The sequence below is a fragment of the Phyllostomus discolor genome, chromosome 1, assembly GCF_004126475.2.
Source record: "Phyllostomus discolor isolate MPI-MPIP mPhyDis1 chromosome 1, mPhyDis1.pri.v3, whole genome shotgun sequence".
NCBI classification, from domain to species: Eukaryota; Metazoa; Chordata; class Mammalia; order Chiroptera; family Phyllostomidae; genus Phyllostomus; species Phyllostomus discolor.
Genome location: NC_040903.2, coordinates 105,257,231 through 105,318,569, shown reverse-complemented (window position 1 = coordinate 105,318,569; position 61,339 = coordinate 105,257,231). Strand labels below are relative to the sequence as shown.

The following is a 61,339-nucleotide window of genomic DNA, read 5'->3' as shown; positions in this document are numbered from 1 at the left end:
TGCCCAGATTGACCAGTTTGCAACTAAGAACATTGACACATTTGTTTTGTTTCCCTGTTTTGAATTTTTTTCCAGTAGTTCTGCATGATTTTACTTTTAAGTTATCATTTTTGGAGAAATAGACCAAATTTTCCCCAGAGTTTTATACTTTTGATAAGTATAAATTAAAATGACTTGAATTTACAGTGTGGCATGGTTATGGACTATGGAAACCAGACCAGAAAGCTGGTCTTCAGTTTACTGTTTATATCTTCTTGATTCATCCCAGTTTCAAGGCTGAGACTTGTGGTTCCTTCTTCTTGGAACATTCTTGCCCCTGTTCAACTATCACTCAGAATTTCTTCTCTGGTATGCTATCAGAAACAGCCTCCCTTCCCCATAACTCTTTCCCTTTACTAAGCTGTATTTTTCTTTATAACAATTTTACCACTATGTCAAATTATATTATTTTAAAGTGTATTTATTATTTATTCTATGCATTTATTTACTTGTTTGTTATTAAAATGCAAGCTCTAGAAAGATAGGGACACATGTTTTTCACTAAGGTATCCTCAGAACCTAGAACATTGCAAAGCATGTAATAGGTATTTGATAAATATTGATGATATGAATGACTGTAGGTGTCAGGAAAGGGGTGGATTTTCTGGAACATAAGTCTGCCTGCAGAACATTAGATATATCTACAGCAATAGGACTTTAACTTCGAACTTAGCATGGCAACAATGTGATTGTATTTTGATTATTCTTACTCCAACTTGGAAATGACTCCCATTCACTTTGAGTGTGGTATAATTAATAAACAGTAAAATTCAACTTTGTATGTGTGCATACAGTTCAGTAAATTTTGAAAAATGCATACAGTTGTGTAAAATCATTGCAATCAAGGTATATAACAGTTCTATTATCCCCCAAATTCCCTCATGCCATTTTTTAGTCAACCTCTTTTCTGACCTCCAGTTTCTAGCAACCACTGCTCTGTTTTCTGTCCCTATAGTCTTCCCATTTCCAGACCATCATATACCATATTTTTAGGACTGTAAGATGCACTGGACCATAAGACACATCCAGGTTTTACAGGAGGAAAATAGGAAAAAAAATTTGAAGCAAAATATGTGGTAAAATATTCAATAACCTGTTACTCCTGCTCCACCACCACACTGCCTCCCACCCCACAGAGAGCCAGGTAAGCTATATTTGGACTATGAGACACACCCTCATTTTCCTCTCAAATTTGGGGGAGAGTGTATCTTATAATCCGAAAAATACGGTAAATGGAATCCTACAGTACATTGCTTTTGGAGTCTTTAACTTAGCAAAATGCATTTGAGATCTTTGTATGTGGCATCAGGAAACAGTAGTTTGTTCCATTTTATTGCTGAGTAGCATTCCATTACATATGTCTCCATTTGTTTACCCTTTACCAGTTGAAGAACATTTGGCTTTTTTTCCAGTTTGGGGTAATTATGAATCAAGCTACTATACACATTCATGTGCAGGCTTTTGTGTGAAAGTAACTTTTTTTCTCTTGGGTAAATATAGTAAACACATAGTTAAATACAATACGAAACTGCCAAACTGTTTTCTGAAGTGGCAATGCCATTTTGCATTTCCACCAGCATCCTCAGCACCACTTGTTATAAAGTGGCACAGCCATGGGAATAAGATCAGAAGTCTGAACTTTTTCCTGGAATCTGCTTGGTTTGTCCCCATTTCAAGGCTTTATACTTGCTTATCCTTCTTCCTGGAACATATTCACATGAGTTACTGTACTTCTATTCATATTTGACTTTACAACAGGGCTCATCCACACATATAATAAAGACCAACCAAAAACAAAATGAAGAAATTCAGAAACATGAATGCATAAATGGAGGAAAATTCTAAAACCATACACTCTTTTCCTACATTCTTCCGCATATCTTGAGATGTTAACAACTTTCTATTAGTAATTAATTTGTTCTAAAAATTTTATTTGTAACACATTTTCAAGTAAATTTGTTTTCAATATTCATAGTGTTTGTTTATTTATTTATTTTAAAAAAGATTTTATTTATTTATTTTTAGAGAGGAGAGGGAGGGAGAAAGAGAGAGAGAGAGAGAGAGAGAAACATCAATGTGCGGTTGCTGGGGGCCGTGGCCTGCAACCCAGGCATGTGCCCTGGCTGGGAATCGAACCTGTGATGCGTTGGTTTGCAGGCCGCGCTCAATCCACTGAGCTACACCAGCCAGGGCACATAGTGTTTATTTTTAGTACTAAAATACTAAAACTCACTTTTGATTCTAAAATGTTAAAGTTGTTTTCATCTCTCTTCAAGGAAATAATGAAAACCCTAGGCAATATGTGTTTATGAGGAATTTCCATAGCAAGACCTGACCTGAATGCCAGTAATTCTCTCACAGATAGTGTCCGTATTTTACTGCCTCAGTGTTAAGGCAGTAAAAGTCATGATAATTTACTTCCCTCACAATGCTCAATGCTGCCTAAGGGAAAAATAATGAATCACTTTAATTTTAAACACAAGATTCTTGGAGTTTTAAACTGGCAAGTAAACAAACAGAAACGTAAGTAGTATTTGCATAATTACTTTCAATTTTTTTTTACTTTGAACGTATATTTTATTAGTGGGTGGGCTATACCCTTTAAAGTTTATCCATAATTTTAACAAGTCCTCCATTTTCTTTTGTACATTCCTTCTCCCCTAACAAATCAGAACCGCTGAAGAAACTCAGACGTAGAACTAAATGTTAAAATTGTTCTCCAAAAACAGAAACTTAAAATCAGCTAGCTCTTAAGTGCATAGTTCCTCTTGTATGGCTTCCAGCAAGAAAAATAGTTTGGAGAGGGAAAAAAATGCCAAAAAACCTGTAATTAATAACACTAATTCACTAATAACACTAATTCACTAATAACACTTGTTCATTAACAAGTAATAACAATATTTAGATGTGCTGTTAAAAGCTTTCCATACATGATTCATTCAACAAGTATTCATTTAATGCTTACTCTGTGCTAGTAACTACTCCAGGCATTGGAGATAAAGTATTGGTAAAAACAAAAGACATCTGGCCCTGGTTGCTGTGGCTCAGTGGATTGAGCACTGGCCTGTGAACCACAGGGTCGCCAGTTTCATTCCCAGTCAGGGCATATGACTGGGTTGTGGGCCAGGTCCCCAGTAGGGGGCTCTCAAGAGGCAACCACACATTGATGTATCTCTCCCTCTCTTTCTTCCTCCCTCCCTCTCTCTCTAAAAATAAATAAATAAAATCTTAAAAAAAAAAACCCAGAAAGCATCTGTGCCCTCATGGAACTTAGATTCTAGATAGTGAGGATGGACAATAAAGAAAATAAGTAATTCTAAAATTTGCACGGGACTACAAAAGATCCCAAATAGAGCCAAAGCAATCTTGAGAAAGAAAAGCAAATCACACTCCCTGATTTCAAACTATACTATAAATTTATAGTAATCAAAACAGTACAGTATTGGCATAAAAACAGACATACTGACCAGTGGAGCAGAATAAAGAACCCCCCTAAAAACCCACATATGTATGGACAATTAATTTATGACAAAAGAGAAAAGAACATACAATGGGGAAAGGACAGTCTCATCAGTAAATGGTGTTGAAAAAAACTGGACAGTTACATGCAAAAGAATAAAACTATACCAATATCTTACAGCATACATACAAATTAACTCAAAATCAATGAAAGACTTGAATGTAAGACCTGAAAGCATAAAATTCCTAGGGGGGAAAAATCTCTTTGACATTAGCCTTAACAATGTTTTTGTTGTTTGTTTTTTCTTTTGTTTTTAGATATGACTCCAAAGACAAGGGAAACAAAGCAAAATAAATAAATGGGGCTACCATCAAACTTAAAATCTTCTGTGCAGCAAAGAAAACTATCGACAAAACTAAATGGCAACCTACTAAATGGGAGAAGATATTTGCAAATCATATATCCAATAAATAAGGGGATAATATCCAAAATACATAAAGAACATGTACAACTCAACAACAAAACACAACTCAATTTTAAGAAAATATTTTAAAATTTATTTTCAGAGAGAGGGGAAGGAAGGGAGAAAGAGACAGAGAGAAACACTGATTAGTCATCTCTCGCATGCCCCCAACTGGGGACCTGGCCAGCAGACCAGGCATGTGCCCTGACTGGGAACTAAACCTGCAACCTTTCAGATTGCAGGATGATGCCTAATCCACTGAGCCATGCCAGTCAGGGCCAACTCAGTTTTTAAATGGACAGAATCTAAATAGACGTTGTCCCCAAAAAAGACATATAGATGGCCAATAGGTACATAAAAAGATGTTTGACATCACTAATTAACAGGGATGAAAATCAAACCACAATGAGAGACCACTTCACACCTGTAAGAATGGCTGTTATCAAAAAGACAAGAAATAACTAGTGTTGAAGAGGACATGGAGAAAAAGGAGCCCTTGTGCACTGTTGGTAGGAATGTAAATTGATGCAGCCATATGAAAAGCAGCATGGAAATTTCTAAAAAGAAAAAAAGAATAGGATGTCTTTCTGTTCTGTTGATGGTTTTCTTCAGAGTGCAAAAGGTTTTTGCTATAGTTCCATTTGTTTATTTTTGTTTTTGTTGCCCTTGCCCAAGTCAACATACTAAATGGAGACAATATTTACAAATGATACCTCTGATAAGGAATAAATATTCAAAATAAAGAACTCATACAACTCAACATTAAAAACTACAAACAATCTGACTAAAAAGTGGGCAGAGGACATGAGTAGACATTTCTCCAAAGACGACATACAGAGGGACAATAGACATATGAAAAGATGCTCAGCATCACAAATCATCAGAGAAATGCAAATCCAAACTGCAATAGCATCTCACACCTATCAGAATAACTTAACAAAAAGTCAACAAATAATGTGTTGGTGAGCATGTGGAAAAAAGGGAACCCTCATGCTCTGTGTGTGGCATTGTAAATCTGTCCATCCATTTGTCTGTCTGTCCATCCAAATATTGATCTGTTTTTTGATGAGGACTCTAACCAGCAATATCTGTGGTGTTGTGGATGCAATGAACAAATTCACATGGACTACAGAAGGTCTGTGGAGAAAAGGGACGCATGGCCACTCCCTGAGTGAGAGAGCACCCAACCCTTGCCTGGACAGGCTTTTATTGCTTTTCTGGGAGCATTGCATCAAGGAAGGTCCTCATTCATTATGCCCAGGTTTGCTTAAGGTGATTACTTTTTACAGATAACAAAGAAAAGGATGTTGCTGAATACTTCTTACTTACTTCTTACTGATAACAAAGAAAAAAATGTTGCAAATACAAGGGAAAAAGTGGTTGGACTTGTTACACTCCATCCTTGGGAGGTTTAGCACAGAGCGTAGGAAGTTACTTTAAAGATATGCATTAAACATTTGCTGTCTGAACTCGGTGAGGGAGTTTTAGCAAGAGCAAGCCTCAAAGCAGCCTAGATATAATGCATGCCTGGTTCCCCATGGGAAAGCCGGTCTGTGGACCTGGCTCCTGCATGCTGCCTCATGCCTATCGTTTTCCGAACCAGGGCTGAGCTATATTCACTATTGCAGCTTGGACTGGTTCCCTATAATTTGTCGTCTATTTATTATCTACTCCTCAACTTATTCCGGAAAGAACATCCAGACAGATAGAAAGATAATACTGTTGGTAACATATAATTTAGAAGAACTGACATACTGGTTTATTACAATGTTTTCTTTTCTTTTTCCATAGCTGCTTATCTTTTAAAGCTATGGAGTATGGAGCTATAGAAGAAAGATTATATTTGTTTTGAGTTTTTATCATGTACCTGGAAATTTATCTCAGTTTTGCCTCACTCCAGACAAATAGTTAAATTTTATTCCTTATGTTTAACAGATCAGGAAACAAAAGCTCTGAGTTATGTAATATTTGTAGGTCAAACCTTATGAATACTGCTAATCTCCATTGTGTATTGTTATATATATAAAAAATAAGACGTTAGCTACTAATATAATTTGAAATTTTTTAGTGGCCACATTTAAAAAGTAAAAAGAAACAGGTAAATTAATTTTAATAATATATTGTATTTAACTCAATATCCAAAAAAGTGATTTCCATTTGAAATCAATAAACCAATTACTAATGAGATATATTGCATTTTTTCAGACTAGGTTTTTGGAATCTGGTGTGTATTTTATACTTATAGGATATCTAAATTCAGACAAGCCATATTTCAAGTGCTTACTCTCCTCATGCAGCCAGCAACTACTCAAGTGCTTAATTTCCTCATGCAGCCAGCAACTCCTCAACTGCTTAATCTCCTCATGCAACCAGAGCACAGCTCTGTATACCATACTGCAAGTTTATCTAATTCATCTGTGTCTGCAGCAACCAGCCCATGTCTGGGATATAGGAGGTGGTCAATAAATGTTTGATGATTGAATAGTACACATGAATGAGAACAACAACAAATATGTTAAAAATGTTACCTCCTCCCTGGAAATGATAGCTCTAAAGCATTAAATAGAACACCCCTTAACTATTAATAAAACAATGACATCATAACATGAGAACACAATCTAAGTATGTCAAATTTTGGGGATATGATCAAAAGGCAACACGTGTTAACGGCAATAACCAAATGGGCAAGATATGTAGGCAATTCACAAAGAAGAAATGTCCTACAAACATTTTGAAAAATATTTGCCTACACTAGTATCCACAGAAACATAAGCAGAATAATGTATTATTCTTGCCTATGTAATTGGCAGGAATTAAAACATGATGTCTCAGTGTTGGCTAGAATCTGCAGGTAGAAATATAGAACTTTCTGGAGGTAATTTGAGAAAATATATCCAAAACCTTAAAAATATGCAAATCACCACATCCAAATTTCTACCCCTACCCTACAATCCCTGGAAATATGCACAGAGGCATTCTGCTTCTAGGACTTGATCCTACAGAAATAATCAGAGATGCGTCCAAAGATATGAATCTATTCATAGCACTAGTGTTTGTGAGGGAGGAAAAAATATATCTATGAATTCAACAATGGAATTAATTAAATAATAGTGCATGTATGATAAAAAACCTATGCAATCAATGAACACCTCATATTTTGAAAGATTTAATGACATTGGAAAACATTAAAAGAAGTAGATTTTGAAAAGAGGGTACAGTGTGGCTCCAATTCTATTAAAAATATATTTATATGCCTATTAAAAGTCTAAAAGATTATCAGTGTGCTAACTTTGGATAATAATGCTGAAAATGAATTTTATTTTGTCCTTTGTATTTTTCTGTATTTTTAGACTTCCCACAATGTACACATTACTTTTGCATTAGGAAAAAATGCAGTTAACATTGGTTTTGAAAGACAGAAGAAATGGTAACTGGGCAACTTTTAATTTCATGCCCTTTATCAGTTATTCCTGAGGACAAGCAAGGTGGCATTGCTATTCCCAGTCATACATTTCTGATAATGAGCAAAGTGTGGCAACTCATTGCCCAATATTATGGGAGAATTTTAGACATCGTTGGTTAAGAAACTATTACAAGAAGCCTTTGGACATCATTGGTTAAGAAACTATGTTGGCTTCATAGGAAGATGGAGGTATGACTGTTTTTACAGTGTGACTTACTGGTAGCCAAGATGATATCTCAACTTTGGTGCTCTGTTGGGGTTTGCTTTCTTTCTTAGAGCTGTAATTCTTTTTCAGATGTGAGCAAGAATTATCATTTAAAAGAAGACATGGAAGTATGAGGCTGCAGTTACATGCCCTCCTTCAATACTCAATCCTTTACGCTGGAAAGAATTTATTAAATAAATAATCTTTCCTTTGTTTTTATAGGGGCTACAATGTTATCTTGAAGTCTATTTTTAAAAAGTAAATATTAAAAAGTAAAAATAATACTGGAATAAGTAAAGGTTACATTCATAGATTAGTTTAAAACATGACATTTAGGACCACTGCCAACTTAACTTTATTATAAAGCAGTATTATAACAACCTATTACCCATGACATTAAAGCAATATTGTAACAACCCATTACCCATGATGTATCTATTTTTGTTTCTTTAGTCTTCATTACATATATTTTTACATAGATTTAATCATTTATACATGAAAAAAATCTGTATTTTTATTATGGTGCCTCATGTTGTTAATTTTTATATTGTTAAACATTAGTAATTTTTAGTTATTGAACCTAACACCAAGTCTGGCAAAGTACTTAATGTTAGCTCACTGATGGATGATACATCACCAATATGTATTGAGTACCTACAGAGTGATGGATTGGGGCTATTCTACTGAATAAGACAAAATCCCAGTTATCATAAAATCTTCATTCTAGTAGCTGGAGACTTATTTTTAAATCCATGAGAAGGGTACTACTATTATTAGCTTCATCTGAGAAACTTAACCACAGAGAGATCAGGTAACTGGCCAACATCAGCCATGCAGCAGGTGTTAAAGCAAAGATTCCAACCCAGGTAATCTGTTTTCAGAGCTCACAGCTCCTCCACTGGTACCAAGAGAATGCTCCAGCAGTTCAGGGAACAGGTCAGTCAGAGTTCAAATAGTTGTGCTAGTTTACTTGTTGCTCTATAACAAATTACCACATACTTAGTTGCTTAAAACAACAAAAATTTATGATCTTAAAAATTCTACAGGTCAGAAGTTCAAATTCAGTTTCACTGGGCTAAAGTCAAGGTGTTAGGAGGGATTGTTTTCGCTACAGGCTCTAAGGCATGGGTCCCCAAGCCTTCCGTGGTCTGTTAGGAGCTGGGCCTGGAGTGAAAACTCCCCTGAGCTCTGCCTCCTGTTGCCTCGCCCTGCTCAGGGGGCCAGCTAGGGATGCTCAGCTAAGACCTCCCTCCTCACCCCCACCTCACCTTGCTTTTCCCAAAACCAGACGTTGGTGCCAAAAAGGTTGGGGACCACTACCTAAGGGGGAAATGTGTCCTTCTCTTTTTCAGCCTCTAAAGGCCACTTATAAATCTTGGCCCATGATTCCTTCTTTGCATCACTCTACCTTCCTGTTTCCATTGTCACATCTACTGTGACTTTGACCCTCTTTGTCTCCCTCTTATAAAGACCATTATGATTACTTTGCACCCACCTGGATAAATCAGGTTACTATCCTTATATCAAGTCCTTCTCAATCACATCTGTAAAGCCCTTTTACCATATAAGGTAATATATATATATTATATATATTATATATATATACTGGTTCTGGGGATTAGGGCATGGTCATCTTTGGAGGATCTTATTCACCCTGTCACTGTTGTGGACACTATAGGGCTAAAACTTATGCTGCTTTAGGACAAAAAAAATTAGGATTAGCGTGGAGAAGAGATCTTCCAAGTGAACTGCATTGTAGTCTTTTCTGTGCCAGGATAAGTACTAGGGCCTGCTAGGGGTGCTGGGACAAAATACCAGCTTGGGCGGCTTAAAAAAGAGTTTATTTTCTCACAGTTCTGGAGGCCAGAAATCTGAGATCAAGGTGTTAGCAAGATTGGTTTCTTGAGGCCACTCTCCTAGGCTTGCAGATGGCTCTGTCTTCACCTTGTGACAGTCATCTCATTGTGTGTACACGTCTCGCATCTGTGTGTGTGTCTAGATTTCCTCTTGTAAGAACACCAGTCATAATGGATTAGGGTTCACCCTAATGACCTCATTTTAACTTAATAACCTCCTTAAAGACCTTATTGAACCCATAATAGGCTTTAACATGTTGACTCCTTTTAATCCTCAGACAGCCCAGGTTTGGCAAATGAGAATATGGTGACTGAGGGTGGTTTGTCACTTGCTTGAGGTCTCCCAGATGGCAAGTGTTAGAGGGACAATTCACACACAGGCCTATCTGCTCCAAAGGCCAGGTCCTCAGCATCCTTCCTAACAGCTGCCAAGACCCTGCAGGACACCTACTATATTAGGCCATGCTACCAAGACAGGGAGTCATAGCAGCTCTACCTAATACATAGAAACAAACAGGCAGGCTGCCAAAATAAGGAGACAAAAAAATGACCCACGTGAAGGATCAAAACTCCAGAAAAAGAATTAAACAAAATGGAGATAAGCAATCTATCAGATGCAGAATTCAAAACACTGGTTATCGGGATGCTTAAGGAACTTAGTGAGGACCTCAACAGCACAAAAAAAGATGCAGTCAGAAATGAAGGATACACTAATTGAAATAAAGAACAATTTACAGGAAAACAACAGTAGAGTGGATGAAGCTGAGAATCAAATCAATGATTTGGGAACATAATGAAGTAAAAAACAGCTAATTAGAACAAGAAGAAAAAAGTATCCCCCCAAATTAGGAGAGTGTAAGCAGCCTCTTGGACAACTTCAAGCGTTCCAACATTTGCATCATAGGAGTTCCAGAAGAAGAGATTAAAAGCAAGAAATAGGAGATCTACTTGAAAAAATAATGACAGAAAACTTCCCAAATTTGGTGAAAGAAATAGACATGCAAGTTCAGGAAGCACAGAGCCCCAAACAAGATGTATGCAAAGAAGACCACATGAAGGCACATCAATAATTAAAATGCCAAAGGTTAAAGATAGAGGGACTTCTATGAATCTATGAATCTTCTATGAATCTTGAATGCAGCAAGAGAAAAGCAGTTAGTTGCCTACAGGGGAGTTCCCATAATACTGTCAGCTTATTTCTCAAGAGAAACTGCAGGGTAGAGGGGATTTGCAAGAAATATTCAAAGTCATGAAAAGCAGGGACCTACAGCCAAGATTGCTTTACCCAGCAAAGCTATCATTTATAATAAAAGGGCAGATAAAGAGCTTCCCAGGCAAGAAAAAAACTAAAGGAGTTCATTATCACCAAACCATTATTGTATGAAATGTTAAAGGGACGTATTTAAGGAAAAGAAGAAAATCAAAACTATGAGCAATAAAATGGCAATAATACATATCAACAATTGAATCTAAAAAACAAACTAAACAAACAAGAAGAACAGAGACAGCATATAGATATAGAGTGTTTTGATGCTTAGCAGATGGGAGGGGGCTGTCAGGGAATGGGGAAAGAGGTGAGGTGTAGTTACAGAATATCCATGGGGATGTAAAGTACAGTATAGGAAATACAGTAGCCAAAGAACTTATACATATGACCCATGGATATGAATCATAGTGTGGGGACTGCCTGAGGGAGTGGGGGTTGCTGGATGGAGGGAGACAAAGGGGGAAAATTGGGACAACTATAACAGCACAATCAACAAAGTATTTTAAAAACAAAAAACAAAGTTGGGAAGAGGGAGGCAGTACTTGTCATAATTTTCAGACTCCAGCCAGATTTTCTGTGGCTCCCACCAGAACTCCACCCCTACCATAAACTTACACTAGCTAACTATTCAGTTTACAACCTCCAGATGACTCTAGCAGAAGACTAGGGTAAGGGCCCCCTTCATTGAATAAATTTCCCAAGAGAAGACTGGTGATTTCACCTATCTTAAGTTAGAATACCCCTCATGGCTGTGTAGAGATAGACAACCCTGGTATCAGATTGGTGATGGTTACGCTTTCCAACATGGTATTCTCCCATCCCCATTTATCATAAATGGCTGCAGGAGTTTTAATGAATCTAAGATTTGTTCCATGTTAACTTACATCAACTAAGGAAAATGAAATAAAATTGAAACATTGCATTTTACCTTCTCTAATTAGAATCAGTGCTAATGGGTTAACATTTTAAAATACAGGTCTGAAAATTATGTAGATTTTGGCAAATATTGTAGTCAGTCCTCAATAGAATCATTGCCCTTTTAGACACTGGAACTTTTTCCCAAGTGGGAAAGGAATTTTGTCTTAAGGCTTCCTCCATCGTACTGTGTAGGAGGCACTGCAGCAGGCCTCTTTGGTTAATCAGGTTCCCTTGGGCCTGCTCCTTCACTATTTATGTTGCCCAACATTCTTCCAGAGTTGGAGCCTGCGAAAAAGCATTTAGAGATCAACATTTTCAGGGATGAGAAATGATATATTTTAAAAGGCATAACCCTTTTCTAAGCTCAAATGTTTTTGCCTCATTCTCACTTCTGTTAAAGGTATCCCTCCTGCTTAACTCCATATTTTTATTACTATATATTTTAGGAAGATTGTACATATTTTGCCAAAGAAATCTTTTCCAAAGGAAAAAAATATAGGATATTTGTAAGACAACAGAAGGCAACATAGTTTTAAATTTTATCTCTCCTGATCCAGTGTTATAATTACATAAAATAGAAACCAACCATATTTCCCTAAAAGTAAGGTACAATGTCTCTATTTCTTCTCTTGAACTCATTGCTGCTATAGCGGAGAAGAATTATAGCTGCTCTTGTCATTAGTCTAAACACTCACTGTCAGTGGTTCCATTATTTGCTGAATAAACAGTTAAATACAGCTTCCTCTGCCCATTGACCAGTGCCTGGTAAGCACTCTATGTCAGCTGCATCATCATTATTTATTTAGCCTTTACTTGCTACCCACAAGTAACATGCACAAATGACTGCCCCTTTTACCCCACAGTCCATGAGAACCACTTAAATAAGTAAAAGACATTTTAGATCGATAGTGGTAAGTTCTGAAAAGAAAAAACACTAAAGAGCAAGGGGACAGGAAATGTAGGTAATATTTGATATGAAAATTTTGAAACAGTGGCTAGGAAAAGCTTCTTTGAGAAGGTAATATTCAGGAAATGACCTGCAGTGAAGGACTCAGACCTGATTCAAGAAGAACACTGCAGACAAAGGGAACTGTAAATGCAAAGACCCCGGGGTAGAAGTCTGTCCAGCTATTGAGGGGTAAGGAATAAGCCAGAGTGGCTGAAAAGGGGTATGAGAAGAGGAGTCACAGACGCAGACAAGGCAAGATTCTGGAGGGCCTTGCAGGTAGGAGGACTTTTAGTTTGTACTGAGTGTGCTGTGAGGACCCTGGAGGGTTCTGAGCAGAGGAATGACATGACCTTACACAGGTTGTAAGAAAATCACTCTGGCGGCTGTGTTGAGAATATTCTGAAGGGGGCAAAGGAGTACTACACTTAACCAATATGCCACTACTTTATAAATTACAATCAGATAAAAATGAAACAAACTGAAATTAAACTAGTACCCTGGTGATTGCCTGTCTGCCCATTCTGATTACTAAGGCTGCAAAGAGAGATGTGATCTCCCAAATAAACTTTAGGGTTGGTAACAATAGCAGTATATATGGATATAGCAGGAAAAAAATTTCATTTACTTAAATTCTCCTCAAATATATATAGGGTTTTCTGAATTACAGTTTTTGGCAGTGAGTAAAGGTCACAATGAAGAACGATAAGCCCCAACTTTCTGTGGCAGCTTTTATTTTTTCCTAAAAAGACAGTCCATTTTTCTACAGACATTCATTTAGATGAAATACATGTCAGTTTCTTTTAAAGTGTGGAACTCATACAATTCCCGTAACTACAGATTAGAATTACAATGAACAGAACACATCAACTTAAACACTCAAGGTCATTTCAAATCCTGAAGAATCCAGGTCTTTGTGACGGAGGAAGAATTTTGCTGGTAAATAGCTGAACTAAAATTCAGGCAAATATAAAATATGCTCGAAGCCTTCATCTTCTGATTCTTAATTCTTTAACATAGTTAAGATTCTTATTCAAATCTAATTACATCATAACAACACCTGAGAGTGTTTTGTAAAAGTCTTATTTAAAAACTAGATAGACTTCATTTGCTAATTTTCTACTCTTTCTATATTTTTCTTTGTTTCATCTGTCTTCTTTTCTCTCCACAAGTTCCCAAGAACAATTCCTAAAAAAAGTATTAGCCCCACTGTTCGGTTGGAGGTAAATTTATCCCAACAATCCTCAGGTCTGTGGATGTCTAGAGTGTAAATCTGTGAGAGAAGAACACAATGCTGCATTAGTGCTAGTATGGACTTTTTGGCATCATAAACAAATGACTAGAGAAAATATCAGCACTTTTGTTATAGAATTTTAAGCACTGGGAAACCCTTCAAGTACCCCAAATGGTTTCCCAGTGTAGACAAATCTACCATATCTCTCACTAGGCATTGTCTAACATGTGCCCTAAAGACTTCCCCATGACTGATGCATGAATGAATGCTTTGAGAGGCAACCCACGCCATTTTCAGTTCTATTTAGAAAGCTACTTCCTCCACTAACTGGTCTAAAATCCGCTTCCTATCGCTCCTATCTTCCATTGCTAGCTTTATTCTTTGGAGCAGTGTTTCTCAACAGGAGATCAAGTCACATTTGGACAGGACAACTCGACTGTGTAGGGCTGTCTGGTGTGCTGGAAGATAATGTACCTGGTTCCCACCCACTAAATGCCTGTTGTGAGCCCTCCTCACTTTATTTATGGTAATAAAAAATACTCTCATACAGGTGTAAATTTCCCTCCCATCCCCACACAGAGAAGGGAATCCTAGCAACCTAGATTTGCAGCTGGTGACCTAGGATAAACATACTCCTACTTCTCCATGGTAGTCCTGCAACTTTATCAGCAAAGTCTCATGTCCCTATCTTACTCTTCCCCAGCAATCATCAGCAAATTGCTTCACCACCAGCAACCTGCATTTTCCCAACTCTTCTTACTGTGGCCTACAGACTTAACATCATGATTTCTTCCTTTTCAAATACTGGAAGGCTATGCCCATCCTAAAATATTGTGTCAACGACTGGAAAGAGGACCACAAATGCAATTGAAAATATAAAGTGTGTTCCAAATAGTTGTAATATTTGTCATACTTTCACCTTTCTCCACTAATAGCCAGGAGCTTATTAAATATTGATAAATCTCCATTATTCTGACCAGACACTCAATGGATGGTGATAACCCTATGGGGATGAGTTATGACCAAAAGAGAATGCAGGGAAATTCTGAGGAGGAAAATAATTTATATCTGAGAATCCCTAATGCATCTTTCAGCTTTCCTAATGAGAAAAATAATGAAGATGACACAGCATAGGGTTTACTTTTTAGACATCGGACTTGAGTTTCCTTTACACCATGTTATACAAGTCTTGCTTACACTGATGCTTATCAGTTACTTACTTACAATAATCCGTATAAAATAGATCATCTAAATACAGGCTAACTTCTCTTCAAAGAAAATGGGAACGCTGATGCAAAAATATATCCATTTATAACCAATCTATTAATTAAAATTAGATTTAGTTAATTCATTTTATACACATCAATAATGGAGATTCACAGTATCAGCTTGTAAAAGGTTGGGGTGCTGGGTGCATACTCTGAAATGACAGCTTCCTACACTCTATGCTCTGATATGTTATAACAATTTCATGACTTATCTGGCCTTGGTTTCTATGCCAGTGGGATCAAAACCTATGAATATTAGTTTGCTTTGCATCTCCGGAAGCCCACATTTTGAAATAAAGTTGTGATCAGCTGCTTTCAGAGTAATTCACTTTAACCTGCACCTTCAGACATAGCTAAAATTTTTCTAGACATAAATCAGAAATAATTCCAAAAAAGTCAGAGGGGAAAAAACCTATAATTAGTTTTAAATTATTTCTCTAAAATGATATAGCTAGCTCTTTTATGTGATAAATTGTGGGAGGGGAGAGGGTGATTCAAGGCAGTTCAAGAAAGTGTTTGTTTTAAGAAGTGCTTTGCTTATAAATACAGACGTCGTTTCATTTAAAGAATATTTATAATTTATTGGCATACCAAAGAAAAGTGAGGGGAAAAAATAAGATGGTCAAACCTGGTGAGTCAGATGAGCTCCGACAGCAGCCAGAGCAACGTAGTAGGGCATGGTCTGACCAGCGGTCACTCCCACCAGGCTCAGCGCCCCCAGCATTGCTGCACTGAAGCCACTAAGCCACTGCTTGGCGTTCTCACGAAACCTCAAGGCTGTGGACTTAAGACCAATCAGGGCATCGTCTCTTGTGTCCTAACATCAGAAAGTAATAAGAAATTGTTATTTACTGACATACCACAAAATTCACCATTTTGAAGTGCACAATTCCATGGTTTTAGTATGTTCACAGGTTGTACAACCATCACCACTATCTGATTCCAGAGGACACTATCTGTTAAAGAACATTTCTGTGTAAACATAAAGATACATCATGAACTGTGAAAGATGACAGTAACTCAGAAACGTGGGTTGATCAGTAAGGAATGTGCAGGCCAAATCAAAGTCAAATGTTACTGCTCTTCCAGCTCCATTTCTACGTGTCATTGTACTTATAATCCTATGATGACTTCTAACTATATGTTCTGTACAGTACTACATTAAAAGTAAAACTCAGTTTAAATTCTCTACGTAGCTCCTCTTTATTGCAGAGTTCTCAAATCTCAATAATTTCCTGTGCATTTTAGTTTTACTGTTGTTTAAAATCACAGATGTAGAAAAAGGTTCACTTATCACCCAATCACATCTATTCACACTTCACTTCAAACTCAATTTATGCCTTGCTCACATCACATCCTTTCTATTAAGCAGACCTAGGTTTTGATATACAGTCACATCTAGCTGACTGGTTTCCTCTAACAACTTTATATGCAAGCATTTCCATAGGCTGTTGTAATTATGGTCATGTGATATCAGAGGCTGCATGATGAACTCTGCACCCACCTGCAGGTAGATAAGCTACCTTTTGGAGTCTCAAAATGCAAAAATGTGGGTATGTTTCCCTTTCATACTGCAATCACCTTGAAGGTGCATGCTGTGACTTTAATTATGTGGACTACAAAAACGTCAGTAAGTATATGGTGTGTTACGGAAGAAGTTAATCTAACTGGAGTACAGTTATCCCTAGATGCAAAATCTATAGGCATTTCTTCCAAACTGTTCAGGAATCAGGCTGATTAAAAATCTGGCAACTTTTTTGTGATAATACATATGTGGTGGGGGGAAGGAGTTAGTGAGAAAAAGCAGGATGAAATCCAGATTAAAATATTAGAAAAAATTTCATTAAGTCATGACATATTCTTTAAGTAAATGATTGAGAATACAGTCATATTTCAGAAAAATACTGAGAAAAAATGTTTTATAGTTCATAAACATAAAAGGAAAATTAAGAACATAAACCAAAAAATGTTAAAAAGATTTATTTAACTTATAAAAGGCAATATCAAAAACTATAAAAATGTTTGTATCTTTAAGTAAAACCACTCCTAAAAATTTACCCGAAAAGCTCAGTCATAAAGTCATTACTAATTAGAATAATACCATTTATTATAGGAACTCAGAAACAACTTGAATGGCCAAAATAGACCAGCTGTTAAAAAATGATGGTGTATTAAATCAATAGGCTATTATGTAGTCTTAAAGTAATAATGACAAAAAATAGGTGGGAATCTGGGAAAACATTTATTACCTATGCTGGGTAAAAAAGCTGCCTACTATTGTACAGTGATTAGAGGCATCAGCAGAAGGGCAGGCGAGGGCCGTGGCTGACAGCACAGACCCTGGAGGCTGTCTGGGTCTGAGTCGCAGGCCTGCTGTCTACTAACTGTGTGACTCGGACCAATTACTTCCACATGCGTGCTTCCTCATCTGTATACATGAGGACAGCAAAAGTACCTTCCTCTCAGGCTTTGTGAGGGTTACATTAGTGTTTGCAAGGTATTGAAAATGGTGCCTGTCATATTGTAAATACTACTTAAATTAGTATAAATATAATAAAATAAATGAGTTGATCTTGGTAAAATACGCACGTGAAATGGAAATATGTTGTTTACACCATAGAAGTATGAATGATTTTTTTTAGGGGAAAAAGAAAACACTTTCCCTTTAGTTTGGTTCTTAAAGTTTTTTAAAAAAACAACTAAACCAGCCCTGGCTGGTGTAGCTCAGTGGATTGAGCGTGGGCTGTGAACCAAAGCATCGCAGGTTCGATTCCCAGCCAGGGCACATGCCAGGGTTGCAGGCCACGGCCCCCAGCAACTGCAAATTGATGTTTCTCTCTCTCTTTCTTCCTCCCTTCCCTCTCTAAAAATAAATAAATAAATAAAATCTTAAAAAACCCCCCAACTAAACCAAAATTAAGAAAAGAAAAAGACATTTCTTTACCTGATAGGCATAGATAGTATCATATATTAGAGTCCACATAATTCCAGAAAAATAGAGAGGCAGGCAAACTGATGGGTCACAGGAGCCCTTGACAGCAGACCACCCAAGCAATGCTCCCCAATTAAAAGTGAACCCTATAGGCAGTGAAACAGAAAGAGAGTAAAAGTTAAATATATTTCAGAGTTCCACAGGGATGGAGAGGGACACCAGCATGTGTTAAATGCTTCTGTGTATTAGGCTCTATGTATGCTGTTTTCTAATATGTTTCCTCCTTAAACCCTCAGCTCTCTGTGATAGTTATTAGGTACATTTTATAAAAAACAGGTTCAGAGAAGTTAATTAACAATTAAAATAACATTGCTAAGAGAAAAAATAACACCCTCCCGATAAATAGGTTTCATGAGAACATTTATTCTACCTGGCAAGGTGCCTGGCACAGTCAATAAATGGTAGATGTTGGGGTCTGAACTTAGACCTGAGTCAAAACCCTGTGATCTGCATAGAATTCCATTGTGTAAATGTGCCACTGTTTTTTGATCCACTCATTTACTGATGGGCACTTAGGCTATTTCCAGCACTTGGCTATTGTAAATTGTGCTACTATGAATATTAGGGTGCACAGGTTCTTCTGAATTGGTGTTTCAGGGTTCTTAGTGTATAATCCCAACAGTGGAATTGCTGGACCAAAAGGCAGTTCCATTTTTAGTTTTTGGGAAAATTCCATATTGTTTTCCACAGTGGCTGCACCAGTCTGCACTCCCACCAACAGTGCACTACGGTTCCCTTTTCTCCACAATGGAATACTATGCAGCAGAAAGAAAGGAGCAGCTCCTACCTTTTGTGACAACACGGATGGAACTAGAGAGCATTACGCTAACTGAAATAAGCCAGATGGTGAAAGACAAATACCAAATGACCTCACCTATAAGTGGAACCTAATCAACAAAACAAATGAGCAAAACAGAACCAGAGACATGGAAATAAAGAACAAACTGACAGTGACCAGAGGAGAGGGGTGAGGGGATAACAGGGGAAAGAAGGGAAAAGGGCTAGTCAAGGACCATACATAGAGGACTCATGGGCATGGACTGTGGGATTTGGTGGGAGGTGGGGGGAGGAAGGGGTAGGCATTAGCATGGGGAAAAAGGCGGGATGACTGTAACTGAACAACAATAAATAAAAAGAAATACTAAATTGTTTTACACACCCCCCAAAAATCCTGTGATCTTTTCATTATCAGTCTACTTCCTCTGTAAGCTATAGAAACAAGAGTATTGATGAGAATCATTATTTATTTCACAAGCCCACTCTCTCTGAGGACTGTAAACAAACACCTACTTGCTGACCATTCCTAAATCTCTATGTGCAAGTCTGATCACTTCTCTAAACGTCAGGCTAGATACTGAACTATCTGTTAGATGTCTCTACTTGCAAGTCAACTCTGATACTTCACTCAATGGGTCCCAAGCGTCTTTTCTCAGAAACCCTCTTTCTCCTATGTGGCCTATTTCCACTCAGAATCTCTCCTCAACTGACAGAGGGCTTCTCCTTTGTGGTCCCACAGCACTCGTGCCACTGCACTGTACTGCAATGGTCTGTTTAGCACTGTCTCCTTCAAGAGGTGAATGTGGTTTTTTAATTTTAGAGAGGGGAAGGATGAAAGAAAAACATTGACTTCCATATGCACCCCAACTGGGGACCTAATCTGCAACCCAGGCTTGTGCCCTGACTAGGAATCCAACCAGTGACCTTTCGATTTGTGGGATGACGCCTAACCAACTGAGCCACACTGGCCGGGGCATCATGGTAAATATTTTTCAGTCACCTTTTATTTTCCTAGTACCTGGTGTGATTCCTGGCACAAAGAACAAGTCAGGGGTTCAATATATATTTAAGTATACCAGCTGTCTTAACATTATCTTAGGGACAGGAGATGCTTATTCTCCTTATACCAAAAGATTCCCAGGTCAGTTAAAAATATAATGGCTTTTTTTTTTTTAAATAAAAAGAAACACAACATTGAGAGGATCTTAGAAAAAGATTAGTATTCCACCACAACTTTCCAGTCAGGCTCTCATCAATTTCTTGGAGTACCTGTAGGTTCTTCTTTTATTTACTAAAAAAAAAAAAAAAAACCCAAAACAAAAAACACAAAGAACTTAATAAAAGACTAGTAAATATTTTATCTTACTCTTTCTACTAAATAAACATTTATTGGATTTCTGCGATGTACCCAATGTTATGTTAGATGCTGAGCTATCCATCTGTAAAGAATGCTTTGTCTTTTAGGCATTTACAATTTATTTCTAGGGAGGCAGAGGAGGCTCTCAATCTCCGGGCCTTCTTGTTGTATTAATGCAGTTGAAATGAGGTCACCAGAGCACTGTGGGAGCCCAGAGTGGTGTAACTTTTTCCTGGGATGTCTAAGGAAGGCTGCACAGAAAGGGAGCTCAGAAGAGCTATCACATATACTTTATTTCAACCCTTGTTCTTCTGCTCACAGTGCTTTTTATTCTAAAGTCTTCAGGGCATCTAGATCAACCACCTAAACAGAGAGGTAGGGTCAAGACAGCTCATCTTTTTCTTCATAACATACCCAGATTTTTTTTGTGTATTGTTTTAAAATAAAATTTATTATTTATGCTATTACAGTTGTCCCAATTTTTCCCCTTTGCCCCCCCTCCACCCACTCTACCCCTTCCCTCCAGCATTCCACCCCCTAGTTCATGTCCATGGGTTGTGTATATAAGTTCTTTGGCTTCTTCAATTTCCCATACTATTTGTAACATCCGTCTATTTTGTACCCATCAATTATGCTTCCCATGTCAAGTCACTTCACCCACTTCCCGTATGTGACAGGTGCCCTTTCAGCTCTCGCCCTGGTGGTGAATCCCAGAGTGGGTGGGGTTGCCTGTGTTCTAAGTCTGTGCAGACCCTTTAAACAGTCTCCTGAAAATCAGGCAGTTTCTTCCATCACCCCAACCCCCACTGGGTTTTACAGCCAGAAGTTATGGGGATTTATCTTCCTGGTGCTGGAATCCTGGGCTGGGGCTAGGATTGCTTGCTCTGAAGGTGTCACCCCTGATTTTTATCCACCATATGTTCCACCACCACTGCCTCTCTGTGCCACACAGCATCTCCACCCCTCCTACCCATCTGAATGAACGTGGCTTCTTGAAATCATTGGTTGTCGGACTTCTATACAGCTCAATTTTCTGATGATTCTGGGTGTTACTTGTTTTGAGGTCTAGTTGTAATTCTTCCTGTGGTTGTGCAAGGAGGCGAAGTGTGTCTACCTATGCCTCCATCTAGACAGAAATCCCTATACCCATATTTTTAAAAGACCATTGAGAATAATAATGATGATAATCTTAATAAATATGCAAGATTTTTTACCCAATAGAGATGGCTAACTGTCCTCCTTTAATACATAAAAATCTATTCTTGTTTTGGAAAATTTCATGACTATACTGACATTTTTTATCTCTGCCCCATTATATATGCATGTATAATATTATATCTAAAAGTACAGTTTGAAGGGCAAGGGAGAGTAATGGGGGAAAATGAGGACAACTGTAACTGAACAATAAAAAAATTAAAAAACCATAAAATTTAAATAAAATAAAATAAAAGTATAGTTTGAATATATAAAAGGAAACAGTTGTAGTCAGTTCAAGCTCACCCAAGGCTAATTGAGGCCAGTACGTAATTCTTTTCATTAGTGGATAGGTGATGACAAGAAGTAGGGATGCTGCGCCAAGAGCTATACTGAAATCAAGAAAAACCATTAAAAATATTAACATCACCATGCCTTACAAATCACTAAATAAAACAAAAGTAACACTAATTGTGAAAATAATTTATCTTAACAACTATATTTTTTGTTATGTAAAATTCTCTTCCTGGACTTTGACTAGGACAAAGGATGATTAAAAACTATTTTAAGTGTTGTAAAATAACCAAACACAGTAACAACAGCTAACACATGTAATGCTTTTATGTACTAGGCACTGCTCTAACCACTTTACAAATGTTGCTTAAGAGGCAGGTAGTTTTATTCTACTTGTTTTTTTGCAGATGAGGACACTAAAGCTTGACGAAGTTAAGTAATATGCCAATTGTCATACATCTGGTCAATAGTAGGGCCAGGATTCAAACTTAAGGCAGGCTGGCTCCAGAGTCCAACTAATTACCCACCATATGCAACTGCCTCTCTAAATTTTGTATTCAAATGTTAAGACAGCTAGAAACTGAAACATCTTAACAGAGGCTTAGAGTCAAGATATTCAACCCTATTTGTACAATGGATGTTAATTCTCTAGAAGAGGATAAGGTCACAGAGTCCCTATGAAAGGAGAGTAACATAAGATGTTCCTAGGTACCTCAAAGCTCTCCTAACACCACTCCCTAGGAATAACCTTCTGAAGTGTTGTCATGTGACTGATGCTGGCAGGGCAAGGTACACAATTAAGTCTAGTCCTTATAAAGTAATGTTCATTTGCTGACCTCCGCCTCCTTTTTTGTCTTATTGAAGCACTTTCCAAACAACCTTCTGATGCACAGAATTTTGTCTGTTTAAGAGATATAGAAATGAGTCATTCCACTTTTTTTGTCTGTCATGCATTAAAAACATAACTCTGGGAAAGACCAGTTCTTCTTTTTGCATAGTGAGTATAATCACTTCTGTTCTTACCTACTCCAGAGATACTATCAGCATAAATAAAATTATACAGGGGTGGGTAAAAACAGGTTTACAGTTGTGAGTACATAAAACACAAGGGTTTATTCTTGTATTATTATTTATTAATTATTGTACTATTTCCCATGTGAACTATAAACCTACTTTTGCTCACTCCTGTATAAATGAGTATATCCACACACATCCATGTACCCAAAACAACCTATAAAGTGCCAGTGTCTCTTAGAAACATGTAGTGCAAGGTGCTTCAGAATAAATTAAATGATGATCTCAATTCCTTTGGCTAAAAACATACTTGATTTTACAATGTGTGGTGATTTATTTATACTTGCTAACTTACAGACCCTCAATGGGTAGCCAATAAATAACTTTATGATAAAGCTATTTTTATTTTATTTTATTCCTATTTCTTCCATTTCAAAGGATAGATTTTATACATGATTATGAAAAACACATTTACTATACCTGTAGTAATTCAGACACAGAAGAATACTCAGTGCCAGGGTCAGCTGTACTCCGAGAAAAACGATGGACTGGAAAACTGAAATGTCTCCAGCAGCTATTGGGCGACTTGCTGTTCTTGTAACCTCAATACATAAAAACAGATACCTCAGCTTCATGTAATAGCTCAATAATTTATTTAAACATTTCATTCAGAGACTGGTGTGTGGTAAGCACCAAGGCAGAAATATGAATAAAAGGTGAAATCAACACAGGAGGTACTGCCAAGAATCAAAACTTGATATTTAAAGTAGCTTTGGAAAGAACTAAAATTTCCCAGCATTCATTCCCTTACCTCCCACCCCCAAACAAAACAAAGCTACTTCCTTATTCAGCAACTTAGCTATCTAGCTTAATAAGTGTCTGTTCAATTTCCATAGAGAAAAGAGGGACAGCAACCGTGAGAACTGTCAGGAAAGAAAAATTGCAGTGCATGTCAAATAAGGCTAATATTGTGTGATTGTTTTGAGTATGGGAAACACTACAATCAGAAATCAGATGTGAAGAAAGAAGACAGATATCTGGGTTGGAAAATTAGAGGGCTTTTGCCAGCTTATTTAGGAATGCGTCTAGTCTTATATTAGCTGCACCCAAATATAAAGGGCAAACCCACTGTGAGGCTACAAACAGAAAGAGCAATTATGTGAACAAATAATATATATTAATTTATTCTTTTCCTTCCAAGAGATCATTAAATGTGATTATTATAAATTGAACCACAGGAAAAAAATAACCAAAGTTTTCAACATTGCTAAAAAACAAAACAAAGCAAACAAGCAAACAAAACAACTCAGGATCTGAGATTGGCACTTAAATCCCATTCCATCACTTATTGACTGTATGAATTTTGGCAAATTACTTAATCTCTCTTGGGCTTAGGTTACATACCTGTTAAAGGAAAAACAGAGAGAGGGAAAAGAGAAAGTGGTAATAATTGCACCTATTTCACAGAGTAAACACAGTGTTTGAAGCACATAGTATTCAATAAATGTTAACTGTGTCACTAAATGTTAATATAACATATTTTTGTATGATTTATATCAAGAGTCAGCAAACTATAGCCTGTGGGCCAAATCCAGCCCAGTGCCTGCTTTTATACAGCCTGTGACTGAGGCAGGTTTTTACTTTTTTTGATGGCTGAAAATAAGTTTTAAAAAGGAGTAATGTATTGTAACACATGAAAATAATATGAAACTCAAATTTCAGCACCCACAAATAGTTTTACTGAAACAGAAGCACACCCATTTGTTTACATATTGTGTGAGGTTGCTTTCATGCTCCAATAGAGTACTTGCAACAAAGACAGTAGGGCCCACAAAGCCTAAAATAATTACTATCTTATTCTTTACAGAAAAGACTTGTGGACCCAAGTCTTAGCATGTTTTACTCTTCAATAAGAACATTATTCTGTCAAACTGTAATGACTCATCTTGGTTAGAGTGCTGGAACTGGATCTTCCAGACTTGCTTTGGTCTCTAGTTTCTGTTGGAAATAATATTTATGTTCTTATATTTGTTTCAGGATATTATTATTCTTTCAGCTAGTATCTGACTGTTGACAGACAATACACTATTCTAAGAGCATCACATATGCATCACATCACTGAACCCTTATAACCACCCTGTCTATAGCCACTCACAAGGTCTTGGCATTTTGAAGTTTTAAGAAACTAAAGCAGAGGCTCAGGAACTTTCCAAAGTCACAAGGAGTACAACATCATCAGTCCAGTCCCACTGACCACACTAACCACGACGTTGTACTGGCTGTTCAGTACAGTTATAATTATCTACCTAAATTTGAAAGCTGAAAATAAGCACTCAATCAAAAGACTAAAAATTATGTAACATAATGATCAAAACATATTCTATGTAGTCTTTATGAAACTAGAATGCTCACAGCTCATAAAACCGAATCAATACCTGTGCATTGATATTATTTCAATGTTTATCTGCCTAATGTTTATCACAAGGCTAGTAGATTACCTACATCAGCAAAACACACTTAACCTAGATACCCTAATAGCAATTCACTTAAAATCCTGACCCATGAACATATCCTAATGACATATAGCCTTTAAGAAACTGTGAGGTAAGCAATACAATGTGGCTAAGCTTTTTAACTAGTCCTTTAAAAGAGATGCATATAACATTTTAAAATTCAGGTTAGTAAAACCGCCTCAATAGCTATAGAACACTCATTTAAGCACTTTGTTGTATGTCAATACAGAATCTGGATTCTTCTAATCAGAGGAAAATGGCATGCAGGAGATAAAGGATATTTAATCAGTTCCCTTAAATCTAGAGAGGAAAAAATATCACTTGGGGGAACTGATGGAAAAAGTTGGTTTGAATATATAATGTTTTTAATCAAACTTTTTCTTTTATGGTAACTGTAGATTCACATGCAGTTTTTTTTTAATTCTGTGTATTTTAAAAACTACAGAGATCCCATGTACCCTTTATAATCTCCCCCAAGGGTTACAGCTTATAAAACTTTACGGTCCAACATCACAACCAGGATTTGGTTATTAGGTGCTCTAATCACCTTCAAGAATTATTTTGAAGTGATATGTGCCAGACTCCTCATTCATGTGGTTATGCAGAACGAAAAACTGACTAGGATGTGTGAAGCTCCAAATCAATGCATCTCCTGGCAAGGGTCAAGGCATCCAAACTGGATCTGCAGGGAATATAGTGGCTTTGCTATGCAGTTTCTGCTACCATCCTACCCTCTAGCCATACACAAACCTCATGATTGCTTTATAATGTACTTTATCTCATAGCTATGCCTCTGCATTTGCTGTTTCCTCTGCTTAGCAACCTCACCCTCCAGCCGCCCCCTCCCCTTTTGTTGGGCCACTTTATTCTGACACAGTTTAAAGATCACTCCCTGAAAGCTCTCTCTGACCCCTTTCCCTTATGCTGAGGTAGGGGGTTTCCAGTAAGTTCCCATGTGGACACCATTCTCATGACAGTGCTGCTGTATTACAACTACGAGATGGTAAGGTCATCAATGTTATCTTTCAACCATGCAATCCTAGAACCTGTCACTGCATCTTACACAGCAAATATTCATTAACTGTTTTATGAATTAAAAAATATATTAACGTGATACTGTTCTATACACTGACAATCATTCTAGGTGTGCCTTGCTTAAGGAAATTCAGATTTAAATGAAAGGCAAACTAAAGGTGACTATTTGTATAAATGATTATTTACTTTAATTCTCCATGGGCTTCTTTTAAACTGAAAGTTTACTTGATCATTTACTCAAGCATTTAATGATCTTGTGCTTGTTATAGCATGGCTGCTAGAGTAAAAGGCAAACAGGATGGACTTTTCCCTTAAGAAAATAATGATCTGTTGAAAAACAAAGAAACACTTATACACATACGATAGAGTATGCATAGAAAATAATCCTGATGAATATAACGTATCAAACCTTAACTGAAGTTTTCTCTGGGGCTTTGGGGAAGAAGATAAGGAGGACTCACATTTCCTATCCTTTCTATTTCTGTACTGTATGAATTTTTCAGAATAAACGTGTTATTTTTCTAAGGAGAAAAAAGAATAAAATTATGTTTTTAAAAGAAATAATTGTAACGAATACTATTAGGGTAGCCTCTGTTCATTTATACTAAGATTTGATTTACCTATGAATAGTTACAGCTCCAATATACATTGCAAAGGAAGGGATGTCAGGTCTTTTATTTTTAATTACTTTATTTTATTTTTTTAAATCCTCACCTGAGGTTTTTTTTCATTGCTTTCTAGAGGGAAAGGGAAAGAGAGAGAGAGAGAAACATCAATCAGCCCCCTTCTCATACATGCCCCAACTGGGGATCATACCCGCAATCTAGGTATGTGCCCTGACCAGGAATCAAGCCTGCTACTTTTTGGTGTAAAGCATGACTCTCCAACCAACTGAGCTATACCAGGCAGGGTAGATGATGGTTCTTTTAGACACTCAAAGGTTTGGATGGATTTTTCACTTCACTCCTAACATTCTTACCCTGGCTTTCTAAATCCTAATTCATTTCATAAAACTAAAGCACACACCCTGCCCCCATGGCTGCTCCAGTGCCAAGAAAAGAAGTGCATTGCACTTTGCAACACCAGCTGTTATTGATTCAGCTGTTATTGGCCTTCTTATGCTGGGTTTCAACGAGGACACTAAATGAGCCTGCTGCCTGATGAAGCATTCAAAAATGAAGCCATCGTGTTGCTCTACATAATTTAGATGAACCTCTCTGCTCCTTTCGATGATGAAGCTACCTTTTTATCGTAGTCCCGGTCCCACATGTCATTAATAGTACAGCCTGCTCCACGCATCAGAATAGCGCCAGCGCCAAAGAGGGATAACATGTACCAATCTGGAAAACAACCTGGTTCAGATGCCAAACCAATGCTCCAGGTACAAGGCAAATAGAGCAGCCAGGTTCCTAAGCAAAAATAAAAAGACAAAAAAGGTTACAAATTCAAGTTGGTTAACTGTTTTCATTTGTTTAAACACCACATTCCAAAGAAGTAAAAAAACCCACAAAGTCAAAAACACATGACAAAATGGGGAAAATAAATTTGTAATTCATATCACAAAGGACTATTTTCCCTGATATATAGGGTTCCTAGAAACTGAAGAATCAATAAATTGTCCAACTGAAAAATGGACAGAACACATTAATAGAGGTTCACAGAAAGAAATACAAATGGCTCTTATACATATGAAAAGATAACCAACTTTGAGAAATACACATTAAAATTACACTGAGGTAACATTCTTCACCTATCAGATTGGCAAAACTCAAAGTCTGACACACCCTGGAGAATCAGATATTTTCATGTATTCCTGATGAGGTTTCAAAACACTGCAACCCTTATGGACTGTCCAAACCTGAAAATTTTGTGTGTATACATGCACATACAGATAAAACAAATACACACATTTAAATGTTAGCATGTTGACAGACCATGTCAGGAAGGATATATTAGAAACTTCTCTGAGGAGGGCAACTGGTTTCCTCAGAGACTGAGTTTTCAATCTACTCTTATACCCTCTGAATTTTGTATCACATGCATGTATTACCTGTTCAAAATTTCTTTACTGCTTTTGATATATTTATAATAAAATGGTCTTGTGGTAGAGAGATTATTAACTAGTTTTTTAAAAAAATATTTTGCAACTACATGCACAAATAGGCTTAGTTCTTGGTCTTTTGTCCAAAACTAGATGAAATTAAACTAAAACCAAACAGAGCAGTCCCCTCTTATCTGTGGGTGATATGTTCCAAAATCCCCAGTGGATGCTTGAAACTATGGATAGTACCAAACACTGTAGATGCTATTTTTTCCTATACATAGGTAGCTATGATAAAGCTTTATTTATAAATTAGGCACAGTAACAGATGAACAATTAATAAAATAGGACAATTAAACAACATAATGTAATAAAAGCTATGTGAGTGTGGTCATTTGTTCCAGTGGATTGTAGAGGCCCAGTGCTTTCTGGCACCACACGCTGCTGTCAGCCAGGATGTGTTTTCTGTTCATGTCTTCCACTCACAAATTCAATGCCTTTTTCATCTCAACTAAGCATTTATCATACACCGTGACTGTAACTTTTGCAGTATGAGGTCCATAACTTGCAGTTTGAGGTGCAACAAACTAACACAAATTTCTTTTTCCTTTATAATTTCACTGATAGAAAATTCATTCTTACTGTAAATCTTAACAACCTTAGCATACCATTTCTTTTCTTTCTTTATTGAGAACTTTCATCTTTTCACTTTAAGGAAGCACTTTACGGCTTCTCTTTGGCATATTAGAATTGTCAGCATCACTTACTCTTGGCTTTGGGGCCATTACTAAGTAAAGAAAAGTTACTTGAACACAAGCACTGCAAAGCAGCAACAGCTACTAAGTAACAGGCAGGTAGTGTATACAGTGTGGACAAACCGGACAAAGGGATGACTCACATGCAGGGCAGACAGAGTGGGAGATGATGCAAGACTGTATCATGCTATTCAAAATGGTATGGAATTTAGAACTTATGAACTGTTTACTGAATTATTTCTGGAATTTTCTACTTAATATTTTTGGACCATAGTTGATGTGGTTAACTGAAATGGCAGAAAGTGAAACTGCATAAAGGGGTACTACTGTAAATTGTGTGAATAAGAAATTTCACACATGAACTTTAATAGATACCTTACTTTCAAAAAAAGTCTTTTAACAAATGTTTGGATATGGTGCCCATTAGAAAAATTCTGAGTTTTCCTTCCCTATTTAGCAATATCAGAGAAAAAAGATATGTGGTTACGGAAAGATCAGCTCCTATATGAAAACAGTCGAATGGCAAAGTCTTTCTAAGCTTCTTAAATTTTATTCATTTGCAAATATTTATGAAGCACACATTTTGTGCCAGGGCTGTGCTAGGAACAGGGAATACAATGGTGACTAAGAGTTGGTTTCTGCCTTTACATAGCTTACACATCAAAAGGAAGAAACACAGCTAACCAAACAGTAATAAAATAGAGCAATTCAGCAACACTGCAAGCACAGGGTCCTACAAAGGCATAAAACAGAGCTACCTAAGTTCACTGGTGAGACAATAAGGAGAATTCAGGATGGCTCTTTCAAAAGGAGCTTAAACTCACACAGCAGAAAAGGCAAGGAGGAGCTAGAAGTGAGAAATGGCCAGCCCAGACCTGAATAATGGTAGTTAATGTGGGGGGAGGAATGAAATTTCCTTCTAGGTTCTTTTGACTAGTCTAATAATTAAATCAACATGTGGAAGATTAACAAGAGAAAATAACCAAATTTAATTACATACAAATAGACAAGAAGTCTGAGACCCACTGTCCCGCCAGACCACTGGGAGAAGGTAAGGCCAGGGAACAGGTCGGACACTCACAAGAGGCAACCACTCGTTTCTCTCTCACATCAATATTTCTCTCCCTCTCCTTCCTTTCCCCTCTCTCTAAAATCAACAAGCATGTTCTCGGGTGAGAATTGAATAGATAAATAAATAAATAAATAAATAAATAAATAAGAGCCCTAAAAAGCCAGGGGGGTGGTGGTGGTGGTACAATTCACAGATTGATAAAAAGAGTAGATATCCAGTAGTTAGATGCTTGCCCTGTCCTCTAAATAAGTTTTGTTAATAATTCCTGTTATGGACAAGGCCCCCAATTTAAAATTTAAGGGACAGGTAAAAGTTTCTCTTGAACCTACAAGGTCTCAATTACCTTCAGCTCGAAATAATTTCCATGCCACAGAGGCACATCTTGGAGCAACTCATTCTGATCCCCTCCACTAACATGTACTGAATGTTCGTGAAATGCCAGGCAGTGTTTTAAATGCTTTACATGTATAAATTCATTTAATCTTCAAAAACAGTCACAAAATAGGCACCATTATTATTCCTATTTTACACATGAGGCAACAGATACACAGAGGTTAAAACAATGGGTTTAACTATTTCCTTATAACTCAGAGGGACAGAGGAGCAGCTAGCTGATCCTGCCCAGATAGAAAAGAAAAACAAGCACTTCACAGGCATTATTTTCCTGGTGCAATTAGAATAGAAAGTTCCACTTACAAAATAATTCTAGAGAAAGATGTGTAACCTCCTGTAACATTTTGTGTTAAGAACAAAATTTTCTTGGCCATAGTCTGTACTACAGGCGACATATTCCCTTACTAACAGGAATCTGTAGGTTACCGCTACAGATGAGGAGCTTTCCAATAAGAAAGAACAAGTCAGACCCCCTGCTTGACGCCTGCTACTCGTAAGTGAAATGACACCGACACTAAAGTATATTAAACTTTAAGGCTCGTTCTTCATCATCTATAAATGAGGGGGAAAAAATCTACCTTTCAGAGTTATTACAAGAAGACAACACTGATGATGAAAACACAGACAATAATAAAAAATACATAGTGCTTACTATGTGCCAGGTGCTATCAAATAACACTTTTGATTCTCACAACAAATCAATAAAATAGGTACTATTTTCATTACAATCAGATACATTTTAGGGAAAAAAATGTTTACTGTAGAAAAAAACTCTCTCTGGGAGGTTAAATAAAAAGAGCAAGTTTTGGCAGGTGGTGGGCAACAAAAGAGCCTATGTAAATGGAGTCTAAGTCATTCACTAATTACACCGTACCTTTAAGACAACATAAACACCCATAAATGCAGTAAAAAGGTTATACCACCAATTTAGTGAAAGAGTGCCACCTGCTGAAACTTTCTCAAATAATATAGTTACAATCTTTTCTGAAAAATAAAACTTTGGTTTATGAAGATTAGTATTAACTTCAACAAAGTAAAACAATGAACATAAAATCACCCCACAAAAAAATTTCAATAAAGAAATAGCAAACCTGAATTCTACTAGTGTCAACTTGCTGTTCCTGGCATACATAGTGGCTCAAAAAGTGTTTGCTGAATGAACTGAAACACACAGAACTACTAAGTTATCTTAAAAATCCTGTAATCATTACCGTATTTAGAACCAAAGCACACAGGTTGTTCTTTTCAAAAATATTAGGTTGGCCAAAAAGTTCATTTAGTTTTTTCCATACAATGGCTCTGGTAGTGCTTAGTTGTCTTTAACTTCACTGGAGACAATTTTGTTAGACTGCATTATGACAGCTGTCTATCAGCATGCCTTTTAAAAAAAATCAGAATTGGTGAATTTTTGTGTAGCCATTTTAATACTGAAGATGGAAGAAAATATGCAACATTTTTGGCATACTACCCTTTATTATTTCAAGAAAGGTAAAAACGCAACTGAAACACAAAAGAAAGAAAGAAAGAGAAAAAGATCTGTGCAGTGTATGGAGAAGGTGCTGTGATTGATTGAATGTGTCAAAAGTGCTTTGCGAGGTTTGTTAGGTGCTACTGACATTTTGGCCAAATAATTCTTTGCTGTGGGGCTGTCTTATGCACTGGAAGATGTTTAGCAGCTCCCCTAGCCTCTACCCACGAGAAGCCAACAGTGGCAGATAGCCAACATACTCAACATATCCAAATCAATCAAGGTACTGGTGAAAATGAAAAATGTGTCTTTTATTTTATGGAAAAAACTAAATAAACTTTTTGGCCAACCAATATATAATAACTATTACCCAGTCTCCTTCAATTCCCACTTCTCAAGTAATAATGACTAACATTCTTGAGCACTTAGGTCAGGCACTGTTCTAAATACTTGACATATATATGAGTTCTCATGACAATCTTATAAAGTCAGTATTAGTATCTTCATTTTATAGAGAGGTAAAGTAACTTAATTGAGGTCTCTCAAATGGGCAGAGTGAAGATTCAAACCCAAGAGGTCTGGCTCCAGAGCATTATGCAAAACCACTTTGTAGCCTCTTAGTATATGGTAGGGTGGTCTAGTCACTAAAGTAGAAACAAGAGGTTTACCAAAATGGGAATAATAGTACCTGTTGATCTCCCGTGGATGCCTGTAAACTTACACTGAAGCTCTGTGACACATGCCAAAAGAACAGAATTATGGTTAGGCTTTACATTAGAAATGGGCTTGGAAATTTATGCCTTGTATCTGGCCCCCAAATGCAAGGGGCCATGATGGGCAGAGCCATGTCTTATCATTTATTTTGCTTTTATACTTTAATTGATGATTGCCATAAACTCTTAGTGCTCTGATCCCAAATAGGTAGTGCATAAACCTAGGATACCAAAAACGAGGCCTAATTTGAGGTTTTGGCTCAGCAAAGGTGGAGAGAATGTATCTATACATCTGAATGTACATCCATGCACTACAATGGGAATGCCAACATCTACCTGGAGGTAAGCCTCTACCACTCCCTCCCACTTTGTCCATCCAGCTTCTAACCAGCCTGTACTCCCACTGTCAGGATGGGCGGGGTAGGACAATTGGGAACCTAGTTACAATTAGCATTTTGGATTACAAATAATGTGGCGACTGAACTCTGACCTGGAAGAGGTGGTGACATCAGACCAGGAGCCACCAACAATATGTAGCTTCTTTGCTCACCAAGAACCAATCCTTGGCTCCTGCGCAAAGTCAAGCCATATAAAACTCCCACCCCTTCCCTTCTCCCGAGTGGTCTTTTCTTAGCCCTTTCTCCGGGAGGAGAAAACATCGACCAGGAGGACAAACTTCCAAAATAAAACTTATCTGCCTGTTTCCATGGCTAACTGGCTGTTTATTTCCTGCGGGAGGTGTCTAAGAAAACCTTACACCCACTATTTTCTACTCACAGGTGGGGTTCTAGATCAGCTTATATTCTTAATGTTCCAACAACACTCTACCATCCCATCTTTGCCAAAAAACATTTCCCCCACCAATCAAGAGCTCTGCCCTCCTCTACAAACTCTACCTGTCCTTAGAGTTACACTTTCTTCTTTTTCCCAGCAATGAAAATCTCCAGTAATTACTGTCTTTCCTGCTGTACTTACTACCTGTATCACTTATATCAGCTTTTTCAACTACACTGGGAATTCCTTGAGAGCAGGGAGTCTCTGTAGCTCTTTCTATCTTTGAAGCTGGGTGATGCTGTAGTTGTTTATTAATTCATTCAATGCTACTGTCAGACTCTGTTCTAGGCATTAGATTTTTTTAAAAAAATCCCATTTATGTGGAGCTTATACTATATTGGAGAGGTCAATCACCCAATAAATGCGTAACGTTCGTTAATGGAGAGTGCTACAAAAACAACAAAACAACCGGAGATGAAGGGACAGAGTGAGATGGTGGGTGGTATTTTAAACAGGAAGGTCAGGGAAATCCTCAGGAGGCGATTATGAGCTGATAGGCAGTCCATAAGTGCTCTACTTGCTGCATTCACATGAATTAAATCTTTGTGAAACGGGCAGTGTAGGGCAAAGAGCTGGAACTCAGCATCAACTGTTCTGGTTCTGCCGAAGAGCCTTAGTTTGTTCAGTGTTTTTACTGTCTATTTGCACTGGGAGCTTTACAGGATTACGGGAACGATCAAGCATAATTAAAGTTAGGAAGTGCTACAATACTGCACGCCTCTGCAAATCCAGGGACACGACGAGCAAGGGATTTCTGCTCGATTCACTACTTAAACAAGGATTATAGAACGAGCGAACCTTTTTGCCTGGCTCAGAAGCTTAGGATTCAGAGGAGCGTGAAGGCAGGTCACTTCACAGTGCGCCAGGCTTGGGTGTCCCGAGGGCATCCGGCGCTAGGTGGCCGAGACCCAGCTTTAGTGCTCCATTTCCGTGACACCAGCAGCCCCTGGCCCACCCGTGCCCGTCCGCACTCACCAATGGGCTTGTCCAGCCTCATGAGACGCAGGTAAGGCTGCAGAGGGCGGGGCGCCAACTCTACTACCGCGGCCGCCGACAGGCTGAACTGACGTCCGCGTGGGCCCCGCCCCCCGGAGGGCTGCTGGTCTCCAGGGCCAGGCGCGCCAGCGGAGCGCGCCAGGGCCAAAGCGCCGCCCCGCGAACCCCACAGCCATGCCTGTGTCCTGGCTCGCAGGCACCGTGCGAAGCCCGCGCCCCCCGCGCCCAGCATGGTGTCGGGAAGCTTGGTTACGCACCAGCCTAACGTCGTTTCCGGGCGTCGGGTCGCGGGTGGGCATGCGCAGTGACACGGTGAGATGCCCGTTCGCGCCTATTCGCTACGGTGCGGTCGGGGCAGTGGTGTGGCTCTACTCTTTTAAGTAACCTGAAAGAGAGGTGGTTGTCACTTTACCCGGGAATGCGGTCGCCTTGCACTTAGCGTAAAAGAATTCCTGTTATCAGCTTTTGCAGTTTTAGCAGGAAAAAGACACGCAAAAATCTATTGAATCCCAAATGTTGATTTGCAAGCAGTTGGTTCCATTTTTAAAGCGAAAAGGGTCACCAAGAGGCCAAATCCAAGTCTAAGTTAAATCTGTACTCAGAGTTAAAGAATAGTCATTACACAAGCGAATACCTTATTTTAACAGTATAATTCAAAGGAGCTGGTATAATTGAGAGCCGTGGAATGTTTGGGAAGCTAAGAGCCTGCAGCCAGAACAGCCGATTGGCTCTAAATTTCTTGGGTAGCCATGTGTGCCAGGCACTGTTTCAGATGCTTTACACGTGTTAGCCCATTTAACCACTGACTAAGTGACCATCGGCAAGTCACTCATCTGGATTTTAGTATTTTAGGGAATTAGATTAGTCTTTAAGTGTCTTTCCTTAAACCCCCAACCTGGCATGCAGCGATATTTTGAGTCCCCATTGGTGGTGTTACCAGACAGGAGCCTAACCCTGAGCGGGTCTGCCTACTGCCAGCTGGTACTGTGTAGTTTCTTAACTTCATGTAGGAAAGATTTCATAACACAAGCTCAGGTGACTATGAGGGTACATTTATTAAAGCAGGGGACAGTAAAACAAGGAGTAGAAGAAGAAACAGGAGAGCCTAGGATGGGCTGCCTTAGCTAACTGGGAAGTCAGAGAAAAGAGAGCTTTGGAGCCAGGTTCAGGGGATGCCACTGCCCATTGCCTCGATGCACCACTGGGACAATGCACCACTGCCCATTGCCTCGAGTTTAGGAGACACATGCTTTGTTTGTGGGGAAAGAAGTGGGGGGAGGGGGGGGAGAGGAAGGGAAAGGAAATGGCAGGGCCTGCTCCCCAGAGAAAGAGCTCTGAGAGCTGCGTCTTTGTAGAGGCTTCTCTCTCTCTCTCTCTCACTCACTCACTCACTCTTCTCCTGGGGAAAAGGTGCATGAATCTTATGCAAGATCTCAGGAGAGTATTCATTAGACTTTTTATCAGCTCTCCAGGTCCTTTCAGGGCCATGGCCTCCACTGATTAGTGGGTGACAGGGCAGTGGTTCCTTGGCCATTGCATCTGGTCCTGCCATCACCCATCTGGTGTTTTGCTGCTTTTCTGGGTGTGTAGCTGAAATACAGCTGTGGCCTAGGTGTTATCTCTAGGGATTACTTTTTGTATGTGGCTGTAAATTATTCCACAAAGTTGTTCAGCTATATGTCTCAATTTCCCTATTCCACTTGCCAAAGAATTTTCCTAGCTTCTTACTATCCTGTCTCAGTGTTGCCCAGGGGCATTCCTTAATAATGCTACCAAACTAACACACAACTCGTTCACCAATTATAAACAGAGGGATCCAGGCACTGGGAAATCTTATTGTACAGGGTTAGGTAAAAGTAGGTTTACAGTTGTATGAGAAACACAGAGTTTATTTTTCTATTAGTATTTATTAATTATTGTATTATTTTCCATATGAACAACTAGAAACCTACATTTTCTCCCACCCTGTATACTGGTAACAGAAAAAAAAACACACTTCTTTATGTGTGTGTTTCCTCTACTCTAATTCTACTACAACACTGCTCCATTTCTGACACCAAGTGTATGAATTTTCCATATGTGAAGCAGTTGAGACACTACCTAGGTGGCCTGTGACATAACTCAATTCTGGTACTACCTGGGCATAGCATCAGATCCCACGGATTAAAGGCTCAGTTCCACAAGACTGCCCCTCCCCACCACTGCAGATGCTATGGCTAGGAGGTACCCGCAATCTCCTTCTGTGGTTTGACTTAATTTGCTAAAGTGGGTCAGGGAATTTAGGAAACATTTGTTTACTAGAATAGTAATTTAGCTGGATGGTAGAGATACATGGGGCAAAGCATGCAGGAAAGGGCACAGAGCTTCCATGACCTCTCTAGGCATAAGTCACTCTGCCCACACTTCCACATGTCCACCACTCTGGAGCTCTCTGAACCCCATCCTTTTGGAGCCTTGTGGAGGCTTCATTAGAGGCATGATTGACTAAATCACTGACCATTGGTGACTGAACTTAATCTGTAGTTCCTCTCTGCTCGTTGAAAGTTGGGAGAGGGGCTGAAAATTCCAAACCTCTAATAACATGGTTGGTTCCTCTGTCAACCAGCTTTCTCCCCTCAGGACTTCCCAAAAGTCCCCTCAAAAGGGGCTCCTTATAAATGACAAAAAACACTCCTATCGTTCAGGAAATTCCAAGGTTTTTAGGGGTTTTGTGCCAGGAATTGGAGACAAATACTAAATATATTTCTTATATCACAATATTATATAAGTACAGAAATATTCACTACATTCTCCATATAACTATTATATATTATACATATACAATATGTATATTGAAGTCTGAAGAAGACTTAAAGGTATAGCAATTCTGTGGCTATTATCAACAAGACAAGTAATAAAAAGTGTTGGAAAGGTTATGGAGAAAAGGGAACCCGAGACTTCTGGCAAGATGGAGGCATAGGTGGATGCACCATACTTCCACACATAACCAAGATTAGAACAACAACAATTTAGAGGCAGAATAACACCCAGAACTGACAGAGAATTTATCTGAATGGAAGTTGGACAGCCAAAAAGTTGAAATAGACCTGTTCATCCAGACCGGTAGGAGGGGCGGAGATGAGTAGCCGGGTGTGGGTCTCGGTGCGAGAACAGGGAGATCTGGGCGCATATGGCAACCGGGAATGCGTAAGGCATCCGGGGTGCGCAAGATCACAGCGGGTGGACCCTGAGTACACAAGCAGCAGCTGGCGGACCCAGTGAGGCAGCGATTGTGGACCAGGGCAGAGCACGCAACCCAGGATCCCAGGGAAGGGACTGAGGTCCCAGGAGAATGGAGCTACCAACATTGTCCCCTCCTGCCCCCATATATAATGTCACAATCTAGCGACTGGGGTGCCCAGCCCCGGTGAACACCTAAGGCTCGGCCCCTCACCGTAACAGGAGCGACCAGACCAAAAAAAAAAAAAAAAAAAGAGAGAGAGAGAGAGAGAGACATGTCTCAAACAGAAAAACAGATCAATGCCCCAGGACTCATACTTTTGAGCGACCAAGAAATAACCAATGTATCAGATGCACAGTTCAAAACACTGGTGATCAGGAAGCTCACAGAATGGGTTGATTTTGGGTGCAAATTAGATGAAAAAATACAGGTTACCGTAAAAGAGATGAAGGAAGATACACGGAGAACCAATAGTGATGGGAAGGAAACTGGGACTCAAAATTATAGAGTGGACCAGAAGGAAGAAAAAAACAACCAAACAGGAAAGAATGAAGAAATAAGAATTCAAAAAAATGAGGAGAAGCTTAGGAATCTCCAGGACACCTTTAAACATTCCAACATCTGAATTATAGGGATACCAGAAGGGGAAGAGGAAAAGCAACAGATTGAACATGTATTTGAACAAATAATAAAGCAGAACTTCCGAAGAGATCTAAGATGGCATCGGAGTAGGAAGGAGCAGATTTGGCTTTCCTCTGCTCAGGGGAGAAAATCCTGACCAATCTAGGGAGTAGAAAGGCAAGCAACCAATATATTTCAGCATTTTTGAAAACAGAGGACCAAGGATTGTGGCAGAACCGAAAGAACAAAGAACGGATCCTAAGGGGAGTGCTGCAACAGGGTAGGGTCCCAGGACAAGCGTGTGGTCCCGGGGCTGCAGCCCCAGGCCCGGGGGCCACTGCTGGGTTTACCATAGGGTTCTTGGGAGAGAGCCAGGTCAACTGCTCCCTCCCCAGCCGAGCAAGGTCTGAGCGGCTCTGGGAGGAATTCAGGTGCTGGCAAACACACTGGGGTGGTGAGCAGCTTTGGAGGCAGTGGACAGCAGAGCCGAGTCGCGCAGCGGACCCGCACTCCCACGGTCACTGGTCTGGCTGGAGCTTTGGCGGTGAGAGAAGACAGGCCACTGTGGGGAGCGGTGGGCTCGATCGGGAGGAATTTCTCAAAAGGAAGGAGTGAATAGACACAGACACTGTTTGGGGAATTCTCCTAAAGTGATCAGTGGCTCTAGCCTGTCTGCTCCCCAGCTGTGAGCGTGCAGGCATGGGCCGCGCAGGCACAGTCACACCGGCAGAGGATGGGCCGCGTCCTCGCGGGAGCACCGGCGCAGGAGCGTGCCTGCAAGGAGAGCATCCCCTCACACCAGCCCACAGCAGTAACCCTGGGGAAAGAAAGACCTGATTCCCACACCCAGGGCCCAAAGCTGAGGAGCCAGTGCGAACTCCATGGGCCAAAGAAGAAAAGCCAAACAAATCATCCTTCAGCCTGCCTCAAGCAGCAAGAGCAGAAAAACCGGTTTGGCCACTTTGAAATCAAGAGACTTTTTAATTTGATTCCATTTTTTTAACAATTTTTAATTTTTTAAGTTTTATTGTTTTTATTCTGTTTTGATTTCTTTTCCCTCTCTTACCTGATTTCTTGTTTTATTCCTTCCTCCTTCCTGTCCTCCAATTTTATCTCTTCTTCCTGCCTTCATCTGCCTTTTCTATTTTTTACTTTTTAAAATTTTTTCCTAAATACCTACAAGTGAGACAAAATCCTGGATCGGTGAAAAGACCAAAGTTGAACCCAAAGAAGGGGCATCACAACAGCTGGGTCAGTGAGATAAATGTCACTCTGCTATTACAGAAAACCTGCAAGTTATTGCATATTTGTATTATTATTATTTTTCCAGTGTTCCTACATCTTTTTTTAACAGTATTTTTATATCCCTCTTATTTTTGTATAGCCTGCTTTGCTAGGCTGGATTTATTGTATGACCTGACAGCTTTCCCCTGATATCTCTTTCTATACTGTATTACTAATCTACTGTCCATTAACTCACCTGTGTCCCATCAGCACACTACTCGATGTTCTGTACTCCCTATTCTTGTTACCTAGATCTTATAGACTCTGCCATATGAATGTTGCCATAATATTATTGTAAATAACTGCTGTTCCATGCAATTGTAATTACTTCACAACACCCCCCACCCCAGATCTTAGCCCATTTCAAAGTTTCCTGAACTCTATTACTGTAGTGGTTAACTCTATTCTCTCACACACTACACCTATTTACTATCCTTTACTCTCACCTTACCCCAGAATCTGACCGCCCACAACCTCTCTGCTTTATAGATCCAACTCACAATCCTTCCTCCCCCAACAAGAGACTTATCTTCTTTCCATGCTTTCTAAAAATCAGCTAGCTGGGTGGAAGACCACGGTTAACACTATACAAAGTGAAAGGATCTCCTATATCTTCCCTACTTGCTACTACTGTAAATAGCATAGAATTCTCTGTTGCTGTCTTAAACCATTTTGCCTTCCCCCTCCAACTGATGACAAAAAAGAATAGGTGGAGGAGGTAAACACCAGGATACCCACTGGAAGAGGAAACCCAACAACAAGGGAACCACTAACAGATAACAGCAGAAGAAGGTGAAGGAGGGAGTAGTAACCACACAAACCTCAATCCAGGACTTATCTGGAAATACAACTAAACAGTAGAGACAGTACCCAATACAAACAACTGAACAAGATTTCTTTAAACATTGTATACACAGAAGAACCAGCTTCAACACAACCTGCCCTCACCAGCACAATAAAATACAGAAGGTGGTGAACAGAGTGACCCACATTTAACCAGCTGGCGGGAAGGAACCACCAAAGAAAGCCTCAACAACAATCAAAACTCAAAGGCAAACACAAAGCCAACTTAAACGACAGCCCAAGACCAGTGAGCGTGGGGGGTCAAGGAAACAGCACCACTGAAACTCACCACTACTCTACTAAAGAAGTTCACAACATAAACCGAGGGAGCCAGAACAGATCAATATAAGAAGCTGAGGCGAACAAGAAGAGTCTCACAAACAATGGGAAGACAAAGAAATAATCCCCAAATGAAAGGAAAGGAGGAAGCCTCAAAAAGAATGCTAAATGAAACAGAGGCAATTCAACTATCAGATATTGAATTCAAAGCAGTGATTGTCAGGAAGCTCAATGGGCTCACAATGAGCTACGAGAAACTACAGGGAAGCTACAATGAACTCAATGAAAACTACATCGTCATAAAAAAGGAAATAGAAACTCTCAACAAGGGCCAAGAGGAAATGAAGAATACAATTTCTGAACTGAAGAACAGGGTAGAAGGAATGAAAAGCAGGATCGATGAAGCAGAAGGTCGGATCAGTGAGCTACAGGACAAAATAGAAGAAAACACCCAGAAAGAGCAAGAAAAGGAAAAGAGGCTCAGAAAAAAATGAAGAGGGATTAAGAGAAATGCAAGACAATATGAAACGTAATAATATCCATATAATAGGGATACCAGAAGGAGAAGAAGAAGAACAAGGGATAGAAAACCTAGTTGAACAAGTGATGATGGAAAACTTCCCTAATTTGATGAGACTAAAAGTCACACAAATCCAGGAAACACAGAGAGTCCCAATCAAGAGGAACCCAAAGAGGCCCACCTGAAGACACATCATAATTAAAATGGCAAAATTTCAAGACAAAGAGAGAATCTTAAAGGCAGCAAGGGAGAAAAAGGAAGTAACATACAAGGGGGCCCCAATAAGGCTAACAGCTGACTTCTCAATGGAAACACTCCAAGCCAGAAGAGAATGGCAAGAAATAATCCAAGTAATGAGAACCAGAGGCCTGCAACCATGACTACTTTACCCAGCAAGGCTCTCAATTAAGATAGAAGGCCAAATAAGAAGCTTCTCAGACAAAAGAAGTCTAAAAGAATACACCTCCACTAAACCAGCTCTGCAAGAGATGCTGAAGGGACTGCTTTAAGGAAAGAAAGGAAAGAGAGAGTGAGAGAGGATCACACGTACATAAAAGGCAATGAATAAGTACCTATCAATAATAACCTTAAACGTAAATGGATTAAACACTCCAATCAAAAGACATAGAATAGCTGATTCGATAAGAAAACATGACCCACACATATGCTGTCTATAAGAGACTCACCTCAGGATAAAAGACCTGCACAGGCTGACAGTGAAGGGCTGGAAACAAATTTTCCAAGCAAATGGACAGGAAAAAAAAGCCGGGGTAGCAATACTCATATCTGACAAAATAGACTTCCAAAGAAGGTCCATAAAGAGAGACCCAGAAGGTCATTTCATAATACTCAAGGGAAGAATTCACCAAGAAGACATAAATATTGTAAATATATATGCACCCAACATAGGAGCACCCAAATACATAAAGAAAATCTTAGAGGACTTCAAGAAAGATATGGACAGCAACACAATTATTGGGGGGGATTTTAACACCCCTCTATCAAAAATGGACAGATCTTCCAAACAAAATATCAACAAAGATATTGTGGCATTGAACAATACCCTAGACGAACTGGGCTTTACTGATATTTACAGAACCCTCCATCCCAAAGAAGCTAAATACACATTTTTTTCAAATGTACATGGAACATTTTCAAAGATTGAACACATGATAGGACACAAAACAAGCCTCAACAATTTCAAAAAAATTGAAATCATACGAAGCAATTTCTCGGATCACAAGGGACTGAAACTAGAAACCAATCCCAAGGAAAAAAACCCAAAACACTCAAATTCATGGAGATTAAACAGCATGCTATTAAACAATGAATGGGTCAAGAATGATATTAGGGAAGAAATCAAACGGTTTTTGGAAACAAATGAAAATGAGCTCACAACAATCCGAAACTTATGGGACACAGCCAAGGCAGTCCTGAGAGGGAAGTTCATAGCGATACAGGACCACCTAAAAAAGTTAGAAACATTTCAAACAAACAACCTAACCCTACGTCTACAAGAACTCGAGGAACAACAACAAAGACAGCCCAGAGCAAGCAGAAGGAAGGAAATAACCAAGATCAGAGCAGAATTAAATGACATAGAGACTAAAAGCACAATTCTAAAGATCAATGAATCCAAGAGTTGGTTCTTTGAAAAGATAAACAAAATCGACAAGCCTTTAAGCAGACTCATCAAGAAAAAAAGAGAGAAAACCCAAATAAACACAATCAGAAATGAAAGAGGAGAGATTACAACAGATACCACAGAAATACAAAGGATTGTAACAAATTACTACAAAGAGCTGTATGCCAAGAAATTTGAAAACCTAGATGAAATGGACAAATTTCTAGAAAAATATAACCTTCCAAAACTCAATAAAATGGAAGCAGAAAGCCTGAACAAACCACTAGCAGCAAAAGAAATTGAAGCAGTAATCAAAAAACTCCCAACACACAAAAGCCCTGGACCAGATGGTTTCACAGGAGAATTCTACAAAGCATTTAAGGAAAACTCACACCTATCCTTCACAGACTATTTCAAAAAACCCAAAAAGATGAAGACTCCCAAACTCTTTTTATGAGGCCAACATCATCTTAATTCCAAAACCAGATAAAGACACAACAAAGAAAGAAAACTACAGGCCAATATCGCTGATGAACATTGACGCTAAAATCCTCAACAAGATACTGGCAAACTGCATCCAACAGTACATTAAGAAGATCATACACCATGACCAAGTGGGATTCATTCCAGGGATGCAAGGATGGTACAATATTCGCAAATCAGTAAATGTAATACATCACATAAACAAAAGCAAAGACAAAAACCACATGATCATATCAATAGATGCAGAAAAAGCATTTGATAAGGTACAGCACCCATTTATGATAAAAAACTCAGTAAAGTGGGAATAGAGGGAGCATTCCTCAACATAATAAAGGCCATATATGAGAAACCTACAGCCAACATTATACTCAATGGGCAAAAATTAAAATCTTTTCCACTAAGAACAGGAACAAGACAAGGATGTCCACTTTCACCACTTCTATTCAATATAGTACTGGAAGTTCTAGCCACAGTGATCAGACAAGAAAAAGAAATAAAAGGAATCCAAATCGGAAAGGAGGAAACAAAACTGTCACTGTTTGCAGATGACATGATAGTGTGCAGAGAAAATCCTATACACTCCACCAAAAAACTGCTTGACCTAATAAATGAATTTGGTAAAACAGCGGGATACAAAGTCAATATCCAGAAATCAAAGGCATTTCTGTACACCAACAATGAAACAGCAGAAGCAGAAATCAAGAAAAAAATTCCATTTGAAATAGCAAAAAGAAAAATAAAATATCTAGGAATAAACCTAACCAAAGAGGTAAAAGACCTGTATTCAGAAAACTACATAACACTGAGGAGAGAAATCAAGGAAGACACAAACAAACGGAAACATATACCGTGTTCATGGATTGGAAGAATTAATATCATTAAAATGTCCATACTACCAAAAGCAATTTACACATTCAATGCAATACCTATTAAAGTACCAATGGCATATTTCACAGACATAGAAGAAACACTTCAACAATTTATATGGAACCATAAACGACCCCGAATAGCTGCTGCAATTTTGAGAAAGAAGAGTAAAGTAGGAGGGATCATAATACCTGACACTAAACTATACTACAAGGCCACTGTAATCAAAACAGCCTGGTACTGGCATAAAAACAGGCACATAGACCAATGGAACAGAACAGAGAGCCCAGAAATAAACCCAAGCCTCTATGGTCAATTAATATTTGACAAAGGAAGCAGCAACATAAAATGGAATAAAAATAGCCTCTTCCACAAATGGTGTTGGGAGAACTGGATAGCTAAGTGGAAAAAAATGAAACTCGAGCACCAACTTACACCTTATACAAAAATAGATTCAAGGTGGATAAAAGACTTAAATATAAATCGTGACACCATTAAAGTCCTAGAAGAGAACGTAGGTAGGAAAATCTCAGATATTTCACACAGAAACTTTTTTACTGACTTGTCTCCTAGAGCAAGGGACATAAAGGAAAGAATAAACAAATGGGACCTCATCAAAATTAAAAGCTTTTGCACAGCTAAGGAAAACAGTGTCAAAATAAAGAGAGAACCAACTGTATGGGAAAACATATTTGCCAATGATACCTCAGACAAGGGTTTAATCTCCAAAATATATAAAGAACTTACATGACTCCACTCTAAGAAGACAAGTAACCCAATTAAAAAATGGGCAAAGGACTTGAATAGACACTTCTCCAAGGAGGACATACAGAAAATCCAAAGACACATGAAGCGATGCTCAATATCGCTAGCCATCAGAGAGATGCAGATGAAAACCACAATGAGATACCACTTCACACCAGTCAGAATGGCTATCATAAACAAAGCAACAAACAACAAGTGTTGGAGAGGATGTGGAGAAAGGGGGTCCCTAGTGTACTGTTGGTGGGACTGCAGACTGGTACAACCACTATGGAAAGCAGTTTGGAACTTCCTCAGAAAACTAAAAATGGATCTGCCTTTTGACCCAGCAATTCCATTGCTGGGACTCTATCCTAAGAACACTAAAACACCAATACAAAAGAACCTTTGCACCCCGATGTTCATAGCAGCACAATTTACAATAGCTAGGTGCTGGAAGCAACCTAGATGCCCATCAGTAAATGAACGGATCAAAAAACTATGGTACATTTACACAATGGAATTCTATGCAGCAGAAAGAAAGAAGGAGCTCATACCCTTTGCAATAGCATTGATGGAGATGGAAAACATTATGCTAAGTGAAACAAGCCAGGCAGTGAAAGACAAATACCACATGATATCACCTTTAACAGGAATCTAAACAACAAAACAAAACAACAAAAAAACTAGCAAAATATAACCAAAGACACTGAAATAGGGGATAGTCTGACAGTGGCCAGAGGGGAGAGAAGAGGGAATTTCAGGGGGGAATGGGAATGGATTACAGGAACAAATCTGGAGGACACATGGACAAAAACTAGGGGTGGGGGGTAATGGGGGGAAGGGGGGAGGGTTGGGTGGGTGGGCTGGAATGGGAGTAGGGGGGAGAAAACTGTACTTGAACAATGATTAAAATAAAAAAAAAAGGAGAACTTCCCCGTTTCTGGCAAAGGAAATAGACTTCCAGGAAATCCAGGAAGCTCAGAGAGCCCCAAAGAAGTTGTACCCAAGAAGAAACACACCAAGGCACATCATAATTACATTAGCCAAGGTATAGCCTGGAAGCAGCAAGAGATAAGGGGACAGTAACCTACAAAGGAGTTCCCATCAGACTGTCAGCTGATTTCTCAAAAGAGACCTTACAGGCAAGAAGGAGCTGGAAAGAAGTATTCCAAATCATGAAAGAGAAGGACCTATATCCCAGATTACTCTATCCAGCAAAGCTTTCATTTGGAATGAAAGGGCAGATGAAGTGTTTCTCAGATAAGGTCAAGTTAAAGGAGTTCATCATCACCAAGCCCTTATTTTATGAAATGTTAAAGGGAGTTATCTAAGAAAAGAAGATAAAGAAATGACAGCAAACTCTCAATTATTAGCAACCACACCTAAAGCAAAACCAAAAGAAACTAAGCAAACAAGTAGAACAGGAACAGAACCACAGAAATGGAGATCACATGGAGGGTTAGCAACAGGGGAGTGGGAGGAGGAAAGAGGGGGAAAAGTAACAGAGAATAAGAAGGATAGATGGTAGGTAGAAAATAGACAGGGGGAGGGCAAGAATAGTATGGGAAATGTAGAAGCTAAAGAACTTACAAGTATGACACATGGACATGAACTAAAGGGGGAATGGGGGTGGAAGGGGTGTGCAGGGTGGAGGGGAATGAAGGAGGGAAAATGGGATGACTGTAATAGCATAATCAATAAAATATATTATAAAAAATAAAATAAAATAATATTTGCTAAAAAAAAAAAGGGACCCCACATTCATTGCTGGCAGGCATGTAGGCTGGTACAGTCACTTTAGAAAACAGTCTAGTGGTTCCTAAAATTTAGGAATAGAGTTACCATATGACTCAGTAATTCCGTTCCTGGGTACCTACCTGAAAAAGTCTAAAACATTTAGTTGCCAAGATATATGCTCTCCCGTGTTCATTGCAGCATTGTTAGCCGTGGCCAAGGCATGGAGACAACCAAAGTGTCCTTTGATAGAGGACTGGATAAAGAAGATGTGGTATATATGTACAATGGAATACTACTCAGCCATAAGGAAAGATGAAATACCACCATTTGCAACAATGTGGGTAGACCTTGAGAATATTATGCTAAGCAAAATAAGTCAGTTAGAAAAAGATAGGGACTATATGATTTTACTCACATGTGGGATATAAAACTGAAACTCCTAGACAAAGACAGCAGTACGGTGGTTACCAGAGGGAAGGGAGTTGGGTGAGGGTGGGGAGTGTAAAGGGGGCCAAATTTTTGGTGATGGAAGAGGATTTGAGTTTGGATGGTGGGCACACATTGCAATATACACATCATGTATCATAGAAATATACACTTGAAACCTATATGATCCTATTAAACAATGTTACTCCAGTAAATTTATTAAAAATTTTTAAAAAGGTATAGCAATTCTAGTCCTAGCAGAAACTGCCAGCATAAACCCTCTTCTACTTGCTTTCCTTGAAGTAACTGACAATCAGGAAAATTCTTGCAATTAGGTCACTAGACTCAGCTTAGGAGATTTCTTGTGAAAATAAAAGATGTGTTACAAGGATCAGATAGAGCAATAGCATCCTGAAGCTTATTTGTTCTAGCTGGCTATGCAACTTCAGTCTTTCAGAAGTTGGAAACAGATGAGCTTACTTTTAAGGAAAAAATAACTGGGGGACATTGATAAATGGTAGCCCAGAAACTGCCAGTCTTCTACAGCTAAAATAAATAGACTGATGTATATAAACATTTCAATTAATGGCTTGTAAGCCTGCCTCGGGGGATGAGGAAAGTCCTAAAATGGCAACCCTTGATGATCCAACATCTGGCATAGACTTTTCTTACCTATCATCCTCCAGTTATAAAAGTTATGATATTTTGCTGGATGGGATCTGCTGCAGAAGGACAGGAGTTCTTGTAACCCTCTTTTATTGGAAGACAATGGAGTGCTTCTGAGGCTGCATTGGCCCTGGGATAATTGACACAACCTTTGGCCTGCAGTGATCGAGGAACGCTGCAGATGGCTCGTCAAAACATGGGAAAAACATACACAGAGACAACCAGGTCCTGTGGAGAAATAGGAACGGAACAGCCACTCTCTCTAGTGGAGAGCACCTGGAGCCCTCATCTCAGTAGGTTTTTATTAAGAATGCAGACTCAGTTTGTGGATTCACAGTCTGGCAGAAAAGATCAAAAGGAATAGGTAACTTTCAAAGATGCTGACAGAACTCCCGCTGGGATTCTGGGCAAAGTTTGGGGTTTTATCACTATAGGACCTAAAAGACTAGTCCCATTTCCTGCCTGAGCCTTCATATTCTAATTTAATAACGTCCTCCAGCAAGCAGATCTCACAGGAGCGTGCATATTCTATGTCCCAGGCCTGATTACCCCAGGGGTCCGCTGACTCTGGTTTGGGCTGCACCACCCCTGTTATTTCCACAGATCTGAGTCAACAGAGGAGACAAAGGCAGCCAGGAGATTTGGAATTCTTACAACTAAGAACAAGGACTCAGGCTTTGACAAAGCCGAGGGGGCAGGGATTGATGTCCATCACCCCTTCATTTCCACAGCCCCGAGTCTCTTCCCTGAGGCCTGCTCGTGATCATGCCTGTCTTAGATGATCCCCTCCATGGGAAATCTTACCTGTCATTGGCTAACTGATCAAGCATAGGAGGCCAGGCACAGAACAGGCAGTGTTCATGCCAGGGAAATAAGTTTTATCTCCTTAGTGGCCCCTGGTTCGGAGGTCTCTCACTCAGCCTAAGTCACGGGGGGTTACAGCTTCCTAAGACCAGGCAGGGTGGATCCCAACAGATAATGGTGCTCTTTGGGGATTTGGGTTGTCATAGAGTGTCTTGTGTGGTTAAGGAATGCATAGGGTATTTTGGCCAAGGGCAAGCATTGCTAGATAGGTCTCCTGGCCATCTAGTCATTTTCATTCATGTGTTTTGTTAAATTAATTTAAAAAGGAGACTTATTAGGTTGTAGGTCTAGTGCCATTGGCAGCCTACATAAACCCAAAACCTACACCTGTAAATTCCTCAAAGTTATGAAATTGGAATGCTAAAGACAACCAGTCACAAACAGCCAACTAGGCTTCAAGTTGTAGGTGACCAAACAACATCTTTTCTTTGCTTCCATGCTTTCTCTATATGTCTATCCTGTGGCTCTTGTCAGCAGAGCACTCCTAACCATTTCTGCTTTGGCTTCCATTCAAGTGTATACATGCTTAAATAAACTCTAAAAATGTTTACTATGCCATAGTTTATCTTTTAACAGTTTTATGTCCTTTTCATCTGGATCTCAAACTCAACAAAGACACTTAAATTTCAACTCAGCAAAGACATTGCCTCGACTTTTGGAAAAATGGGTTTGTATCCCCAAAGTAGAAAATATCTATGTGATGTGATTCTTAGTTATACTTCTTGGAAGCCAAATGTGTTTTTCTGTCAATTTCAGGGGAAATATTTTACCTTTGAGGGAAAGATTCCACCTTTTTCTTTCCTTTTCATCCTTTTTAGGTGATATAAATTTGGAGTAAGAATGCTTATGTTGTCTTGTCTCTGATGAAAAGAACTCAGGGAGACGTGGAGATAATTGCAACCCCCAGAGTGGCCCTGCAGCTAGATGCAGAAGAGCTGGTCCTGAACCTGGTCCTGCAGTTGTCACACCAACAGGAGTTCCTGTACCTGGAAGCAGGCCTTCTAGCTTTCTTGGTGGGCTGCTCACTTGAAAGTGGTCATTAGATTTGCCATCAGACTTTTGTTTGGTAGGAGAAAGAGCCTTGAAGTTGAATTTTTTGGTGTGATAAAGGTGAAATCCGAGTTTCTGAATTTGCTTTTTTGTTTGACTGCACTCTCTTCCACTGACACTTACCTGAAATAGGAGCATCTTCCCATAAACATGGCCACGGCACTTGGAATTGTAGACAAAGTCCTTCAACTATATAAGATGTTTCCCTCCCTGAAGCACTAATAGAACTGTGCTTTATCTCTTTTATGGGATTTAAATAACTTTGTATTATATTGGTTTGTATGTTTTTCTCATTTTGATTGTAAACTCCTTAAAGTCAGAGAATATACATAATTTAATAAAATATTTATTGAATCCTTGTTTTATGAAAGCACTGTGTTGGCACAGGGTATATCAAGCAGAAAGTCTTACTCTTAAGAAGCACACAGACTACAAACAGTCCCTGACTTATGATGGTTCCACCTCAACAGTTTTTGAACTCTACTGCCAAGCCACTCTATGGTCTTGGGCAAGACACTCAACTGCGGTAAACTCTTCAGTAAAAGAAACTGTATTCTCTCTAATTGGACCTATAAGGCTCTGATTCTTTACGTTGGATCATGAGTCCCTGGGGGAAGGGATCCTGCTTTTTTTAAATCCTCATTCAAAGGTATGTCCATTTATGCCTATTGACTTTAGAGAGAGAAAGGGAAAGAATGAGAGGGAGAGAGATCAATCTTAACTTACTTATAAAGTAGAAATGGTTTTCATTCTTAAGAATAAACATCTATAATTAAAATATAACCTCTTACTTACAAAAAATAGTTCAGTGATAAAGACAGATATGCCATAAATCTGCACTTGACCTTGGTGGTAGAAATCATTTGTTACTTATTTTGGGGGGAAATATTGCAAAAAAGATTGCTAAAATATATACATACATATGTGTCTGGATAGATGTATGTATAAACCCTTATATTTTAAAATAATCCTTAAGAGAAAAAGTCTCAGTCAAAATAGCTATAAATAAATTACTAAAAGGAATTCAAGTAAGACTGAAGGGAGAGGATGAGGTCAGGAATATGGCAAATAGCAGAAGTCATGGGTGGTGGTCCAGGGAGCAGGTGTGAGTCAGCAGCCTCACCTTGCAGTTGAGCAGCATGTAGAGGACGTGGTCGGGGGTGGTCTGAGTCCTCCACTGCAGGACTTCTGGGAGGAACTGGAACAAAGCACAGACATTAGGCCCAGACCACTTGGTGTGGGGGCTCATTGCAACATTTAAATCAGTCTATTCTGTCTGAGTGCTCTTAGGGTGCATCTCCACAGAAGAATGAGGATACCCTGTCTAATGTGGTCAGCAGAACATGCAGGTGCTCAGTGTTCAGATATGACCTCTGAAGAAGTTTTGTGAAATCTGCCTACTATGGGAGAAGGAATTTCAGTGAGGTTACTGTGATGATAATAATGGTATATATAGGCTTTAATTAAGGACACACAGAAATAACATGTCCACCAAAATCTCCCAGTGCCACCCCAGCCCTGTTTTCCAGTTAGGGGGATGCTGAAATCTTCTCACATTAGTGATTACAAAAAAATACAGCACAAGACAAAACTGGAATTTGAAATATGAACAGTAAAATGACAACAAACTCACAACTATCAACAACTGAACCCCCCCAAAACAAAAACAAAAACTAACTAAGCAAACAACTAGAACAGGAACAGAATCACAGAAATGGAGATCACATGGAGGGTTATCAGTGGGAAGCAGGGAGAATGGGCGAAAAGGTATAGGGAAAAAGAAGCATAAATGGTCAGTACAACATAGACAGGGAAGGGTAAGAATAGTACAGGAAATGGAGAAGCCAAAGAACTTACATGTACAACCCATGGATATGAACTAAGGTGTGGGGGAGATGTAGTTGGGAGGGGGGTACAGGGCAGAGGAGGATAAAGGGGGGAAATGGGATAACTGTAATAGCATAATCAATAAAATATATTTATTTATTTCAAAGATTTTACTTATTTATTTCTTTTTAGAGAGAAGGGTAGGGAAGGAGAAAGAGGGAGAGAAACATCAATGTGTGGTTGCCCCTCACGTGCCCCCAACGGGGGACCTGGTTCACAACCCAGGCATGTGCCCTGACTGGGAATTGAACCGGCCACCCTTTGGTTCACAGGTCTGTGCTCAATCCACTGAGCTACACCAGCCCGAGCTCAATAAAATATATTTTAAAAATTATATGTTTTGCCAAAAATATTTAGCAAAAAAACATGCTAAGTAATGAAAGACTCCTGGATTACATGAGTCTGGTTCCCTGGTGCTATTACTCATCACTGAGAATTGGCCACAGACAAACAAACAAACAATTTTTATAAATACCTCTTTGGATAGATTTAGGGAGTAATACTGCTGAAGGATGCAACATAGTCACTCACCTGTGTATTTCATTGACTAGAGGGTTTAGGTTCTCTGTCAGGCCCACAGACACATGGAATAAGTGAAAAGGCTCCTGTACAGTACATGTTCCCTTTACACCCCTGTTACCGACCTGATCGCCATGCTCTTTTCACAGTTTATAGCACATTTCAAAAGAGAGATGCAGAAACGATCTATTCTGTCAGCTTTCCTTTTCTTTTTTAATGATAAAAAGAAGTTTCTTAAAGACCTGGAATAATGCTTTTAAATTTATGACTTCAAGAAACCCTAGATAACCTCAGTTTTCTGAAAATACTACCATTCACATTTTCTTTTCATTAAACACATACATGTAAGTCAACACACACACACACTTAATAGGAAAAGGTTGGGAGTCCCTAGAGAACATGCCAGTGTGGATGTGAGTGTGTGTAAGGGTGTGTATGTGTATGAGGGAACATGTGTGAGAGTGCATGAGTGTGAGGGAGAGGAGCAGGAGGCAAAAGGAGGAGAGGAAGTGGAGGAGGAAGGGTGAGAGATATTTACAAAAAAAAAAGGAGTTTAAAGCAACAAAGATGACAGTGTTTAATCCTCAGTTTGAGAAAATAAGGGCTGAGGGCCGCTATTGAGTTCTGTTCTTACTAGGTTTTCAATGAAGGCCAAGTCACGGGCTTAGAAATCAGGGTGTATGCTGCATCAGTCACTGCACATGGAGCGCTGTTTGTCTGCAGTTCAGACACCGGTTTTAAGATTTAGGTTGAGGGGTGTGATGCCACTAAACATGACTAATAACATGCACAGGTGCCATGACAACCACCCCAGCAGTCACCTTGGTTTCACTGGAATAATGAGGAATGCAGCAGGTGAGCACTTAATATCTTTTTGAAAAGGTTTTATTTATTTTTAGAGAGATGGTGAGGGAGGGAGAAAGAAAAGGAGAGAAACATTGATGTGTGAGGGAAACATCGATGGGTTGCCTCCCACACGGTCCCAAATGGGGATCTGGCCTGTAACCCAGGCTTGTGCCCCCAACCCAGAATCGAACTGGAGACCTTTTGGTTTGCTAGATGACACCCAACCTGCCAAGCCATGCCAGTCAGGGCACCTAATTAATACCTTTTAGTGACTGTCCAAGTGGGAACAGGCCACCCACTCTTCTCTACAAACACATAGCTGTCCAGAATTTGGTTTGCCATCAGACAGTCATCTTTCCACAGCTGTGTGGGGGGCCACAGGACACTTGAAGGCAGGGCTGCACTGTGGAGGACAGCCCACGACACAGGTTTCTGCACTGATGCCTTTGTAGGAGCCCTGATGCTGATTTCCATGCAGTCATAGAACATGACCTGTATACTCAGCTAAATCACGTTTGAGTTTTCATGGGTGGTAGTTTGGGACTGACTAATTTCTTAGCTCTTAAGAAAGAAACTATGAAATGGAAAATTAGGCAATGTGGTGCGTGTTGAAAGAAATCACGCTACTGTGTGGTTGGAGTGAGGTAGCTGCTGCTCGGAGACAGACACCCTCATCTACAGCCTTGCTCATCAGTCATTCGTTCCCTACCTTGAGGACCTGCCACAGAGCATCTAATGTTCTTCTCTGCTGAGACTGAGCAGGACAGTTCTTCGAAGCCAACTCGGAAACGGGCTTGACCTAGTTTGAAGGCTTCCCCATAATTTTTTTTAAAGAATCCAAACTATGGCAGGAAAAGCATTGTTTTGAGGGGATGTTACATTTTCAAGGTGCCTTATTTTGTGTTTCTCTGTCTCTGAGTCCAGTCTCACTTAGAAATAACTCACTAAGACGTTATTTCTGCTGACATTCTCTGGAGAACAGAAGCTCTCTCCCTGGTTGACTTAAAGGGATGTATGCAGAACACTCTTGCAGGCTTCACCCCTCAGAATGTGAAAATACAAGGTTGAGATGAACCCAAACTATGTATTAAGTTCATCTTTGCTGTCTCTTCCCATGCTCCCATTTATAGATTTACAAATGCACAAGCCAGCAACTTCATCTCAGTGTTGTTGAATTCCCGCGCTCCGGCACTTGACCAGGGTCTTCAGGGACAGAGGCAAGTGCACGGGAGAGCGGCGTTTCTCCTCTGGGAGGGGCTGCACTCTTGTGCACATTCCTCAGGTCTCCTCCAGCTGCTCTGATGGCATATACTGAGGGAACATTAAAAGTGGGAGATGCTTTTATAATTTTGTTGCTAGACCAACTGATGGGTTAAAGGTCTCTTAACAGTTTTGAGCTCAGTTAAGGAACTCTCACAGTAACAGTGTTGTTAGCTGAGTAAATACGCATTCATTCAGTTAAAAGGCAACTGGGGTACCTACAAATGATTTAAACTGTAGGGGCTCTGTTTTAAGCATCTAACAAAACACCCTTATGAAAACATGGCCTCACTATGTTCACCTTGGCTGCTGAGTTCTTGTTTGGAATCATAAATGTTTATTTCAAGGGGGCTGTAGAAATTATCTTATGCATTTCTCTTCCTGCATTCATGCAACTGAGTCCTCAGGGAAATGTCACCTAAGGGACATCACAGGTCATCAAACTGAGCTGGGGCAACAATTGGCACGTCACAGCTGCCATTTCATGTTTGTTTAAAAAAAACTTTTTGAATACACAGAATTAATAATGTCTCAATATTGAACAAGAACAGATGGGATATAAAATATCAATAAAAATTCTTTTCTTGACACTTACCAGTAACCATAAGCTCCATGTACCACACTGCAGTGTTAAAGCGGTACCCGAACCTCCCCGGTCACCTTTCCTTCACTCCCCCTTGAAGAAGGAGGCCCTCCCCAAGGCTCTCATCATGGAGCACCCTGGTCTTTCCCCTTGGCCACATTTCTCCTTTCGGGGTCCTTGACATCTGGTAGTTGAGCTGTATCCTGTCCCTCTGGAATCATATGCATTTGCAAATCATCCCCCTCCACAGTTATCTGTCCTGAATTCTGCTGTCACACTGCTGACCTGCAGGACTCTGTGATCTCCTCCACACTTGTGCACCGGGGGACACTAGGTTGAGGATGTCTGATGATGAGTGAAGGTGAGCAGGACAGAGATGTGCCAGTCACCTCAGGGTGCATGAGGACCCTGGGGAGTCCTGACCCCCTCAACACACAAAACAACCATGGCCAGAGAGAGCATCCCCAGTGCAGTCCATGCCCTGAGACAACAGGAGACAAAAGAGTCATCTGTCATCCTGTGGTTATGCTCACCAAATACTTTTGGTGATACTTTGTGTTTTCAGAGCCCCCCTCCGCCCCGAAACTAGGGTGCCCACAGAATTTAAAGAATGAAGAGTTCATTCAGTGCCACTCTATATTTTGCTACGGTAATCCCATAAATCAGGGATTGATAAAAAAAGGAAGGGGAGAGAAAAAATGGGGAGGAATATTAGTTAAGGAAATCTAGAATGTAAGAAAATGGAAGATGGAAACAGAACAAAAACAAAAGAACAGTGATGACTGCAAACCTGATGGGCTCAGAAAGCAAAACACTGACTTTTTAGGCTATTGAAGAGAATTACCTCATACTAGGAGAGAACAAAATGTCACAATGTGGAAATTGCATTCTGACTGCTATACAGACATCTTTGTGCTGTAGGGACAGTAACAGCAAAGGACAGAGGCACACAGAGTCACAGACTTGGATTCAAGTTCTGACCTCTCTCAACTCATGAGAAAACCACTTTTCTCCCCTGGCAAACATGTCTTCACATTAACCAAGAGGACCACCTGCCCCAGCCACCTCATTCAGTCTCATGCTCAGGGAGTGAGCCTCGGGGGCAGATGGTCCCTATGTTTACCACAGGGTACCCACCCTGCAATGACCCAGCTTCCTGTAGCTGCCTCACCACAAACTCTGCCCCCATAGCCACTCTACAGGGTGGAGCAAATGGCCATTGGGTCTAGGTCTGTCGTCTTCAGCACATTTTGGGCCCCACAGCTGTGGGTGATGCATTTTCCTCATTTGTGAAAGGAAACAAGAGGCCGCCACCTCCTGGTGCTCAGAGAGTTGGAGTTAATATGTGCAACATGCTACAAACCCCATCAGCCCAGCCAGAGCTCTTGTCCTCTGACATGTGTCTGCATTTCCCAACCTGGAGGCCAGGACCTTCTGACTCCACCAGCAGATATGCTTCCTCATGATGCACACTTGAGATAAATTCCCTTTCATCAACAACTGCAACCCTAAAGAGCACAATCAATTTTGGTTCCCAGAGGAGCAAGTCAGGTGACATATAATCATGTGTCCCCCAACTGCGGAGTACCAGGCAAATGTTCACTCTCAGGACATCACCAACAGGTTTGCAGACTCTTCACAGGCTTCAAAGTGTTTTCCCACGTGTTAGCAGCTTTGACCCCTAAATTAACTCATGAAACATGTAAAGAAGTGTTATTCTCATTTGTGTGCAAGGAAACTGTGACTCTGAGAGGCCTCACTGAGGCCACCAGCAGATGGAGTTCTGACTCCCAGTTAAGCACAGTCAGGACGCTGGCACCTCCTTCCCTCCAGAGGTCCTGCACACACCTGCTCTGAGTGGGGTCCGCTGGCCTGGCACAGCCCCGTGTCCACCCCACCCTCTGGTAGAAAACACCGCTCACAGCGAGCAGCTCCACTCCTGTGGGAGTGGAGACTCAGAGTGGGGGAGAATGGCCGAGAATTGCCTCCGTTTGTGAGGCTTGGTGAGTGTGGCACCAACACCACCGGCTGCAGAGGCCCATCTGAGACTCAGCACAAACCCTCCTGGCCGTTGGACACACCTGGCTGTTTTTGTCGAGGTTTAGGCAGGTTTGTGACATAAGTGTGGGGACATATCAGGACATTGCAGGGGTGAAGTGAGCCCTCCAGAAAAAGCTGCTTCATTTCTGACTAATGGATCCCACCAAGTAGGATTTGGGAAAGGTGTCTGTAAAACCAAGGCCAAACAATAAGCCCCAAATTGATGGGTGCTGTGGATTGCCTGGAAGTCACGGGAGGGGACTGTGTTAGAACAGGTACTGTGAAGAGACATCAAGCACATGTGCGGACCATGCAAAATACCATTCATACCACAGGGAGCACAAGCAGCACAGCAGTGGGAAGGTTCCAAGGGAAGAGGGGGGCTGCCTTGCCAAGCCTCATCAGGCTGAACCATCACAGAGGAACTGTGGGCTACTATGCACACTTAGAAGGGAAGTTTGGAGAAAAGAAAATATACTCTCAATATCTACACTTGCTCCCCACATGAACAGCAAGCAGGAGCCAGTTTTACAAACCTCTGACCACTAACCTTGGTCTAACAGCTACTTTTCTGGAATGCAAATCTAAGTTTCAGGGTTGATGCAATTTCTGATCAAATGGCATGACAATCAGGGACAGAAGCCCAGTTGATGAGGGTTGGCCACATCCTAACAAATGCTACACAGCTGCCTTGAACTATTTTGGGAGAAGAGTGGTGTTGGGAGCTGCCCTGCCTGGTTTCAGGAGCTGTAACCCCTCCATGGCTAAGGCTGAGTGAGAGACCTTTGGACCAGAAGCACTAAGGAGACAAAGCTTATCTCCCTGGCAGGAGTGCCACTTCTGTTCCTTTTTCCATAACGGAGCCCCAGTTTTTGATCTGTTAGCCAATGACAGGTAAGATTCCCCAAGTGGGGAATGACCTAAGACAGGCATGATCACATGGAGGCCTCAGGGAAGGACTTGGGGGGCTATGGAGAAAGAGGGTGATGGACTCTCGCCCCTTGGCTTTGACAAAGCCTGAGTCCTCGTTCTGCCTGTGAGAAGCTTCCTAATCTCTTGGCCATCTTGCCTCCTCTGCCTGACTTAAGCCTGAGACAATGACAGAGGGCAGTGCAGCCCTGTGCTAGATAGGATGGGATCCCCAGTAATCAGGCCTGATAAAGGATATGTAAAATCCTGTGAAACCTGCTTTGCTAAGAATGCTCTTAATTAAATGATAAAGGCCCGGGCAGGAAATGAGTTTTGTCCCTTAAGTTTTGTAGCCTTTTAGGTGATAGACCCTGACTCAGAATGAGCCCTAATAGTTCTTTGTATGTTGTCTATTGTTTGATCCTTACTGCCAGACAATGATTAATAAGCTATATTTGTATTCCTACCCAAAAAAACAATTAAAGCCTGTCTAGGCAGGGGCACCGGACGCTCTCCCCTAGAGAGAACGGCCTGCCCCTTTTTCTCCGCAGGATTTGGTAGTCCCTGTGAATTGGCCTCGCATCCCATCCATAATGCCGCGGACACTGCCAGCCAGTGTCTGCATCAGGGTGGAGCTCCAGGGCAGGAAAAGGGCTACCTGGAGCCCCTGGCTCATCCCCTGGAAGCTGTCCTATTCCGTGGATTCACAGTCACTATCCTCTCATCATGTAGGATGGTCACTGAAAACACAGCTGTTCTTCAGGGACAGAGGGAAGGCACAGTGAGCATATGCTGGAGATACTTGCAGGAGGACCAGTCTGCAATAAGGAGCTTTACAGTCACTGGTTATAGGTTCAGGGGATCACAGCGCCAAGGACTGCTTTGGAAGAGCCACCATAGCAACAGAATCTCATGCATCTTTCATAGTAAGCACAGTTCTGAGAGGTCAAGCCTGATGAAACTGCAAGGCAGAATCACCCACATTCCTCCTGAGGCTGCTGCAGGCTTGATGATAACTTCCCTATCTCTCAGCACCCACAGGAGGAGTTCAGTACCACTATCAGGACTACTGATATTTAGAAAACCACTCCATTCACATCCTGAGTTTGCACCTGTGAAGCAATAATCTCCAAATAAGTAGAAGTTTTGCATTTGTGAAGTGACAGTTCTCTACTAGATATGTCAGCCTCCCGTGTAAGCATGGGGTTGTGGCAACTACACACCCAGTGCCCCTTTTCACAGACACTGTAGTTTAAGAACAATGCAAAGGTGGAAATGCCTCATCCAAGTTATCTATCTCTCTCACTCCATTAGCTTGCAACACTGAAACAAGGTTCCAAAGCAGTTTATGGCTTTCTTCAAACTAGCAGAAAATGCAGGGGTTGTAATCACTAATATTTACCTCATTCCAAGCGAGGCAGGGGTGCAATAAGGAGGAAGAAAGTTATGAGACCCAGTTGCCTGTGCAAATTTGTAGCTCATCTGTGTTATCTTTGGGTCTTTTGAAAGGATCTGCTCCAAGATGAAGATTTGACTATTTGAATTGTTTTTATATTAAAAATAAATTTCTCAAATTGATATTTTTATTTAACTTAGAGGGGAAGTTAATGAATATGTATTTATGGGTTCAGGAAATTTCTATAAAGTTGGATATTCAAAACTAGATGTAATCACAAAGGTCAGTGAGTCTAGTTGCTTCATGTTATATAAAAGTAAACTGAGCCCCATCAGTTTATGGAATTTATGCAATTTTATATAAAAGTATAATCCACAGAAAACTGTGTGCTTAATTCACAGGTGTACTCACCTCCTGTAGACAAACTTCATGGACTCCATGGCCAGTGCTGTGGCTATAATGTTGTCAGCATTATGTCTGAGTCCACTGACTACCATAAGCCCATCTATCTTGCCCACCACAAAGACAAGCCCTCTGGGGCCAACGAAGCCCAGTAGACCTGTCCTCACGAAGGGGTACTCGCTGACAGGAGCCCCTGAGCTCGTCACGGGGAATACCTGGGGAAGTGTGAGCTGTGAGTGCCCAGCGATGCCTGTCTTTCTTCCTCCTCCTTGAAGCCCACTGGGCCTGCTTCTCCCTAGCCGTGTCTCCTAACCTGAACCCTGGCTGAGGAAGCCAGCTCAGGCAGCTGCTCTCAGCAGACACTACAAACCTGAAAGGCACCTTCCCCCACCTAGCACCTTACAATTTGGCCCCACTAGTCTGTACGCAGAGCCCCTCACATGTTCCTTTCCACAGCTTCTAAGCCTCTTAAGAGGTGATATGCAGAGGTCATGACAATGGTCTAATAAGCACCAATTAATTCTGCTTGTAAAGCCACAGCATAAACGTGATAAATGGAGAATCAAAATGCATTTTAAATAACATCTTTTAGTTATGAAATGAGCTCTATTCATTAAAATATTTTTCCTTATTGGAACTGTACTTAAATGATATGAATGAAGCAAATCACGTATTCAGACTCTATGCCTGTTTTCCTCAAACCTGGCAGGTGAATCACATAGGAAAGGAAATGGGGATTTTATTTAGATGTGTCTGGAAAACATGGATCTATAGTCAACAACCATGGTCCTGAACACTAAGAAACTTATCCCCAAACACTCAGGCTTCCCTGTGCACAACTCAATCAGAAGTGTGCTCCTCCTGGAGTCAGGCATCACATGGCCAATGGCAGGGACTCTGAGGACACTGAGGAGCAGCTGAGCTCCTGGCATGCTGAGTGTATCCTTCAACCTCTCACTCCCAAGGCCGTGTGTGTGTGGGCATGTGCTACCATATGCGTGTGCACATACTGCACACATCACACATGCATGTGCACACACAGCATACTGTAACCACCACACACACACCACATAACCTGCCTGTTGACGCTGTGGAGACAGTTATTTAGTGTGCACACCTATTCCTGCCTGCCCAAGTGTGGCCTAGACTGACAGGCCAAAAAGGGGGCTCTTGGCTCCCCCCCAGCGAGGCCGTGCTCGCATGCTCGTGTTTCTCCACCTGCCCACTGTCCCTGGTGTGCTTAATACACAGGCAAGGTGAGAACAGCAATATATTGAAAAGGCCCATTTTAAAGAAACTGTTATTTGCTCTTCTTCAACACTGGTTACAAAGTGAAAACAATATAAGCTCAATTTATTGAAAACTATAAAAGTGGCAAGAGAAAGTGAGACCACTTTAATGAGTATAAGAAATTTCTTTTTGAGAAATTGCTATTTTATCTTTCATGTCTGTGCTTCTGGCAATGATGCTTATCTCCCAGACCTACCTCGAAGGTGTTCTTGGTCATGCCAGAGAGGCCGTAATAGGATGTGTCTGCAGCAATTGAGCACATGCAGAGCTCCCCGATTTCATCTGTTCTGCACAGCTGAGGGATCCTGTCTGGCTTCACAGAGCACATGAAGGCCGAATGTGGAACACGGAGTATAGGAAATATAAGAGGGAGGTACAGGGAGACAATTACAGAGAGGGACATACATGGAGA

At 40.0% G+C, this 61,339-nt stretch overlaps 1 protein-coding gene across 2 annotated transcripts; it reads right to left on the bottom strand.

The window, feature by feature from the left end:
* Nucleotides 1-13,334: 13,334 nt before the first annotated feature.
* COQ2 (coenzyme Q2, polyprenyltransferase) lies at nucleotides 13,335-34,829 on the bottom strand. 2 transcript variants are annotated; one of them, XM_028508045.2, is made up of 7 exons: nucleotides 34,547-34,827; nucleotides 27,538-27,704; nucleotides 23,228-23,349; nucleotides 21,746-21,831; nucleotides 18,064-18,197; nucleotides 15,748-15,936; nucleotides 13,335-13,890 (listed from the first exon to the last, which is right to left on the bottom strand). In XM_028508045.2, exons 1-7 carry the CDS (start codon nucleotides 34,797-34,799, stop codon nucleotides 13,729-13,731), a joined length of 1,113 nt encoding a protein of 370 aa, XP_028363846.1. In that variant the 5' UTR covers nucleotides 34,800-34,827; the 3' UTR covers nucleotides 13,335-13,728. The 2 variants fall into 2 exon arrangements, with proteins under 2 accessions (XP_028363846.1, XP_035883067.1); XM_036027174.1 differs by lacking the exon at nucleotides 15,748-15,936 and adding an exon at nucleotides 15,980-16,091 and having other exon boundaries at nucleotides 13,775-13,890; nucleotides 34,547-34,829.
* Nucleotides 34,830-61,339: the final 26,510 nt, after the last annotated feature.

What these genes read in the sequence shown, in the direction of transcription:
- COQ2 (XM_028508045.2), bottom strand. Translation starts at nt 34,799, where the DNA reads ATGCTGGGCGCGGGGGGCGCGGGCTTCGCACGGTGCCTGCGAGCCAGG. An exon ending in CTGTGTCTGAATTACTACAG is followed by an intron (nt 21,832 to 23,227) that starts GTATAGTAAATG and finishes TCTTGATTTCAG; the next exon opens with TATAGCTCTTGGCGCAGCAT. An exon ending in GAGCTCATCTGACTCACCAG is followed by an intron (nt 13,891 to 15,747) that starts GTTTGACCATCT and finishes CTTCTCTCACAG; the next exon opens with ATTTACACTCTAGACATCCA.